The 52,703-nt window shown below is 54.2% G+C and overlaps 7 protein-coding genes and 1 long non-coding RNA gene across 13 annotated transcripts; 3 read left to right on the top strand and 5 right to left on the bottom strand.

Moving 5' to 3' along the window:
• Positions 1 to 9,869: 9,869 nt before the first annotated feature.
• On the top strand, positions 9,870 to 17,836 carry Bicdl2 (BICD family like cargo adaptor 2). The gene is made up of 10 exons (XM_021632486.2): positions 9,870 to 9,938; positions 11,160 to 11,454; positions 14,670 to 14,885; positions 14,995 to 15,111; positions 15,196 to 15,342; positions 16,066 to 16,263; positions 16,377 to 16,526; positions 16,855 to 16,985; positions 17,090 to 17,210; positions 17,297 to 17,836. Exons 2-10 carry the CDS (start codon positions 11,173 to 11,175, stop codon positions 17,441 to 17,443), a joined length of 1,509 nt encoding a protein of 502 aa, XP_021488161.1. The 5' UTR covers positions 9,870 to 9,938; positions 11,160 to 11,172; the 3' UTR covers positions 17,444 to 17,836.
• Thoc6 (THO complex subunit 6) lies at positions 17,779 to 23,043 on the bottom strand. Its single transcript, XM_021632490.2, has 13 exons — positions 22,905 to 23,043; positions 20,020 to 20,135; positions 19,849 to 19,913; positions 19,662 to 19,765; positions 19,531 to 19,568; positions 19,406 to 19,454; positions 19,228 to 19,299; positions 19,039 to 19,141; positions 18,716 to 18,765; positions 18,579 to 18,641; positions 18,377 to 18,487; positions 18,158 to 18,292; positions 17,779 to 18,077 (listed from the first exon to the last, which is right to left on the bottom strand). The coding sequence occupies exons 1-13, from the start codon at positions 22,941 to 22,943 to the stop codon at positions 17,997 to 17,999; spliced, it is 1,026 nt and encodes a 341-aa protein (XP_021488165.1). The 5' UTR covers positions 22,944 to 23,043; the 3' UTR covers positions 17,779 to 17,996.
• A 257-nt stretch (positions 23,044 to 23,300) lies between these two features.
• Positions 23,301 to 24,605, top strand: Hcfc1r1 (host cell factor C1 regulator 1). The gene is made up of 3 exons (XM_021632494.2): positions 23,301 to 23,435; positions 23,900 to 24,025; positions 24,238 to 24,605. The coding sequence occupies exons 1-3, from the start codon at positions 23,350 to 23,352 to the stop codon at positions 24,371 to 24,373; spliced, it is 348 nt and encodes a 115-aa protein (XP_021488169.1). The 5' UTR covers positions 23,301 to 23,349; the 3' UTR covers positions 24,374 to 24,605.
• A 236-nt stretch (positions 24,606 to 24,841) lies between these two features.
• Tnfrsf12a (TNF receptor superfamily member 12A) lies at positions 24,842 to 26,802 on the bottom strand. Its single transcript, XM_021632491.2, has 4 exons — positions 26,643 to 26,802; positions 25,851 to 25,955; positions 25,490 to 25,624; positions 24,842 to 25,405 (listed from the first exon to the last, which is right to left on the bottom strand). The coding sequence occupies exons 1-4, from the start codon at positions 26,734 to 26,736 to the stop codon at positions 25,350 to 25,352; spliced, it is 390 nt and encodes a 129-aa protein (XP_021488166.1). The 5' UTR covers positions 26,737 to 26,802; the 3' UTR covers positions 24,842 to 25,349.
• Positions 26,803 to 27,089: 287 nt separating this feature from the next.
• Cldn6 (claudin 6) lies at positions 27,090 to 30,872 on the top strand. 6 transcript variants are annotated; one of them, XM_060364050.1, is made up of 3 exons: positions 27,090 to 27,123; positions 27,661 to 27,938; positions 29,524 to 30,872. In XM_060364050.1, the coding sequence occupies exon 3, from the start codon at positions 29,540 to 29,542 to the stop codon at positions 30,203 to 30,205; it is 666 nt and encodes a 221-aa protein (XP_060220033.1). In that variant the 5' UTR covers positions 27,090 to 27,123; positions 27,661 to 27,938; positions 29,524 to 29,539; the 3' UTR covers positions 30,206 to 30,872. The 6 variants fall into 6 exon arrangements, with proteins under 6 accessions (XP_060220033.1, XP_060220034.1, XP_021488162.1 ...); XM_060364049.1 differs by lacking the exons at positions 27,090 to 27,123; positions 27,661 to 27,938 and adding an exon at positions 28,387 to 28,489 and having other exon boundaries at positions 29,524 to 29,671; positions 29,765 to 30,872; XM_060364051.1 differs by lacking the exon at positions 27,661 to 27,938 and having other exon boundaries at positions 27,099 to 27,123.
• Positions 30,873 to 31,076: 204 nt separating this feature from the next.
• On the bottom strand, positions 31,077 to 32,860 carry Cldn9 (claudin 9). Its single transcript, XM_021632488.2, has one exon. The coding sequence runs from the start codon at positions 32,114 to 32,116 to the stop codon at positions 31,463 to 31,465; it is 654 nt and encodes a 217-aa protein (XP_021488163.1). The 5' UTR covers positions 32,117 to 32,860; the 3' UTR covers positions 31,077 to 31,462.
• A 4,397-nt stretch (positions 32,861 to 37,257) lies between these two features.
• On the bottom strand, positions 37,258 to 47,769 carry LOC110545988 (WAS/WASL-interacting protein family member 3-like). The gene is made up of 6 exons (XM_060365080.1): positions 47,658 to 47,769; positions 47,304 to 47,345; positions 47,172 to 47,204; positions 45,722 to 45,779; positions 39,293 to 40,187; positions 37,258 to 38,322 (listed from the first exon to the last, which is right to left on the bottom strand). Exons 1-5 carry the CDS (start codon positions 47,767 to 47,769, stop codon positions 39,317 to 39,319), a joined length of 1,116 nt encoding a protein of 371 aa, XP_060221063.1. The 3' UTR covers positions 37,258 to 38,322; positions 39,293 to 39,316.
• An 887-nt stretch (positions 47,770 to 48,656) lies between these two features.
• On the bottom strand, positions 48,657 to 50,545 carry LOC132646339 (uncharacterized). The gene is made up of 4 exons (XR_009584514.1): positions 49,955 to 50,545; positions 49,382 to 49,414; positions 49,257 to 49,292; positions 48,657 to 48,747 (listed from the first exon to the last, which is right to left on the bottom strand). It is a non-coding gene; the product is annotated as an uncharacterized LOC132646339 (long non-coding RNA).
• Positions 50,546 to 52,703: the final 2,158 nt, after the last annotated feature.

Here is a 52,703-nt window from a genome sequence, read left to right as displayed (position 1 = left end):
AGACAGAGCACTTTAATCTGATTGGCTGGGATTTAGGATAGGGGAGCTCTCGGGGGCTTTCCAGCCCGCTGGGAGTAAGGGATGTAGCAGGATTTCGCCATCTTTAACTCTAGCAGAACATGCATTTATCATTTATTGTTTTATTCTAAGCAGCAAGTATTAAACTATTGAGTTGTATCCTGGTCCTCAGGTATGTAGGGCATGAGAACTTGAACTTCATTTCATCAAAGTAGAGACTTGGAGGAAAATAGCTTCTGATGGATATGCTGAAGGTTACAGCAGCTGTTAACAGAGGAGCCACAGTTAGGCTAAAAACTACAGTAGGGCTCAACAGAGGGGCTGGAGGGCTTAAGTAGGTTACAATACGACTAGCAAGTTCCGGGCCCTGTAGGACTTCACAACTGAGGCTCAGTCTTTTTTGTTTTTTTGTAAGATTTTATTTATTTATTTATTTGTTACATATATATCAGAAGAGGGCGCCAGATCTCATCATAGATGGTTGTGAGCCACCATGTGGTTGCTAGGAATTGAACTCAGGACCTCTGAAAGATCAGCCAGTGCTCTTAATCACTGAGACATCTCTCTAGCCCGAAGCTCAGTCTTAAAACAAACAGAAAGAAGGGGAGAGAGAGAGAGAGAGAGAGAGAGATGGAGAGATGGCTCAGAGGTTAAAAGCACATGCTACTCTTCCAAAGGTCCTGAGTTCAATTCCCAGCAACCACATGGTGGCTCATAACCATCTATAGTGAGATCAGACAGAATGTTGTATAAATAATAAATAAATCTTTAAAAAAAGAGAGAGAGAGAGAGAAAAGAAAAAAACAAAAGAAGGAAAAGTGGAAACCCAGTTGGCAGAGGGCTTGTTTTGTACTCAATAAGCTTTGGATTCCATCCCCAGCACTGGATGAATGGATTTAGTGGTGCTCCCACATAATCCCAGAATGCTATAGGTAGAGCAGAAGGATCAGAGGTTCAAAGGTCATTCTCAGCAATATAGTGAGTTAGAGGCTAGCCTGGGCTACAAGAGAGTGTGCTTCAAGAACAAATGACAAACAGTAAGTCCAGATGGAGTTGGGATCCTTATTGTGGGGTAAGAATGGAACCTCTGGGGGCTGGAGAGATGGCTCAGAGGTTAAGAGCACTGTCTGCTCTTCCAGAGGTCCTGAGTTCAATTCCCAGCAGCCACATGGTGGCTCACAACCATCTATAATCTATAATCACAACCATCCTCTTCTGGCCTGCAGATGTACACGCAAATAGAGCACTCATATGTAAAATAAAGAAATAAAAAAAAAAAAAAAAAAAGAACTGCTCAGGAGCTAGTTGCACTTGACATTTGGCAAAGTCTAGTGGTGAGGATGGAGGATGGTTGCAAACTCCTGGCCACTTACGGGGTGGCATCTAATTGCTGATCCTGTACTGATCTAGCCAGCCAGCCCAGACACCAGCTGTGGGTGTGGAGAAACCTTCCACTGAATTCACCACACACACACCCAGCACAATTTGCCTGCAAGTTCATCAAGAACCCCAGATAGAGTTCTGTTAACGTCCCCACTGTGAGGGATTTATTGACCTAGGGGTATGACTCTAAAGAGTTCTTACCTAGCTTGTGAAAAGCCTTGGTCTGTCCCCTCCAAAAACAAACAAACAAACAAACAAAAACAAGGTTGTTAAGCATCTAGGTGGTAAGGTAATTATTATTCAGCAAGAGATCCTGAAACTGTCCACCCATTAGCTCCACCCTTATGTATAAGACAGATGGAACTCCCTCCTCCCATGTGTCCAAAGAGATGTTCATTAAATATTGTCTTTGGTTTTGTTTATTTTCCAGACCGGGTTTCTCTGTTTCCACCCTGGCTGCTCTGGAACTCCCTGGGTAGACCAGGCTGGACTTGAACTCACTGAGACCCCCTGTTCCTGCTATTAAAGTCTTTCCTCCCTGCCACCCACCTTACCACCTGCTGTTGTCTTTGTTTTTGACACAAGGTTTCTTGCCGACCAGGCTGAGCTTAAGCTCAGTGTGACCATGTCTGACTTGAGGCAGTGCTGGAGACAAAGCCCAATACCTAATACAGTCTGCCTTAGCAGCTACTGAGCCATATTTCTAGCCCTTGATATGTTCGCATTACTGAGAGTCTGAAGAACCCAGCACTCGGGAGTCAGAGGGAGGCAGATCCCTGTGAGTTTGAAGCCAACCTGTCTCAGAACAGAAAGAAAAGAAATGGTAGCAGAATGGGTAAATAAACTGACTCTTAAACAGTGTGTGAGTCTGCTAGCTGCTGATGGGTACAAAGTCAATCCAAACGTATCGATCTGGATCTATCTCAGGGACATTTTAGGGACAGCAATGTAGCAGTTCGGTGATAGACCATTTCCCTGTGTGGCCAGGCCTTGGGTTCTGTCTCTACTAAATGAGAGAAAGAAAGAAAAAAAAAAGATAGAAAAAAAATAAACTTTTTTTTTTTCAAGACAGGGTTTCTCTGTGTAGCCTTGGCTGTCCTAGACTCACCTTCTAGACCATGCTGGCCTGGAACTCACAGAGACTCACCTGCCTCTGTCTCTCAAGTGCTGGGATTACAGGCATGGGCCACGGAGCTCAGCCCTAGAAAGAAACATTTTAAGAAATGCGAATGGTACTACAGGCTCCTGCCTTTGTGCCTGGCAGGAAATGTGTGGAACAGACATTTCTGGGATCATGTTAGGTAAGATATTATATTCATGTAATCAGCATTTGGTTTGTCAGGTTTGCTGAGAGCTCCATTAGGAAGAAATCCTTAGCCCAGGCTCACACCTGCAATCCCGGCACAAGGAGGCAGAAGCAGGCAGATTCTGCTAGTCCAAGGGCAGCATGGTCTACAGGGCAAGTTCTAGGATAGCCAGGGCTACACAGAGAAGGCCTGTCTCGAGAAAAAAAAGAAGAAAAGAGAAAGAAGAAAATCCCCAGAAACCCCTGTCCTCTGGAGGGCTGAGCCAAAGAAGACAACGGCCTAGCCAGAATGGTGTTAATGCATTGTCTACACATGTTCACAGCCTGAAGGGAAGTGCCGGCCATCCACTGCACTCTTCCACAGCCTCTTTAACGTGAGGATTTTCAAACCGATTAATCTCACTGGCTCATGCAACAGTAGCGAGTGTCAGAGCCTTCTAGTCCGTCAAAGAAGCCTGCCTGAGGGCTGGGGAGAAACTAACTCATTTAGCAGAGTGAGGTATTTATGGAAAAAGCTGAGCCTAGCGTTCCACATCTGGAACCCGGCACTGGAGGGTGGGCAGAGACAAGTAAGCCCCTGAGGCTGCTTGGCTGCCAGCCTAGCAGAGCCAGTGAACTTCCCGTTCAGCGAGAGACCTTGTCACAGAAAACAAAGATGAAGCCTTGTGGTGTGTTGGCACACATCTTTGGTCCCAGCACTTGGGAGGCAGAAGCACAGGGATATCTCTGAGTTCAAGGCCAGCCTGGTCTACAAATCGAGTTCCAGATCAGCCAGGGCTACAAAGTGAGTGCTCCTCCCTGCCACCAAACAAAAGGAAATAAAACAAAAACCAACCCAAACCAGATACCCACTAAAAACAAAACTGCAAGTGACAGGAAAGATAAGGGGGCTGTGCCTCGGCAGTTAAGAGCACTTGCTGCTCTTGCAGGGGACTAGATTTCAGTTCCCAGCTCATGTTAAGCAGCTCACAACCACTGCAGCTGAGGCTGCGCCTGAGCCCCTGACGCTCCTGCTTCTACCTCCCAGGAGCTAGAACTGCAGGGTGTCCTACCGCACACGCGCTTCCTCAGAGCATTCTGAGTGGGAGAGTGCATCTTCAAGAGAAAGGGCCCTTACGAAACAGAAATGGAAACCAGTTATTTCTCCTAAGGGGGGATGCAGAGGATCCTAATGTACTTTAAGAGGCTTTTTTGTTTGTTTGTTTTCTTCTGAGTAAGGGTCTCATGAGGCCCAGGCAGCACTGTGAACTACTGATCCTCCTGCCTCCCCCTCTCTAAGTGCTGTGCCTCCCCAGCTGGTTCACATGGGATTGGGGACTGAATTTAGAGCCTTGATTAGGCAAGCTATATCCCCAGCTTTTGTTTTGTTTTGTTTTGTTTTGTTTTGAATTATCAGACAAGGGTGAATTACCAGACCCAGGTTGGCTTAGAACTCACAATATAGCTGAGGCTGGTCTTAGATTCCCACTAATCCCCTTGTCTCAGCTTCCAGAAGGGCTGGGATCACAACGAAAGCCACCACAGCTGGTTTCCCTGGGCTTTCTTCTGTTCTGAATGTCAGAAGAGTCAGAAGAGCACTAAACCCGCTGCTGTGAGCCTGCCATCTTAGGGCTTGGGAGCTCAAGGCCGGAGGATCAAGAGTGACAGCCAGGTCGGTGGTTGCGTGCCTGTAATCCTAGCACTCAGGGAGGCAGAGACTGGTATCCACTCCGTGGGTTTGGGCCAGCCTGCTCTACAGAGTGAGTCCAGAACAGCCAAGGTTGCACAGAGAAACCAAGTCTCATAAAAACAAAACAAACAAACAACAACAAACAGTTAGAGGCAAACCTGGGCTAACCTGAGTACCTGTTTAAAAATACTTTTTCCAAGTTTGGGATATTTTACTAAGATAGTTAAAGATGTATAACATGTCAAAAGGCAAAAGCCTTTCCAAGATTTATGAAGAAGCAGGGGCTTAGGTAAGGCCACCTGTCTTCAAAGGCCATCCAGTGAGACACTTAGAAATCTCCTGGATTTTGGTCACCAAAGGAAAGTGAAGGAGGAAGAGGGGGCCCACTGTGCCTGGGCTGGAGTTGGCTATGGACAAGACTCTGGCTATATTAGGTGATGGCTGACCTGGCCCAAGCAAAGGGCATCGCTCTAAATCACCAACACTGCATTTCCCAGGCTCTAGCGGTCCTTACCTGGAGCACAGAGATCTGAAAGAGCAGAGCTGTGAGGATGGGCTCTCGAGACTATAGGCTGTGATATCCAAAAGGCTCCAGAGCTGGCATCCTTATACTCTTCCTGAGTGGGCAGTCCTGCCCACCGAGGCACACTAGGCAATAATGGGAAAGCTAGGAGCTAGTACAACAGAAGATCCTACCCACCCTGAACTACCAGCTTTGGACTTAGACCCATTTTAGGATGAAACTGTCCAAAGTCAAGAAGAACTGAAGACAGATTGGCTCAGCAGCCATGTTGGGCGTCCAGAGCAGAAGTGAGCAGGGTGTGGTCTGCATAGTCCAGCAATAGCTGTTCTCGCTGGAAAGTCCTGGGAGGTCCGGAGGTTGTTCAGTCCAGAAGGCTCTGTGGCTCAGCAGTCCCCATCTAGTGCCGAAGGCCTGGAGGATCCCTGCAGAGCTGCTGGTCTTGAGTTTACATTGGAATCCAAAAGCTGGTTCTAACATTGGTGAAGGACTGCATCAGACACAGGGTAGATGATCCTGCCAGCAAGAGTGAGAACAAGCAGACAAAAAGCAAAGTTTCTTTCTTCTATTTGTTTTTTATTGTTGTTTTGGCTTTTTGTTTGTTTGTTTGTTTTGAGACAGGGGCTCACTATGTAGCTCTGGCTGTCCTGAAACACAATTTGTAGACCTAGGCTGGCCTCAGACCCACAGAGACCCATTTGCCTCTGCCTCCCAACTGCTGGGATTAAAGGTGTGCACCACCATACCCAGCTCAAAACACTTATTTAAAGGCGTGCTGACAATATTAGCTCAGTAGTCAAGAGCTCTTGCCCACTATTTGTGAGACCCTGAATTCAGTATCTGGTACTGAAGAACAAAGTCTGTTGAACTAAAGAAAATGCAGGAAAAGGCTCTTATTGTACATTGAGTGAAAGAAAAACCTGGGGTAGGAAAATAAAGGGGGGGGGGCAAGGGCTCAAAGCTGGAAAGAGCAAGAGGATGAAGAGGGTGATAGATGCCTTGGTTCTAGAAGAAGTTCCCCTTGTCTATGCGGCAGCCCTCACGCCCCAACAACTCACTTTTCTCACTGCCCAGGGTTTTGAAATTGCATCTTGTGCTGTAGCCCAGGATGGCCTAGAACATTCTACATGGGCTACAATGCCGGCTGCCCGAGTTCTCAAATCATAGGCCAGTGTGCCTGGGAATAACCCACTCTCTCCAAGAAAAGAAGGGTGAAACGCAAGCTGTGGAAGCTTGTTTGTTTGGGGGTCGGAGCCAGGGTCTCGCTCTGTTGCTCAGACTGGACTCAAGATTACCATTCTGTGGCCTCGGCCTCTCTGCTGCCGGCTTTGAAGCAGGTTCTTGTTAGCACGCAGAACAAATTAGCTATATATAGGAACAGCGTCTCTTTCATCTAGTTGTCTTTGATATAACATATATGACATCATTTTATCAACTAAATAAAACTCTAATTGCAAAAAAAATAACCCCACATTGTAGCTATTTTCTGGACATTCTGGAAGCTTCTAATTTAAAAAAAAATCAACAGTACATTCAGTGTGAAATATTTCATACAAAGGCTTTAAGTTCTCCCCACAATATACCCATTGTTCCCAGACTTCATACATGTCATAAAAGCCTGGAGGCACTGTGGTTTGGAAACAAGCCCGTTCCACCTAGCTGCCTGTGTGGAAGAGAAGGGAGGGCTCTAGTGTTCTGCTGGCCTTGAGGCGCCCAGCAGAGCTTGGTCCAGGCACTGAGATCTGAGAAGGCTTCCCCAAGAAGGAGACTCCCTCCCTCCACAGCTAGCCACGGTTCATAGGGGCTGGTTAGCTGCAGAGGAGGTGAGACTAGGTGCTGAAGTTGGACATGGGTCTCCCGGAAGCTGGCCTGCTTCTGAGCCCCACTCAAGAGCACGCGAGGGCTGTTGAATGACCGCCTCATGTCCGGCTTCTCCAGGCCTCCCAGGGGACACTTTGTCCCTACTGCCCATCTTGTTCCACATGAGTAGGAAAAGTGGGATAGACTGGAAATCTCCAATCGTAGGATAGCCCACGGCTAGGAGCAGAGCTGGGAACTAGGTTCAAATGTCCCAAGCCTCTGGCGCTCTAGAGACTAAAGCAGGAGAATTGAGGATTCCAGGCTAGTCTGGAAGACACAGGAAGAAACAAACAAACAAACAAAACAAAAAACCCACATCTAACAAACAAACAACAACACAATGCAAAGACTGACTGGACCCAGAGCTGGACAGTCTGGGGTGAAAGTCTGCAAGCACCTAGGAACAACTGACTTTGCCTCTCACATCTGGTTCCTCGCCTCTGACTGGGATGACCTCATAGGTTTGTCTTGAGGGTGGAAAACAATGGCACACACAGGTGACTCACCAAGTGTAGTTCTTTTTTTTTAAATATATATATATATATATATATATATATATTATATATACAATGTTCTGCCTGCATGCACACCTGAACGCCAGAAGAGGGCACTAGATCTCATTATAGATGGTTGTGAGCCACCATGTGGTTGCTGGGAATTGAACTCAGGACCTTCGGAAAAACAGCCAGTGCTCTTGACCTCTGAGGCATCTCTCCAGCCCCTCAAGTGCAGTTCTTCACTCTCATTGAATCTTTACACTGGTGCAAGCCAGGAGCTGCTGTTGCCCCTATTTACAGATTAGGAAACTGAGGGCCTCAGGAGTTAGTCAGCTGAATGACACAGACTCACACATCTGGCCAACAGCCAAATTGGAATTAGAACTGAAGCCACGTGCTGTCAGCACCCATGAAGGAAGATCCTTTGCTCTATTGTTTTATTGGTTTGTCTCCAGTTTATAGGTTTACGCCCCCTCCCATGTCCTGGGTGCTATGAGCCTCCCAGGGGGAGAGCCCTGGTCTCATCATGTCCAGGTGAGCTCAGCACCCATCTAATTGGAAGGCCTCTACCAAGGCCGGCTGAGTGTGGTGTGCTGGGTGTGGTCCAAGTGACTGGCCATGAAGCTTACCGCTTGCTTGATTTCAAAGGGGTCAGGTGGCACCCAGGATGGTCGTGAGCTATGTCTTCAGCTTTTCAAAGTTTGCACTTATGGTTTCTGGATTGAGGTGGGAGGCTGGCCTCGAACTCACAGAGATCCGCCTGCCTCTGCCTCCCAGACTACAAGTGTATGCCACCAGGCCCAGCATTCTTTTGTTTTTTTGAGACAGGGTTTCTCTGTGTAGCCCTGGCTTTCCTGGAACTTGCTCTGTAGACCAGGCTGGACTTGAAGTCAGACACCTGCCTGCCACTGCCTTCCAAGTGCTGAGATTAAAGGCCTGGGCCAGTACCTGCCTGGCCTACCTCTTTTATTTTTTATTTTTTAGATCCAAAGCCTTCAACTTCCCAAGACTCGGGAGTTCTGAACCCTAGCCAGAGACTCGCAGAGCAGATGATAGTGGCCACCTGGAAAGATGATAGGAGGAGTATAGGCCAGTGCTAGAGCTCTTGGGTAGAATGTAGAGGCTCTGGGTTCAATTCCAGCATGTCTCCCCCTTCCTCTTCCACACACAGCTCTCTCCCTCTCTCTCTCTCACACACACACACTCACACACACAGCTGATTATGTGTACATCTTCCTGCTTCCATTCAGCTGACCTCCTAGCAGTAGCTTCAGAGGGAGTATTCACACCCCAGAAATAGGTGAACCTATGTTATATTATGGTTTTCATTCTCCTCAGAAACCCTGTCGTTAAACATTGGCCAGCAGACCACTTTCCGGGAGATCTATTTGTCCTCTCTATCGGCTCTGGAATGCCTGTCCTGCGCCTCAGGAAGCCCTGGTGCCTGAAGGGATTTATGACAAGCCACAAGGCCAAGGCTGGGGTCCCACTGGGCCCTACATCACCTGCCTTGGCTCCCGCCCCTCCACACCATGGCTGCTGGCCTTGAGCACCGAACTCTGCAGAACGAGAGGCCTGAGAGCACACATTTGGCACCACATGGATTCGGGTGTGCTTCGCGGCCAGGCACTTGACGTGCCCGTGTCTCGTGTGCAGCAGAGTTACTGACCCACAAGATGCTGGGCTGGGCATCTAGGTGATTGGTAGAGTACTTACCGGCATAGCATTAACTGAGTGCAGGAAGGTGCAGGCCTGCCGGCCTAGCTCCAGGAGGTGGGGCCGGGAGTGTCCGAAGCCCAAGGCCCTCTGTCCCTTAGTGAGTCTGAGGACATCCTGTGGTATATGTGGCCCTGTCACTACCACTCCCAAAGATGCTGCCATCACTTTACTGTCCGTAACTGCGGTAGCTTGAAGGAGAATGGCCCTGCAGGCTCATGCATTTGAATGCTTTGTCCCCCATTGGTTTAACTGTTTGGGAAGGGTTAGGAGGTATAACTTTATTGAAAGACATCTGCCACTAGGAGTAAGCTTTCAAAGGCCCGGTGCCAGCTTCTCTCTCTCTCTGCTTCATGCCCATATAACAGAGGTAAGCTCTCACCCTCTGCTCCAGCATCAAGCCTGCCTGCCTGTAGCCATGCCCCCTTGCCATGATGCTCACGGAGCCATGAGCCCCCAAATTAAATGCTTTCTTTTATAAGAAAGCCTTGGTCATGATGCTTTGTCATAGTAATAGAAAAGCAACTAAGACAATAACTAACTTGCGCCCCAAATAAAGCCGGTGTTTTCCTGAACTCAGCTTGCCCCTCTATAAAATGGAGTATCAGTATCTGCCTCTTTCGGATGTCACAAAGGTAAACAGCTTTTTCCAATAAATGAGCCTTCTTAGCGGAAGGCTTACCCTGTTATCCTTCCTAATAATTTCCTATCCCAAGGGCAAGCATGAAGCTGACCTCTATGCTCAGCCTGTGAGCCTCGCATAGCAGGTGTTCAATCAATATTCCCAGCAGGAGCAAGATGGACCTTGAAGAAAATGGGCTTGACAATGCCTAGCCATCCCCGCCACCAGGGGGCGCCCAGCCCCTCCCGCGGCACCGCCCCTTCACCTGTGCAGGCCTGCACCTGGCGCCGCCTCCGGAAGAAGGCTTCGGGGATCGGGGGACCTCGCAGGGAGCCGGCTGGCGACAGGTGAGCGCCCAGGGGGTGCGGAGGGCGGGACACCCAGGCTGTGGCCGAGGCTGGGGGAGACCGCCCGGCACGGTGGGGTGAGGGCGATCGGGAACGTCCTCCGGGGACTGGAGAAGCTCCGGGAAGCCGGGACGCCAGCTGTCGGGAGTGGTGGCTAGGCATCGGAGAGCCGGAGCGGGGGTCGGGAACCCACCGCCCAGTGCCAAGCGGGGGTCGGGGAACCCGCTGGGGCTGGCCCCTGGGCAGGTGGACCCGGCCGTCGGTAACACCTGGGGTTTTCCAGCCCGGCTGTCCTTGGCACCTGTCGAGGGGACGGAGACAGGTGCGCGTGGGCTCCGGGGTGGGTGGAGGGCGGGACCCTCCTGGGGGTTGGCGTGGGGCAGCCAGAGCGTCGGGCCTTTCCTCCTGAGTCCTTGAACCCCTCTCCCTGGGCGGTGAAGCACAGGGCTCGCATCCCCAGGGGCGGGCCGGGAAGTAAACAGAAACCCGGAGTGGCAGCGGTGGCGCGCTGGCTGGCACAACCTGTTACCTCGCCCTGCGCTGAGTCTGCGCCAGGGCCGGGCAAGCTGGGGGTCTGGGGACTCGGGCTACCGAGTCAGCGGGGGCAGAGGCAGAAATAGCTGGCTGTTGCCAAAATAAAGGCTTCGGAGATTCCACTTGCAATCCGGGAGAGGGACAGAGTCCGGCCAGGCTGGCAAGGCTAAGAACACGTCCAGAGGGAGTAGAGCCAGGATATGGGAAAGACAGAGGGCTAGAGATGCGAGTTTCTGGAAGGCGAAGGCGCTGTGTCCTTGTGGCTAAAGGGTCGGGACACGGTCATTCCGACTGGTGAGAGCCCCACACGCTCAGGACCAGGAGTTGGTTTCCCCCCTGAGGCTGAGTCTGTATGAACCTGCGTTCTAGGGTTAGTGCCCAGGCGGCAAGCCACTGGGGAGAGGAGCAGGGCCCGCCGGTGGGTGGCCTGTGGGACCAGAGCGCAGGCACAAAGCTTCAAGTGCAGGCGGAAGCTGGGAGGTGGAAGGCCAGGTGGCTGGTTTCTTTCTGCTTCCAGCCTCAGTTTACCCTGAGGTCATTAACGGGCAGAGCGGCCAGCATAGACATTAACCCCTGTTGGCCCAGGGAGGCGTGGGCCGCAGGGCTAGGAGGCCGAGGTGTCTGCCACCAGGGGGCGAGCCCTGGGGCGGTTCCAGGTGAGTGTTCAGCAGCGCCGTGTCTTCCCAGATGCACAGGTCCCATGGACTCCCCTGGAGGGTCAAGCTTCCCTTCCGAGCTGCTCTCGGGGGGCGCTTCTCCTAGCGGCGATGAAGGATTCTTCCCGTTTGTGCTGGAGCGCCGAGACTCCTTCCTGGGAGGGGGTCCAGGCCCAGAGGAGCCAGAGGACCTGGCCCTACAGCTGCAACAGAAAGAGAAGGACCTGTTGCTGGCCGCGGAACTCGGCAAGATGCTTCTGGAGCGCAACGAGGAGCTTCGGAGGCAGCTGGAAACGCTGAACGCTCAGCACTCAGAGCGCGAAGAAGTGAGCCGGCCTAGGGGCAGATGGAGGGTGGGCCGGGCTGGGATGAACAGCAGCGAGAGCCAGTCAGGGAGAGAAGAGAGGAGCAGGAGGAAGGACAAGAGAGCAGATCTGCGAGCCTGTAGTCCCAGCACTCTAGAGGCTGAGGAAGGCTGCATAGTAAGACTTTGCCCCCAGAAAGAGCTAGTCATGGTGGCGCATGCTTTTAATCCCAGCGCTTGGGAGGCAGAGGCAGGCAGGTCTCTGTAGAGTCAAGGCTAGTCTGTCCTGCATAGTGAGATCCTGTCTCAGAAAGAAAGAAAGAAAGAAAGAAAGAAAGAAAGAAAGAAAGAAAGAAAGAAAGAAAGAAAGAAAGAAAGAAAGAAAGAAAGAAAGAAAGAAAGAGAAAGGAAGGAAGGAAGGAAGGAAGGAAGGAAGAAGACACACAAATGCACAGGGACCTCACACAAACATATTAATTTAAAAAACAAAATAAAATAAAAAGAAGAGTGGACTGTGGTTAAGGTATGGTAGAATTCTTGCCAAATAAGTACAAGGCTCTGCTCCACAGAAACCCAGGTGTGGTTGGACCTGTAATCCAGCCCCTGGGAAGTGGAAGCAGGAAGTTCAGAAGGGTTCAAGGCCATCCTTGGCTAATGTTGAGTTTAGATCCATCTTGGGCTCCGTAAGACCCTAAAAAAGAAGGAAAGAGAAAAAGCCAGCAAGAACTCTAGGCTGGAGTGCAGTTCAGCAGGAAGACATTTTTGTAACATATGCAAGGCCTTGGGTTCAGTCTCCAGCACAGTGATAAATAATAAACACTCTGAGTACCCCAGGACACAGGGACAGGCAGATCTGTGAAGCCAAGCTGATCTGCATAAGTTCAAGACCAGCTAGGACTACCTAGCGAGACCCTGTCTCAACGACAAATAAAAAATTTAAGGACAAGTAAGATCTGTATTCAGGCTGGGTGTGGTGGCGCACACCTGTAATCCCAGCACTCTGGAGGCAGAGGCAGGTGGATTTCTGTGAATTTGAGGCCAGCCTGGTCTACAGAGTGAGTCCAGAACAGCCAAGGCTACACAGAGAAACCCTGTCTTGAAAAAAAATCTGCATTCAAATCGCTGTCTGGCTGTGTGGCCCTGGGTTTGATCAAGGTTGACTCTCTCTAAATTCCAGCTAAATGTCCTCCATGTATCTTCTCTCTTCATTCTTGTCCAGTCCTGGGTTGTAGGATCAGGTTGTCCCTCTGCCTGCTCTGTTGTCAGCCCCGCTTTCAGCCTGGGGCTCTATATTTGTAAACACCCTCATGTACCCCCTTGTAGCCCTGGATGCCTGCTCTAAGCTGGCTTTGCTAGCGAGCTACCCTGCACTCTCCAGAGAATGGTGCTCTCCTGTGCCTTGTTGAATTCTCTACACCAGGTTCCAAAGTCCCCTCCTGTATTTCATTCTCTCTGTTGCCTCAGCACCTGTGGTCGCCTCAGGCTCGGTAGCATCCCCACACTGGCCCCAGCTTTCCTGGGCTCTGTGATTCTGGTAGCCAGTGAACATCAAAAGTACAGTTAGGCTGGGCATGGTGGCCTTCAGTCCCAGCACTAAAGAGAGAGAGGCAGGTGGATCTCTGAGGCCAGCCTGCTATATGAAGCAAGTTCCAGGACAGGCAGGCAGGGCTACACAGAGAAACCCTGTCTTGGGGGGTGGGAAAGAAGAAAAAGAAAAAAATCACATCGCTTTATTCCTGGACCAGCAGCTCCCACCACAGTTAGAATAAAACTGAAAGTCCTCACTGTGGCCTAAAATCCCAGGCAACTTCTGGCCTCTGGTGTCGGGGACAGCCTCCCTCCTCTGACAGGGTCTTTTTCAGTTCCTCCAGTGGCTTAGGCAATGCTCTCTCAGGGTCCTTACATTTGCCTGCCTGCCCCACTTTTGAGTCAGATTTGCTCTGCAGCCCAGGGCTGGCCTTAACTCACCACCCTCCAACCTTAGTCTCCCAAATGCTGAGATTACAGACGTGCACAGATGTGCACAGATAGGTGCCATTGCTCCTGGCTTGCACCTGCTGTTCCACTGGCTGCCCTCATCCTGGCCTGCTTCCCTTGCTCTGCAGGAGTCAGCACGAACATTGGCCCTCTTTAGGTGAACCCCAGCTCTGCCTCTCTTCCCCACTTTCCCAAGTTCCTTCACAGCCCTCCCCCTCTCTCCTGGGAATTGCCTAATTCAGGCATGTGCCCGCCCGTTTGCTTGTGACCTTCTGGCAGTGAAGATCTCCCTCAACCCATAAGAGCCAGACAGGAACAGGAGGAGCTCAGGAAATATTGAATAGGGATGATGCCTGTCTGGAGGGCTGAAGGACAAAGAGCTTGGGGTTGGTAAAGGGACCTGCAGATATTAAAAGGACTTGTCCAAACCACATAACAGTAGCAGACCTAAGTACCAGCCAGGGCAAGTCGGCCCTAAACCCGCCCTGGGCTTTGTTGCCCTAGCAATATTGAGCAAGAGTTTGACTACCTAGATTGCCAGTCCTTTGCCTCTCAGGCTTCTGACCCTGCGCTCTCATTTGAGGATGCTGATGTTCGCCCTCTAATGGAATGAAGTAATTCAGCTAGAGAGCCAGCCAAGCACCCAGCAGGAGCACCTGCTAATAATTGTAGCAACTGTGGTCAGAGTCACCTGGCCCATCCCCTTCTGCTTTGAGGGCTCAGAGACAGTGGGCCCCCCACGACTTGTCTGTTTTCCCATGCTGGGTACCTTAGTGTCAAGTGTGTGCCCCCCCCCTCCTGGTCCAACAGGTTTGGAGGAGGGCAGACGGAGGGGTGGGGCCGTGGGTGGGACAGCCCAGGACTAATTAGAGGGAGATGGGGAGAGGGGCTGGGCCGAGCAGACCGACAGAAGTTCAGCAGACTGCGACAAGTGAGGCCATGGGCCGGGGCTTGGATTCCACCAGGCTCAGGCGCCAAAAACGACGCTTACGACTTCGGGGCCAGAAGCCCAGGCGGCAGCAGGAGGTGAGTGGGCAGTAGGGGCTGTGACTCCCACCCCGCCCTGTGTCAGCCCATCTTCTTAATAGCTCCCTCTGGGTTTCATTTCACTCTTCCTGCCTCCTACTGACAGACCTTTTTTGCTTCCTTGTCTGCCTTAGACAGGCTGGACTCTTGCACAGACAGCCTGGGTATCCCTGCACCTCTGTCTGAGTCTGCTCCAACCTTAGGCGGCTCTCCCTGTGTTTGTCCTCCCCGCAGAGGCTGCAGCAGGAGAATCACGAGCTCCGCCGTGGATTGGCAGCCCGGGGCGCTGAGTGGGAGGCCAGAGCAGTGGAGCTGGAGGGAGATGTGGAAGCGCTGCGGGCCCAGCTCGGGGAACAGCGGTCAGAGCAGCAGGACAGCGGGCGAGAGCGGGCGAAGGCCCTGGGTGAACTCAGCGAGCAAAACCTCAGGCTCAGCCAGCAGCTGGCCCAGGTGGGAGCCCCGGGTCCTGGGAAAGGTGGGGGCTGACACACAGGTCCTCAGTGGGCAGCAAGTCGGTGGACAGTCTGGGATGGCATCACTGTCGGCTCCCTCTCCCCAGGCCTCCAGGACAGAGCAGGAACTGCAGCGGGAGCTGGACACCCTTCGAGGTCAGTGTCAAGCTCAGGCCTTGGCAGGGGCAGAGCTCAGAGCCCGGCTGGAGAGTCTACAGGCAGAGGTGAGTATCGGCTGGGGCTCCCTGCAACTAGCCCAGGCAGCCCCGAGACCCAGCCTCTGCCTCATCTCTGACGCGTGTCCCCAGAACCAGATGCTGCAGGAGCGCCGGCAGGACCTGGAGGCCCAAATCCGAGGCCTCCGTGAAGAAGTGGACAAAGGCCAAGGCAGGCTGCAGGCCACACACGAGGAGTTGCTGCTGCTTCATAGAGAGAGAAAAGAGCACAGGCTGGAGGTGATCAGGGGCACGGGGGTTAAAGGGTGAGGGGGCAGACACCTGAGCCTTGGCAATGACCTCAGGACTGTCTAGGAAACGTGGCCAGTTAAACCACCAAGAGGAAGAGCTCTTGGGACCCTGAAGGTGAGAAAGAGTATCGAGCAAGGGAAATGCACTCTTAAAACGCATCAGGGCCTGGCAGCTGGAAGGCCAGGAAGAGGGAGGGTTGAGGCCAGAACTGAGGATGGAAATGCCTGGCCTGGATGGTCTGGGGCTGTGGTCACCATGAATAGAAGTGAAAAGGGAGGACAGTCTGAATTCAGATGGTGTGGCTTCTTAACCCCACCCTGACTCAGTTTCCCCATTTGTGAAGTGGGGTGATATTATACACCTCAAAGGACCGTGGTGAGGGTGTGAGACTCAGGAGGATCAATAAATGCTAGATCAAAGCAATTAGTAAATTAGAAGGAAGGCTGTGCAGGAGGGAACCCACTCCGTGAGATCGTGAGGTGACCTGATGGGGCCAGGCCTGGGGCGGAGGAGGATGCCAGGCACGCCCTGCTTTATAGGTGAGGAAATTGGTGGCTGCAGAGGGGAGCTGTGTGCTCCAGGCGGCTCTGGGACTCAGGAGCAGATCTGGTCGGCCGGGGGACGGGCCCTGGCGTTGCCCTCGGGCGCCCCCTGTGGGCCCACCGCAGAACGCAGGCTTCCCGCTGACAGCACGATGTGTGTGACCTGCAGCTGGATCGAGCTCGCTTCGAGGCTGGGGAGGCGCTGAGCACGCTTCGGAGGCTGCAGCGGCGGGTCTCGGAGCTGGAGGAGGAGTCGCGACTCCAGGACGCCGAAGTGTCGGGTGCCTCCCTACAGACCGAGCTTGCACACAGCCTTGACAGCGACCAGGACCAAGACCAGCGCGTCAACGAGTGCGGAGGCGCCCAGGTGACCTTGTGGCCTGCCAGGCCACATTCAAATAACTACCGAGGGGCGTGTCCGCCCCTCCCTCCTTTCCCCGAAGGCACCGTGGAGCACTGAGCCCTTCCTTTGACCTACAGACCGTCTTGTCGCCGGAGACTCAGGAGTCCCCCAGTCCCCCGCCTTCAATCCAGGAAGAGAGCCTAGAGCCGCCCAAGAAGCGAGCATCCCTGAGCCCGGGGGAGATACTGGAGGAGAAGGAGGCAGAAGTGGCCCGACTGCAGGGCGAGGTGGGCGAGGGCTTGCGTGGTGCTGCGCGCAGAGCCCCCAGACGTCCAGTTCTTTCCCATCCCCACCCAGGCCCCCTCCTCAGTTCACCCGCAGGCTCGCTTCCTGAGCCGGGCACCTCCCGAAAGCCTTCTGGGGCTCTGCTGTCCTCCCTACGCTTCTCCCTCCTGCTGAAGGCTCACCCCCTCCCCTTCGCCAGCTCTGCCCCTCACCAGGCCCCAGCAGTCTCACTGAGGCGCATGCAGCGTTTACGGGGCAGGCACAGGCTGGGGGAGAGCAGGTTGTCCTACGAGGCCCTGGTGCCAGTGTCCCTCCTTCCCCCGCCTGTAGATCGCGCTGCACTGCACAGAGCTCCAGACCCTGCGGGATGAGCTGCAGCGGCAGAAGGAGTTGAGGGCTCAGGACAACCCCGAGGAAGCCTTGGGCTGTGCGCTCTCCGACCGGGACGAGGCGGTGAACAGGTGAGCCTGGCGTTGTCACCCACTGCCTCAGAGGGGGCTGCACTCCGGCGCCCCGCCCCCCCACGCACCCCGTCCTCCACCTCCTCCACCCGTTTCCTTCCTAGAGCGATGAAGCTGTCGCTGGAGCTCAGCCGTGTCTCCCTAGAGCGGGACTCTCTGTCCCGGGAGCTGATGCGCGCCATCCGCCAGAAGGTGGCGCTGACGCAGGAGCTGGAGGCCTGGCAGGTGAGAGGGCGGACCCGGAGCAGGACGGGTGGACGGACGTCGGGCAGGACCCCACCCCCATACCCACCCCGCTGCGCCTTCCGCAGGACGACATGCAGGTGGTGATCGGACAGCAGCTGCGCTCCCAGCGCCAGAAGGAGCTCAGCGAGGCTGCAGCTGCCCCGCACCGCTCGAAGACCCGCTTCTCGCTGCAGAGCGGAGGCTTTCTAAGCAACCTTTTCCGAAGGACCTGAGGGCTGGGCGGCAGGGCCACTTTTTCTCACTCTGGAGCTCACTTTCCTTTCAGCCATTGGGACCACAGGGTCTGAATGACTTCCAGAGGAGGCCATTGTCTTCCGTGCCCCAAGAGGTGGACAGAGGCACTTTGGGAGCAGGGGCCAGCTTTGGGGTAGGAGCCCCAGGTGGGTGGCAGGGGCAGAGCTGTTTATTTTTCTAATCTATCTAGTTCTAAGCACCAGGCCCTGCCCTGGTGGGGCGGGGACGGGTATTTATGTGTAAGAAGTCAGAGGAATATATATATCATTATGCCTACTCGGTCTCTATTTTTGGGTAGAAAGTGCAAACAAGAAAAAAGCCAAAAACTTTATTTTGAAAAAAACAAATAAAAAAAGCTGAGTGTAACAGTTTATGGATCTAAATCCTGGCACTTTGGAGACAGGTGGGAAGTCTGCTCTACGTTTGAGAACAAGCTGAGCCCACAGCGTGAGTTCCAGGCCAACCTGGGCTCAAGTATAAAACCCCATCCCCAAACATCACTCTAGCTCTTGAATGGAGGGGGTCACGATATCAGAAAGACATGGAGAAGGCTCGGTAGCCCAGGTTGGTGAAGACATCCACTCGACAGCTGTTGCCAGATGCAGTCAGGACCTGGAGGCCAAGAAGACATGCGGGGCTGACCCTCCCATCCCGCAGGCCCCGTGAGATCCCACATCCCGTCCAGGACCCACCTTGCACTCTGGGGCTGCTGGCTGCTGGTTGAGGCTCAGGCTGAGGAGCCCTGGGGAGGAGCCAGGCACCTGGGCCTTAAGTTCCCCACTCAGTTGCCAGTGGTTGACATAACAGCCCTGGCCAGCAGACAGGATCTGTGGAGGATAAGGAGGAGGTGCAGGGGTCAGGTCTAGACAGGGGCACTGGATGCGGGGACAGAGCGAGAGAGAGGGTCTCACCAGGTCCTGGTAGAAGGTGACATGCTTCTGTGGTGCCCGAATGGGAAAGACAGTGGTGGGTGTGGAAGATCTGAGGTGCCAGAGGGTGAGGGCCGGGCCCCCTCCACAGACCTGGGCAGGAAGACAGCAGGCCCCAGTCCCTGTTAGCCACAGACTTTCAGTGACCACTCACCCACTCCTTCCCGCCCTCTGCCCAGCTCACCATCCAGTCTGAGTCGGTAGCCAAACACCCAATCCAGCGCCCATTGTGGGGCCTTGAGCACTCCTGGGAGGGAGGGAATGGGTGAGGACATCCAAGGACAGACAAGCAAGGGGACAAGAACGGAGGTCTCTCCTCACCTCATGCTTGTAAACTTCAATGGTCTGCACTTCTTTGGCTATACGGAGATCTGTGGGGAGATGAAAGTCCCAGGGATCTCAAGGCCACACAAAGCCAGAGCCCCACCCCACCACCTTCTCATTTTTAGTTTTAGGTCTTTTTCCCTTTTGTTACTTTTTTGAGACAGGGTCTCTACATAGCTCTAGCTGTCCGGGAACTCACTACAGAGACCAGGCTGGCCTTGAACTCACAGAGATCCACCTGCCTCTGCCTCCCAAGTGCTGGGGCCACAGTCGTGCGCCACCAGCTTACTTTCCCACCTTCTAATTGAACTTTTCCTTACCCCAAAGCCGCACAGCTCCGTCCTCACCACCGGACAGCACCTCAGGGCTGCGTTCCCTCAGTGCCAGGCAATGGATGTAGTCTGTGTGGCCCCGGAGGGCCCGCTGCAGGAAGAGATGAGGCTCAGGAGGAGCTCCAGGAGGCACACTACTCGTGGCCCGGATCTGCCCTGGCTCCGACCCCTACTCACAGTGAAGGTCCCAGTTTCCAGGTCCATAGTATGGAGCTGACAATCTCCCCCAGCGAGGATTAGCGAATTCTCCTATGGAGGGCGGCGGGAGAGAGCTGAGAGTCAGTGTCACCGCGGCGGGGAAAGAGCAAAGGATCAATGTTGGCCTAGAATTGGCCTGAGAACAAACAACTCAGACCTTGGGGACAAGTAGCAGGGCATTGATTTCAGGTACTTCCAGGCTGGTCCTAGGAGGAAGGCAGAGGTCAGAATCATAGATGCAGTGTCTGCGACTCACAGGCCCTCCACGTGCTCCTGGCTCACCTGTATGGGGGCTGCCGGCGCCACAGTTCCTTACAGCCCTTCACAGAGAAACGTAGGAGGAAACACCGAGTCACCCCGAAACCTCACTGGGTGGGGAAGCCCAGCTCTTCCCCAGGCTCCAGACTCCTTACCTTCTTGAGAATTTCTGCCCAAAGCCAGCCCTTCACCTCCCCATCCCCAGCACTGAGAAGATGCCGGTCTGTGGAGACCATGCTGTAGACAGGCCCATCATGGGCTAAAGAGACACAGAAAACGTGAGTGAGCCCCTGTGCCCTTCTCTATCCCGACATCTGAACCAGGCTCAACAGTCATACCCACCACGGAAGGTCACCACGGGTTTCTTGCTTTCTTCTTTGGCCTCTGAACTCAGGGCAGCGGACAAACTGAAAGAGAGGTAGGGAGGAGCGGAGAGTCAGGAGCAGGGAGCACCAATCCCGGAAGGCACGAGTGCCAGGGCTCCTGGGTGCTGGGAATCAGGGTGGAGGATACCTGAAGATGGCGATCTGCCCGTAATTGTTGCCAGCTGCCAGGAACTTCCCGCAGGGTGAGACGCTCTGGGAGAAGATGGTCATGTGCAGCCGCTGCAGGGCTTGAAATACCTCAGCCTGTGGAAGAGGGTGGATGAAGAAAGTCGGGAAGCAGGGCCTCCTCCTACACACTCCTGCTTGCTCCCCTGCTCAGACCTCTTGGCCCTTCTCAGCCACAACCACAGGTATCACCCATACAGGTGTGGCTCCAGGAAGAGAGCGAGACAAGCGGAACTGAGGAATGAGGCCTAAAACTTGAGCGAGACCGAGCCTCTCCTATCAGCTTAGCAGACAGATGGCATTCACTGGAAATTCCATCATGATTAGGTGAATTAATAAATTTTAAGAATATTGCAGCCGGTAGTACAATTCAATCCCAGTGCCTGATAGTTGGGGACAGGAGGAGCAGTGGTAATTCAAGGTTATCCTCAGCTATAGTGAATTCATGGGTAGCCTGGGCTACATGATAGTCTCAAATACACATACACACACATTGGAGGATGTAACTGAATTGGCAGAGTGCTTGGCTAGCATGTGCAAGCCTCAGGCTCAGTCTCGAGCACTGCACTTCACATAGCCTGGGGCTGCAATCCCAGCACTCAGGAGCTGCAGGCAGGAGCAGAGGCAGCACATCACCTCGGGTTCGAGGCCAGCCTGGTCTACAAAGTGAGTCAGGGACAGCCATGGCTACACAGAGAAACCCTGTCTCAAAAACAAAATAATAAAAACAAAAAACAAACAAACCCCCCTAAGTGGCTCAAAATAATAAATCACTCTTTAGAATATGGGAGGTGGTCTGGACAGATGGCATAGCTGGAGGGGGGAGCTGGAAGGGAGATCTGGAGGGGGGAGTTGGAGGGGGAGAGCTAGATGGGAGGACAAGGTCTGGACAGATGGCTAAGCAGGTAAGTGCTCCGCTCTTGTAGAGGCCCCTCACGGCACCCACATGGCAGATCACAAAGCCACCTGTGGCTCCAGTTCCAGGGGATCTGATGCCGACATCTCCTCCTACTTCTCCCCCCTCCCAGAAAGGGTCTCATAAGAAGCCCTCTCTGGCCCAGAACTCACTGTAGATCAGGCTGGCCTCATAGATATCTGCCTCCTTCTGCATTAAGTCATCAGGCTTGTTTTGTTTGTTTGTTTTTCTAAAGATTTCTGTGCTTGTGTATGTGTGCGTGCTCATGCACTCATGCCTGTATGCCAGGAAGACTAGAAGAGGGTTTTGGATCTCCTGGAACTGGATTACCGGCAGCTGTGAGCCCACCCGCATACGGCTATTAGGAGCTAAACTAGGTTCTTCTGAAGTGCTTTTAACCAGTGGGTCATTTCTCCAGCCTCCTGTGATGGCTCTGCTGGCTGAGGGTATCATAACCACACACAGAACACACTTACATACATAAAACAATGAATAAATCTTACAAGAAAATAAGTGGGCCGAGTGTGTGGCACACTTTACTCCATCCCACCATCCGAGAGACAGAGGCAGGCAGAGCTGATGTACACCGTGAGTCCTTGTTTTAAATTAAAAAAAAAAAAAAAAAAAAAAAAATATATATATATATATATATTCAAGGTGGTGCCACTCAATCGGTAGAACATGTTTTTTGTTTGTTTGTTTGAACCTTTATTTTATGTGCATTGGTGTTCTGCCTGCACATGTCTATGTGAGAATGTAAGATCTTGTAATTATAGACAGTTGTGAGCTGCCATGTGGGTGCTGGGATTTGAACTCCTGTCCTCTGGAAGGTCAGTCAGTGCCCCTAACCATTGAGCCATCTCTCCAGCCCCCCTTTTTAAGATTTATTTATTTAATGTGTATTATTTACTTATTTAATGTGTATTATTTATTTATTTAATGTGTATTTATTTAATGTGCTCTGTTTTCATGCACACCAGAAGGGGGTGTCAGATCACATTACAGATGGCTGTGAGCCACCATGTGGTTGCTGGGTATTGAACTCAGGACCTCTCGAAGAGCAGCCAGTGCTCTTAACCTCTGAGCCATCTCTCCAGCCCCCTTGCTTTATTTTAAAAATGTGTCTTTATTGCTTTTAATTAGGTGTATATGTGTGTGAGTGGTTGCGTACTGGCGTCCACAGAGGCCAGTTTCAGATCCCCTGGAGCTGGAGTTAACAGGCAATTACGAGCTTTGGAACCTGAGGGCCGGGAACCCAGCTCAGGCCCTCGCTATCTCTCCAAAGCCTCGGGTTTGAGCACCAGCACTGTATATCTTGGGCGTTGTGACACACCCAAAAGCGCTAACACTCAACAGGAAAGTAAGGGTGAGGAGGAACAGAAGTCTAGGTCATTCTCCATTACAGGACAAAGTTCAAAGGAAACGCAAGGTCTACGAGACGGTCTCTCGAACAGTAAGCAGTTCTTGGGCTGGGGTAGAACCGAATGATAAATTGAGCATGCTCTCAATCCAGCCAAGGCCCTGGGCGTACTTAAGCAGAGGGCAGGGCTCGTGTAGAATTATGTTATTATTTTTGAGTCAAGGTCTGACTATATATAACCCTCGTGATCTGAAATTCTCTATGCAGCAGACTAGTTTCGAACTCTCAGAGAGATATTTCTGCCTCTTCCTCCCCAGTGCTGGGATTTAAGCTCGTTCAACGGTGCTAAATTTTTTTTTAAGTGGCCTTATTACCCTGCACAGTAAAACGTCCTGACATTTACTCCTTCTGTCACTATTAGATCCCAAAGTTCGGGGTCATTTTTTGGGGGGGTCAGAGTCTGAGAGCCATAAACCACCTACGGACACCAGGTACGCTGAAACACGCCTTAGCCGGCCGGTCAGAGCAAGACTACAAACCCCAGAAGGCACTGTGTGCACACTCGACTCACCTGACCCAGAGGCACCGCGAGCGGTGCGGCGTAGTCCATCTTCGGAACTACAAGTCCCAGAGGGCTCTACGCGTGCCACAACCTCTCGACTCCCAACGTGCCTGAGAGCCGCTCGTCTCGCTGCGCCCCAGGACCCGGCACTGTCTGCCGCTCAACAGCTAAGGCGGCAGGTCCGTGCTGTCTCGAACCACAGAAACCTAGGAGAGCTCCGCGAAGCACACTTATGCTTGGCAGGGCCCGGAGCTGTTCAGCTACGCCGGATCCCCTCCCCCACCCCGCCGACCCGTCCCGCCTTCTAACCTCGCGCTGCTCGCCTTCCGCGCCTGCGTAGAACGTCTCCAGTGCGCACGCCCGTGGCCCCACCCCTCGCGTTGTGCCACGCCCTCAAAGGCTCCGCCTCTGCCGCCTGGTTCCCACCCCTCTATCTGCAGGACCCCGAACCGTAATGATACTGCAACAACCCCTGGAGCGAGGCCCCCCAAGTCGGGACCCACGGGCCACCGCTGGGGCGACTCGTGGCCTGGATGCCAGGTGCGTAAGCGGTGGGCCGAACTAACGGAGGGCAAGAGCTTTGGCTAGGGGACCCAGGGCCAGTCAGCACGGGCGATCCTGGGAAGTGAGGCAAGGCGGTGCAGGAAACCGTGGTGCTTGAGCTCGTGTGGAAGCTGGGAGGCCAAGGTCAGGATTTCAGAGGCAGCTGGTGGATGGCCTGGGAGAGGAAGGCGGCTTAGGCCACACAGACGGGACTGACTGTGAAATCCTGGCTTACACCTGCAGGCTCAGGTGGAGAGATCTTTGAGAGGGTGGGCTGCGACCTGGTGGTATTTCCCAACTGCCCTCTCCGTGGAGCTGTGCGCATGAGCACGGCGACCCCTGGAGAAGGAGCTACTAAGTTTGGGGCCGGATGGGACTTCCAAGATACCGCTCTTGGCCCTCATCAGTTTGCTTCCACTGTCAACATCCCTGCCTCCATTTCTCTCCGGTCTTTCCCCCAGGGAAGGCCTGCACAAGCACTTCCTGTCTGAGAACATGGCCACCCACTTCTCCAGACTCAGCCTGCACAATGACCACCCCTACTGCAGTCCCCCTGTGGCTTTTCCCCAGGCCCTGCCTCCGCTCAGGTAGGCACCTCCCCTTGCTGGGCCTTCTGGAGGAACACATTTGGTCCTCAGAGCCCCTCCTCATGCTCTGCCTCATCAGGCTATTTTTAGCTTCTCGCCAACTTCTGTGCTGTTTTCCATCTTTGGCTCCACAGGATCTGGACCTGGTAGGAAGTGGCTCTGCCAGGCCAGCCTTCTGCCCCGTACTTTCACTGTCCTTTTTCTTCTTTCAGGACCTCTTGCCCAGAGCTGCTTCTCTGGCGCTATCCTGGAAGCCTGATCCCTGAGGCCCTCAGGCTGCTGAGGCTGGGCGATACCCCAAGTCCCTACTACCCAGCATCCCCCTCTGGGGACATCATGGAGCTCTGAGTGCTGATGGCCAGTGGTCCTTCCTTCTCCTCCTCACCTTGTTCCTGACAACAAAGACCAGCAACCCCAAGAGAAGGATGAGGTCCTTCTCCAAACCAGGTGCCTGGGCACCAACCAGGACCTTCCCCTGACAGGATACTGAGCTCAGTGGAACCCTCAATGGGAGGGTTAGCAGCCTGGGGAAAGGAAAGTATCACCCCATTAGTCAATAAAGATTTGTGAGCAGTTGAAAGTTTCTCAGCAGCCTTTGGGGAGGGTGGAGTGCCGGACGCCGGGGTTTTCTCCTCAAAATCTTCCCTGGAAAACGGTGAGGGCAAGCCAGGTCCTGGCAGGCTGGGCTCCAGGCATTGAGAATGTGTGAGTCAGAGCCTCACCCCCGCCCCCGCAGTGGCCGACTGACTCCCTCCCTCCTCCCCCTCCCCCCAGTTCTGGGGAGTCGAGCTAGGGATCAGGCCACACTCCAACCCATTTAAAGTTAAAGATTCTTTTATTAATAAGTCTCCCTCCCCTCCAAACTTTATCCCCCAATAAATATCACCCCCTTGGGGGATGGGTTGTGTGTGTTTGTGTATTAGGGCCAGCCCTCCCAGAGGGCCAGCCCCCTTAGTGTTAAAAACAGATCCCTAAATCTGACCCACTCCCAGGGCTGAAACTCAGGGTAGTTGAATTTCAGTCCCTCCGAGTGGGTAGGACCTAGTGTGTCTGCCCAGCTTCCTGGACTCCAGGGGGCAAGGCTCCCTTGTGCAAATGCTGCAGTTCCTCTGTGACCCAGCTCGAGGCTCTGCCCCAACCAAAGACAGGACAATCAGATAACTTGGAAGGCTCTGCTGAACCCTAAGCCCAGTCCGTGGAGGTGAATCACCACCTCACCCCACCCCCTGTGGTTGGAAGAGTCTGGCTCGGGTTGCGTCTGGAAGGCCAGGCTGGCTCCAGAATGAATGAATGGATGATGAGTGGGCACCAGCGCGGGTGCTCCTCACTGGATCAGTGCCACACCTGGGCAGCCCTCTCCACCAGTCTCCTCTATGGGGGCTGGAAGATAAGAAGTGGAGTTGTCAAGATTAGGGGGCAATTAGGGAAGTGGGAGGGAGGAGCGAGGGTGGGGAGCTCACTTACTAGTAAACTTTTCTCTCCTGCGGCATCGTCTCCAGACCAGGAAACCAGAAAGCAGCGCCAAAACCAGGGCCAGACTGAGAGCACCTCCCAGAATGGGCCAGAGCAGCCTGAAGGGGGCAGGCGGTACCGCAGCGCCTAGTGGCCAACGCTCAAGTCAGATCGTCCTTGGGACGCCAGTCGGCCCTCCAGGGGGTCTCAAGCTGCACCCCACACAGTATCCCCCACCCTGAGGGAAGCCCCCCACTCGGCCAGTCTTCCCTGATTTCCTATATCCTAAGTCCACGACCCCTCTTCTCAGCCCCAACAGCCCTCTCTACCCCGGTCTGGGATCCGCTCGCCACCGGCCCCGCCCCCAACTCACAGCCCAGGCAGAAGTCGCTGTGCGGCCTCGCGGGACACGAACCGCAGTCCATGCACTTGTCCAGATCCACGCTCCAGGAGCTGCCGCTAGAGCATGGGGCGGTGCCTGGGGAGGGGGCTGCAGGTCAGTGCTGGCGGCCGGGCGCGGCTATTCTGGGGGCTGAGGTCAGGGTCAGACGACTCAAGTAACGTGAGTCACCATCGCCCCCCCATCCCCGCATTCCTCACAGGTGACCGCACCGCCTGACCCAGACACGGCAGTGCGGGAGGGGGTCGGGCGGCGCGGGACCGGGGGGGGGGAACGACAGGTTCCCCCCCTCTCCAGAGTGTGACTCACTCCTGGGCACCGGGCCCGACCCCAGTCCCTCCCCCCGCATAACTGGGCATTGAAGTCACCGGATGGAAGGGGCACCCCCACATGGTATAGAGGGCAAAGTCCCCGGTGCCCCTTCGGGGTTCTCAGATACCAGGACTGGGCAGACCCCACGACAGACCCGGCTAAGGGCATGCCCCTCTCCCTAAACAAACTTCCTGCCCCGAGTTTACTTTCTTTCTCTACTCTGGCTCTCACTTTTGGGACAGAAGACCCCACACCTCAGTTGGACAGGTAGCGAACCTGAGGCTCAGACTGTGGAGAAAGAAAGAGGTCTCCCCAGCTTAGCCCACACTGCCTGAAGACCTCGCAGATCCCCAAGTCCACCCGCTTCCCCGCTTCGCTCGGTTCTCTAGAGATCCAAATTCCGTTCCTGGCCACCCCCAGTCCGAGGGTCCCCGACCTCTGAGCCAGGCGTACCTGGCGCTTGCTCCCCGGCCGCGGCGCGCATCAGCACCAGCCCGAATCCCAGCACGAGGACCGGCGGCAGAGGCCGCGGCCAGCCCAGAGCCATGACTGCCGGTCCCGAGGAAACAGCGGTCTGTCCCACCACCCGCCGGCCAAGTCTCGGGCCGGGCCCGCCCCCGCCCCCGTCTTCCGGGGCGGAGCCTGCCTCTGCCCGCCCCGGCTGCCTCTCCGCCCCGCGCGGCCGAGAGCAAGCGGCTAAGTTAAGCCATTCATTCAACTCTGTCCCTCCAAAGGGACGCCGCTGAGCCTACTCCGCCTCGCCCTCTGGGAGCTTCAGTCCCAACGGTGTGGAGCGGGGAAAATCAACTCTAAGACATAACTGCACCTGTTTTTTCTTCTTCTTTTTAAAGTACAAATAAATTATCTTTGTTTGGTCTATTTTGCAGTTCTGGGGTGGAGACCAGAGGGTCGGACACACCAAGCAAGCACTGAGGTATATCCACACGGCCTTTCTGTCTGCTTGCTTGCTTTCGTTTTGGTGTTTTGAGACAGGATCTCAGTCCATCCCAGACTAGCCTCGAACTCGAAACACTTCTACCTCAGCTTCCCAAGTGCACTCTGCTTTCTTTTTTAAAAGATTTATTTTGTGTGTGCGTGCGTGTATGTGCGTGTGTGTGTGTGAGCGTCCCTGGAATGCAGAAGAGGGCAACGGAGATGAAGTTACAGATGGTTGTGAGCTGGCTGCAAACACACTCGGTCACCTGGAAGAGCAGAAAGGCTCCTCACCCGGCAGCCATCTTTCCAGACCCACATGCTGCTTTCGTAAGGGCCTGGGGGCATAACAAAAAACCAGATGGCTCAGCGGGTAGGTGCCTGCTGCCAAGCCTGAGTTTGATCCCCAGGGCCCACAGAGTGAAAGAAGAGAACCAGCTCTCCCAAGTAATCCTCTGACCGCAGGTATGCGGTGTGACAGGTGCCCATCTCCCCCCCCCCCAAAAAAAAAATAGCCACAAAAGCAATGTGTCCTCAGGTAACGCGCAGGGCTGTTCCATTCGCAACGTAAGACACTGGGTCTGGGGAAAGCTGAGGCACAGCCCGAGTCACTGAACTCAGCAGGGAGCAGGTGCGGCCGCCGGAGTGGCCAGCAGCTGAGGGCAACACCTTCTGCCTGCCGTCGGGCGGGGGTCTCCGCTCCTCCCAGAGGGAGGTGGTGCGTTGACGTCATTGCGACTTTAAGACCCCCTTGTCTCCGCCTTCGTCCCTACTCTCGACCTGGGAATCTGTGTTCTCTGTGGCAGGTGCACCTGGGTAAGTATGTGCCTTGCGGGTGTGGAGAGAGGCAGGGGATGTGGTAGGGTGCGAGCGAGCGAGCGAGCGAGCGCGGGTAGAGGGCTGGAGCTTTGGTCCTGGTGGCGGCCACCTGGGTCGGCATATCCTTAGGCGGGAGAGGATTGCATCGAGCCCCGCGAGGCGATCGGGTCCCCGCGGCCCCAGGAAAGTTAAACGCCCCTCCCCCACCCCGGGACAAAGGCACCGAAACCCGGGACGCCCCTCCTCCACCTGCTTGGACTCTGTGGGGCGGGACTACCTTCCCCCTTACCTGGAGGCGCGGACCCAGCTGCGGGCGCCGCCATTAAGCCCCTCCTGGTCGCTCATTCCTGGGCTTGGATAGCCAATCCGTCCAGGGTGGCCGAGCGGGACAGTACGCCCTCGGACAAAGCCTAGTGAGCAGTCGGGTAAGGGGAGAGGGACAGAAATGAGAAGGAGGGAATGTCTTTCCAGAAATTGACCCACATCTCCAGCGTGAGACTGCCAAGTGAGAGAGGAGTCGAAAGGGGCCTATGCCATTCATATTCAAGGTGCACCTTTAAAACCGAGGGTAATTGGGAGCCACACAGCATGGCTCCAAGAAGAACTGATTCCCGTAGTGCCAACGACGTGAAGGGCACGGGTGCAGCCTGTCACAGGAGGCACTGGGGTCTTGAACTTTTAGCTCCTTAAGCTGTGTCGAGGGAGGAACGGTAGCCTGGCCTTCGGTCTAAAATTCAAAAGAATGCTCCCAGCCTTGAGGCCATGCACCTTGCGGAGGTGGAGGGTGGTAGCCTGGGGGGCGGGGAGTGCTTTTGGGTGAAAGGGTTTCTTTTTCCTTGTCTCTCTTGCCCTCCAGGCTGAGCCTGGCCTAGAAGGGCTTCCAGGAACTCCCTGGAATTGGGAGGAGATGACCGTGGAGCATAGCAGAGGGTGCGGTATGCCTGGGATTTCTAGGACTTGAGCCATCTGAAACAGGGCCAGAGGCTTCCATTTGAACCCTGGGCGGTGGGAGGAGGCCTGCGATCTCACCTGAGTGCTAGAGCCTGGCTGTCAGAAGCTACACCCCTGACATGCCACTCCCTTTGTTTTGATAAAATGTCCCTAAGGAAGTGGCTCTGTCTCTGTCTGTAGAGCGCTTGCCTGGCGTGCACAAAGACCCTGGTTCAGGCACCAGCACTGCTTGGTGGGTAAAAGCCAGTTACCCCAGCTTTCAGGGAGGTGGAGTGTAGGAGGACCAGAAGTTCAAGGTCAGCCTCAGCTACACGGGAAAGTAAGGCCAGCCAACCTGGGCCATTCAGGACCCCGTCTCAGCTAAAATGTCGCTGTCGCTGTGTGGACTGGCCTATGCTTCAGCAATGTCTGTTTCCTGTTATCCACAGGCAAAACCAGGATTTTATTCTTTACCTGTAACAGACCAGGGAAGAATTAGATGCTTATTTTGCACTTGATTGGCCCAGGGAGGGTATCTGACCCACATTGCGGGGACATATTACTGTCCGGTTGGCAGGGTACTTGGTGCTGCTATCACAGCTGGCAAGTTAGGACTCTAACCCTCCTGCTTCTTCCTCCTTACACTCCACAGCGCCCTCAACCTCATCATGGCCTCCGCTGGTCTGCAAATCTTGGGGATCGCCCTGACCCTGCTCGGCTGGGTCAACGCCCTGGTGTCCTGCGCCCTGCCCATGTGGAAGGTGACCGCCTTCATCGGCAACAGCATCGTGGTGGCCCAGGTGGTGTGGGAGGGGCTGTGGATGTCCTGCGTGGTCCAGAGCACCGGCCAGATGCAGTGCAAGGTGTATGACTCTCTGCTGGCGCTGCCCCAGGACCTGCAGGCCGCCAGAGCCCTCTGCGTTGTCGCCCTCCTCATTGTCCTGCTCGGCATGATGGTGTACCTTGCTGGGGCCAAGTGCACCACCTGTGTGGATGATAAGAATTCCAAGTCTCGCCTGGTGCTCATGTCTGGGATCATCTTCGTCCTCTCCGGCATCCTGATCCTCATTCCTGTCTGCTGGACGGCCCACTCCATCATCCAGGACTTCTACAACCCCTTGGTGGCTGATGCTCAAAAGCGGGAGCTGGGGCCCTCCCTCTACCTGGGCTGGGCAGCCTCGGGCCTTCTGCTGCTGGGTGGGGGGCTGCTGTGCTGTGCCTGCTCTTCGAGAGGGACCCGGGGACCCGGCCATTACATGGCCCGCTATTCCACGTCTGCCCCACATTCAGTTTCTCGGGGACCCTCCGAGTACCCCACCAAGAATTATGTCTGATGCTCCCTGGGAAGTGAGGCTCTGTTCATTAGCCAGGGAACCCTAGGACCCTGAGCTGAGCCATCAAGAAATGATGCCAGTAGCTTTGTTTGTTGCGGTACTTTGTACTGAACCCGGGGCCCCACGCGTTTGGTAGGCCAAGCGCTCTACCCGTGAGTGCTGTGGTAACCTGCCCCTAGGCTTGGTTCCATCTGTTTTTGAGAGCTCTCCTGGAGCTCTGACTGGCCTCCAGCTTTAGCTTTCCAGGCTCCGCCTAGCTCTGCTGCTGGCATTGTGGTAGCACGTCGCTTGGGTTTCTGTGTCTTTTTTCACTCTGGGAATCTTCTCTGGACCCTGTTTTAAGGCTGCTTGTGAATCTGGCCTTTGTGATCCTCAGGATGGCCTGTCCCAAGAGTTCCTGCTGCTGCTGGAGGTAACTCTTAGGACAGATACCCCGCCCCCATCCTTGTCAGACTTTCCCAGTCCTGGAAAGGCAGGTGATAAGTTACCAAAGAATTTTCTCCCCTGAGTCTTCCAACCTTTGACCCCTGAATCCCATCACCAAAGTTAACCCAGACTCTCCCAAATAAGGTCCCAGCTGTGCTGCAGACTCCACCCCACACCTCTAACCCTTGCACATTTACCTGCCCACAATGTTTTACTAAATAAAACATTTTTTTACAAATAATGTGTCTCTAATGTTGCTTGGTGTTTGGTTCAAGCCTCGCTAGAGTTATGTGGCAGTCGCACGCCATTCCAAGTCTTTGGCTCAGACCCCGTGGTCTAAGCAAGCTGGTCACTGGCTGGACCCTGGAAAACACACACACACACACAAACGCGAGTGCACACTCTGCACACCCTTCACAGATCAGAGGAAGCTCAGTTACAACGTTCTTTTATTCCCAGCCTGGGGAGAGGGCTGAACAGCTTGGACTCAGGTGGCGGTTGGGCTAGACTTGACCAGGTGAAGGCTGTTAGGTCACAGTCCACATCTTATTTTGAAGGGGAGGAGGCTGGGGCTCGGCTGAGGAGGAGAGCAAACCACAGCAGTATCCCGGGAGGCAGGCCTGGGCCAGGGTACCCAGTGTCTGGAGCTTTCTCAAGGTTGCAACCACTGAGGAGGGTTGGCTCAAGCCAAACCAGCTGAGATCCCCGAGGGCCAAGTCCTGGCCAAACAGAGCTTCCCAGGCGCACGAGGTTGGTAAGATGCAGGGGTACAACTCAGTGCCGGAATATAAGGCGGGCGCAAGGTGGGAGTTTCCAGAGGAAGCGTCAGTCTCACACATAGTCCCTCTTATCCAGTCCCGAAGCACCTGAACGGGAAGGGATGGAGTAGCCCAGCCTGGGTCCACGGGGCCGTTCGAATTGGGCGGGGGGACATGTACAGCAGAGGAGCCCCCCGCCTAGCATGAGCAGTGCGGCTGCTGCCCAGCCCAGGTAGAGGGAGGCCCCCAGCTCTCTCTTGAGGGCTTCAGCCACCAGCGGGTTATAGAAATCTTGGATGATGGCGTGGGCTGTCCAGCAGACGGGGATGAGCACCAGAATGCCCGAGAGGAGGAGGAGGATCCCTGCGGTGAGCACAATGCGGGCCTTGGCACCTTCGTCCTCCACACAGGTGGTGCACTGGGCACCTGTGATGGCCACCAGCAGGCCCAGCAGAGCCAGCAGGAGGGCGACGACGCAGAGGGCTCTGGCGGCCTGCAGGTCCTGGGGCAGTGCCAGCAGAGAGTCATACACCTTGCACTGCATCTGGCCGGTGCTCTGGACCACGCAGGACATCCACAGCCCCTCCCACACCACCTGGGCCACGACGATGCTGTTGCCGATGAAGGCGGTCACCTTCCACAGCGGCAGGGCGCAGGACACCAGGGTCCCTAGCCATCCCAGTACAGCCAGGGTCATGCCAAGGAGTTCAAGGCCAGTGGAAGCCATCTGCCCCTCGGGTCTTCTCAGCTCTCGGCCTGAATAAACTCAACAGGGTTGAGAACACCACGTTGGAGTTCGGGTGGGTCTCGGTGCCCGGGATGGGGGATCTGCTGACCTCAGGCCAGGGCAGACCTCACGTCTGCGGGCCTCTCACGCATCTGATACTCACTGAGTACAAAGACGTCCTTAGGCCCTGCTCAGCTGGATTGCCCGAGTCTCCTGGGAAGCTTTGGGCCCGTCACAACGCCTCCAGATCTGCCATGGACTCCTCTCTGCTGGCTGCTCCCGCACTTTCTTGGTTGACGTCCTCTCAGCTGGTAGACAGCTTGCCGCAAAACAGGGACCGGTGAGGTGCCACCTGGGGCGTCTGAGGGCGCTGCCTGCAGGCGGGTTTTTAAGGCCTAGGCAGGGGAGGAGCCCAGCCAAGGACCTGGAGGCTGCCATTGGGTAGAAGAACCAGAGCAATGGTGAAAGGGGGTGGGATGGGGCCCTCGGGGTTAGGGTCCTGTGCCAAGACCAAGTGGAAACTCCTGAACAAAGGAATTCCAGGAAGACAGACGAACAGAAAAGGGAAGAGAGCAATTAATCGGCACGGAACAGAGAGGTGGGCAGATGAGCTCTCAGCCGGAGCCCGCTCACTCTTCACCACCACTTTCTTATGATGGGGCAAATATGCTCTCACTAGCCATCATCACAACACCTCCCCATCCCCCATCCCTTCGGAACTCTCTGGAATCTGATCTGTCTCCAGTCTCAGCTCAATAACCCTGGCAGTTCCTTGGGGAGAGAGGCCCCGCCTACAGTTTCCCAGACAACAGGTGCCTGGCGCCCAGCTCAGGTGGCATTACCAAGGCAACGGCCTAGAAAACTACCACCCCCCCAACACACACACACACATGCACACGATTCTACCTGAGCTCAGGTGTTCCCTGTCCACCCCCACTGCCGAAACCAGGGGGCTGGGCCGATCGGCTGAAGGTCTCCAGTGGCCTGGTGATAAAGAAAGAGCCTGTTGTAGAGATGGGGAGGGGCAGAAAGAGGCCTGTGGCGGGACCCTGAGCATAGGTGTTCTTCCTAACAGTCACATGTATAGCCGGCCAGGCTGAGACTGCACAGAGATGGGCAAGGGAGCAAGGCCCCAGAGGACAGCTTCTAGCTTCTATGGGCACCCATACACACATACAGTTACACATAAAATTAAATCTTTTTTTTCCCCAAGACAGAGTTTCTGTGTAGCCCTGGATGTCCTGGAACTCACTCTGTAGACCAGGCTGGCCTCAAACTCCACCTGCCTCTGCCTCCCAAGTGCTGGGAGTGAAGGCTTGTGCCACCACAGACCGACATGAAATTAAAGAAATCTTTTTATAAAAAAGAAAAAGAAAAGAAAAGCTGGGCATGGTGGCATACACCTTTAATTCCAGCACTCAGGTGGCAGAGACACCAGGGCTACATACAAAAACCCTATCTCAAAAAGAAAGAAAGAAACAAACAAACAAATGGAAAACACACATCTTTTAAGAAAAGAAAAAGGAGCTGGTGTTAGGAGAGCACACGATATGTCCTACTGTGAAAATGTCATCTTGGTACCTGTAATTTTGGACAATCAATACTATACACTAATATAAGGGAGATGCTAGAAGCCAGGCAGGTGAGGCAGGGGGCTCTGTGAGTTAAGGCCAGCCTGGTCTATAAAGCCAGACCAGGACAGCCAGGGCTACACAGAGAAACCCTCTCTCGAAAACAACAACAACAACAAAAAAAAAAAGTTCTAGAAGTGTGAGTCAGGGGTGGAGAACTTGCTCTGCACACAGCAGGCCCTGAGCACCATCCCGACACTGAAGAAGAAAGGCAAAGAGAGCAGAGTGTGGAAGACGCCCTGCTTTTCTTTCTCATGAGAAGGGACTTCTGAAGATGGAGGGTAGGACAAGCTCTCATTTTAGAGAAAACACCGGTGGGGCAGGGCTGGGAGGCACACACACTCACTTAGGGTTTCACTTGTTACCTTACTATGTTCTTACATCTTTACAATTTTTTTCTTAATTTATTATGTAGGCACGAGCCACAGTGTGTGTGTGTGTGTGTGTGTGTGTGTGTGTGTGTGTGTTTATCTGTGTGTCTGTGTGTCCATCTGCAGATGACCTGCTGGAGTCAGTTCTCTTTCTGTCATCTGGGACATGGAGATAGAATGCAAGAAGTGACTCTTCACAGCAAGCGCATTTTGACAGCTGGGCTGTCTCGATGCTGTGTATTGTGAAGTTGGGTATTGAAACCCAGGAATATGGTGTGCTCGTCGCTTCTAGGTATAGGTTTTAACAATTTTTGAAAAGAAATTTGGTATCATCAAATTACAAAGGGCCCCGTGACCCCAAAAGTTTGAGAGCCTCACTTTGTAGACCAGGCTGGCCTCAAACTCGCAGAAATCCACCTGCCTCTGCCTCCCTGGTAAAGGCCGGCACCGCCACGCCCAGCCTCCTTTCTTTAAGTTAATACATCATTTATAATTTTTTTTTCTTAGTTTTAGGAGAGGAGCATGTGTACTCGAGCATGAGTCTGGTGCCTGCAGAGGTCAGAGGGGTCAGATCCTCCTGGACTGGAGTTATGGGTGGTTGTGAGCCAGTCACATTCCTGCTCTCTGGAAGAGCCATGGACACCCGGAACTGCTGAGCCATCTTCCCAGCCTCTAAGCCAACACCCTCTTACTATATTTTACTTACTTGTGTGTGGTGTGTGTGTGTGGCATGCAGGTGTCACTCCGAGTGTGAGGTGTGTGAGGGCGTCCGTCAGAGGACAAATTGCAGTACTTGGGGGTGCTCTCCTTCCACGGCACCAGAAATCAAACCCAGAATGCCAGGCTTGTTAGCAAGGGCATTTTTTACACACTGAGGGCCAGTGGAGATCTCTCTTCTGCAGTGTCTGAGTCAGGACTAGGAGGCTCTTCAGAGCAGCCTCCAGATTCCAGCCCTTGGGGTGGTGGTCAGATTTGTCCAGCATATCTGCCTCCTGGGGCATGGATTTCAAAGGGAGTGGCTGTAAAAAGTAGGGTCAACAGTGTCCCGCCCTCCTGGAGGCTTCTTCTGAAGCCTTGCAGGGGCCTCCCGGAATCTGGTCGCGCAGGTTTGGTTAGGTGTCTGAGGCTGAGGCGAGCCTGGGTCTAGGGGCCACCAACCCCAGCCTCATCGACGGCCCCAATCCTAGAGAGTCCTCCCCAAGCACAGAGAAAGCCCTCTGGCTTTGAGTGTTGGAGGCCAACTTACTCTAGTTGGCCTTGGATATTTTGAGTTTGAAGACTGAGTTTGGCATCCAAGATGAGGAGAGTTGGTTAACCTACGAAAGGCTTTGCCAGGCAAGCCACCAGTTCTTCAGAGAGCTCCAGACCCCTGGGCAGGGCAGAGTGTGTCCCCAGTGAGAGGGAGCAGTCTCAGGAATCAGGGCTCCCCAATGCTTCCGGAGTCCCGACAATGTGGGGTGCTTCCTCTCCTCCATCTAGAAGCAGGGCGGGATATCCACACTGCCAGAGACTCGCCAGTCAAAGGGAAGTTTGTGTTGCAGACATGGACACACCTGTCATCAGTGACCAATTTCGGTCAGACTGGCTGTCAAGGGTCTCAGGCAGCCAGTCTGCCGATCAATGTTCTGATGTTCCTTTCTTTCCTTCCTTTTTGGTTTTTCGAGACAAGCATTCTCTGTGTAGCTTTGGCTGTCCTGGAACTCTCTCTCTCTGTAGACCAGGCTGGCCTCAAAATCCACCTGACTCTGCCTCCAGAGTGCTGGGATTAAAGGTGTGTGCCACCACCTCCCGGCCCCACCGTTCCTTTCTACCTTAAGACCAAAATTCCGTTCATTTCTCAGGAAGAGCAAACGTGGGGAAGGACCCCCACATTCCAGAAGCCTGAAGCAGTGGGCATGGTTCCCTGGAAGACGCTAGGCCAGGCTGCAAAGCCTGCTTGCTGTACTTGGTGGGCCGTTGACTTTTCCTTGGGACTTCCTGGGTGGCCCTACATTTCCATTAGTTTATCTTCCTCCCAGTCTATCTCACCTCAGTTGGGGGTCCTGGGCAATAAAAATAAATAAAGTTTGGATTTACTGACTGGAATGCTGAACCATTGATATGGGGAGGCCAGGCCGCTCGGTGCAGCGGCGGTCTCAGCAGGACTCTTCACAGGTCCGGAGAGTCCCCACCCCCTCCGCCTCCCTAGGCTAGGAAGGATATGAGAAATTCTCCCCGACGCTCTAATTGCTGGAGGAAACGGAGCTGTGCCCTACCCCCAGCCCAATCTAGAGTAACTAAACAACATTCTTTGTCTCGTCTTGGCTGAGTACTTCCGGGGCCGGTGGGCTCTGGAGGGCAGTACAAACTAGGCTTCGGCTTACATGAATGGGACCCAAGTGGGTTTCCTCAAAGGGGAAATTGGCTTAATGACAGGGGAAGTTAAAACCTTCAAGCTACATCCCCCACAGCCTCTGGAAGAACCTGAGAGGCCATTTGGCTTCACACACGTAGAGGAGCCCGTTCCGGAGCTCCGAAACCCTCACTGACTTGGAGGGAAAGAGTGAAGACCCAGTAGTTCTCAGCCGCTCACTAGCCACCTGCTACAGAGAGGAGACAAGCCCAGGGCACTAAAAGGCCCTGTGTGTGTACAGACAGGCTACAGGAGAGGCTTGACGCAAAGGCCCTGATTTCCAAGTCTCCTGCTCTCCCATAGGCCAGTCAGGCAGGTAGGCCTCTGAGCGCCCATCCATCAGCAGGGGGCTGGGCTGTAAGGCAGCTCCCCCTTCAGAGTCTCCCTTACACCCCCCTGGGGAGGTCCCTACAACCTGTGCATGTGTGTATAGGTGCTTGATTTGTTGGGAAGCCATTTTCTGTCTTGGGTTCATTCCCAGTGCCCAGGTCCCTAGTGTGGAAAGCCTTCGAAAGCAGTAGCTCAGACTCCCACCACAGGGCCTCTCTGCCTCAGTCACAATTGCTTAATTGACAGTGCATCTCTGGATTATAAAGGGAAAGGGTACCCGGCCCTGCTCCATGGTGAACACTTTCCTGGGCAAAAGCCCCTCCCCGCAAGCCCTGCCCCGTGAGGTCTCGCACAAAGGTATTCTGTCAAGAGCAGAGAGGCAGTTTCACTCATACGCTGGGACAGGTCACAACCAGGGACTGGGTAACAATTAACTTTATTATCAGTTTTGATCAGTGTTCAACCCACAGCAGTAGCTACAGCTTAGGCTCGGACATCTGGCCACCCATGGGAGTTGTCTTTAAAAACACATTCACTGTCCATCCTGATACTTTGAGTGGGAAAGCAGTAAGGGCTGGGGCCAGGAAGGAGACCGTAGGAAGACAAGGAAGCAGAAAGATAGGCACCAGGAAACACAGGCATATCACTTTCTTTCTGTACCACTGTGACAGCCCAGACCACTCAAGGCCCCAGGTCAGAGAAGGACATGGCCTGGAACACTTAAGTTCTGGGAAGACAGGTGCGGCAGAGCCGGGCAGACACGCCTAAGCCAGGCTTGTAGCACGAACCCTGCAGTCCAGCTACTTGGATAGCAGGAGCTTTCAGACTCCAAGTTCAGGCTAAGCCTGCGAGAATCGTAAGGTGATGGAATGTTTCATTTTGCTTATTGGGTTTTTTGTTTGTTTTTTTAAAGGTCTCACTGTATAGTTCTGGCTAACCTGGAACTCACTATGTAGACCAGGCTGCCCTCACTTGCCTCTGCCTCCCAAGTGATGAAATTAAAGGCATGTGCTGCCACATCTAGCTGAGAAAAGTGTCTTTGCTAACACGAGCCAGTGAAGGATCTCAATATGAGGTCAATTTGAACTCAATAAAGGCAATGAGCGAAGTACTTAAAAGCTGAGGCGAAGGCAGTCTTTCCTAGGCCTGAGGAGGAACAGCAAGGCCCTACCAAAGCAAGGCAAAAGACAGACAGAGCAGGTTTCTGGTCGCTGCTGACACAGCAGGTCATTCTGTTGTTGTTGTTGTTTTGTTTTTAGACCTCTGGCCACCAGCCTTGTGAAGAGAACACATTTCTATTGTCCCGGGCCGTTCAGTTTGCATTCATCTGTTACTGCAGTCACAGGAACCTCACAAACTAATTGATCTTGCCGATGGGACCTGGGCTCTCACGGGTCCCCCCAGGTCAAGGCTGGCTTTCTGATACCACTCCTGCGTGTTGGAGAGCTCTGCCATCCACTTGGTTACCTGAGCCCAGGCTACCTGCGAAACAAAGAGAACTTTATATTAAGTAGTGCTGGCTGCTGTGGGAGGGAGCGGCCGGCAAGGCAGGAGAGAGGAGTTTCTGCTCAGGACTGACTGAAGCGCTCTCTCCCGCCGGGATGACTTCATAGTCCTTGCATGTGATCCTCCCGCCCAGTATCAATTGTCTATCAACACCACTTGGGGGCCGGGGGACCTCTGGATCTATTTCAGTTGGAAGTTTGATTCATAAGACTTGGAAGCTACGTGACTTATCCACACCCTGGATAAGGGACAATGTGCCATTTGGGACACTGGCTGCAGCATCTGGAATTGTTTTCAAAGCCCAGCTTGATAGTCCCCGACCTTTAAACCCAGCACCCAGAAGGCTGACAGGATAATGGAATTGCTGAGTTCAAGGACCGCCAGCCAGTACTTAGCAAAGGAAGCAGAAACAGGCAGGTCTCAGTGAGTTCGAGGCCAGCCTGGTATACAAAGCGAGTCCAGGACAGCCAGACCTGTTACACAGAGAAGCCCTGTCTTGAAACAAACAAACAAACAAACAAGGTCTGTCTTAAAAACCAACCATAGACTCAAACTTTTGTCTTCATCCTCTCGCCCTGGGTTTCTTTGACAATGGCAGGTGCTGTGTAGCCCTGAAGTCCTAAGCAACAGCGAGTTTTCTCAGCGCTTAGAAGAGTTTCCTTCTCATAGGAGCTAGGGAGAAGCTGCCGGTCAGGAGGAGCGGGGAGACGGGATCTCACCAAGTGGCAAAAGCTGCCTGGTGATGCCCCTGTTAAGTACCCCTCATGCTGGGGTGTTCCTACTGGTGGGGTCCCGGGGGTGCTGCTGCCAGCCTCCGCTGATGTTGCTCTTAGGCTGACCGTCAGGGTGACTTCCTTCTCCCCCAGCCCTGGCTGCGGTCCTGCCGCTTTCTCTCCTCCCCAGGCGAGCCCTGGTCCGGGGCGCCGGCGTCCAGGCACGGACTCACCCGTAGCCCCGCGGGGCTAAGCGGTCAGCAGGGCGGCGACAGGAAGAAGTAGGGCGGCGGGGGCGGCGGCGGCGGCGGCGGGGGAAAGGCGGGGAGAGGCCAGGTCTCGCGGGGCAGCGGCGGCGCCAGCAGGGTGAAGGGCGAGGGCCGCGCCGGCAGCGGCGGCAGCGGCTGCGGGGGCGGCTCGGCGAGCCGCGGGGGCCGGCCGCGGGCGCCCACGGGGCCGGGGACGGCGGCGAGCGCGGCCTCGGGCAGCGGGGGCAGCGGCAGGTGCGCGGGCGGCGGCGCGGGCGCGGGCAGGCGCGGCAGGGCCTGCAGGGCGAGCGCGGCGGCGGGCGGCGCGGGGGCGCAGGCCTCGGGCGGCAGCTCGGGCAGGGCCAGGTGGGGCCCGGGACCCCAGGGCGCCAGCGGCTCCGGGCGCAGCGGGAGGGCGGGCAGCGGCGGCAGCTCGGCCAGGGCGAGCGCCGAGGGCGGCGGCGGCGGCGCGGAGCTCGAGCCGGGGGGCAGCCCGGGCAGCGGCGGGTGCGGCAGGGACGGCGGCGGGGCGGGCGGCAGGGACGAGCGGGCCCGGCTCAGCCGGGGGTGCGGGCGGCCGCGGTCGCGCCGCGGGTGCGAGCGGGAGCGGGACCACCGCGCCGCCAGCTTGGCCGCCGCCGCCCGCCGCGGCCCGGGAGCCGGGGCTGGGAGCCCGCTAAGTCCGCCCGGCCAATTGGAGCGGCCTGCACCCGTTCCAGCCAAACACGAGCGGGTGCGCTCGCCTCCTCGGCGCCCCGACCAATCACCGCGTCCCGGGCGTCTCCGGCTTCCCCCGCCGGCCTCGGTGGAGCGCACGCGCCCTGGGCGCCCCCTCCTGGTGCTCTGAGCCGCTGCAAGCGCCGGTGCATCCACCGCCCCTCTAGACCGAGCCACAGCCTCGCAATTGTTGCTCTCTAGCTATTTTTCGCTCTCACGACTCTGGAAGGACGCACATTTTCATCCCTTTTTCTTTTGTGAGACGAGCTGTCCCAGGCTGGTATCAATAGCAGCTCAGGATGGCGCCCCACTCGTGATCCTCCTACTTCCCTCTCTTGAGTCTGGTCTTAAGACCACCACGACCCACTCATTCCACTTACAGAAGGAATATCATAATTCAAACAAAACAAAACAAAGCATTGGGACGGCGCATGACTCAGTAGGTAAAGCTGCCTGCCGCCAAGCCTGACGACTAAATTTCAATCCGGAGACCCACATAATGGAAGGAGACAACCAATCCCTATTGGTTGTCCTCTGACCCTTCCCCCACCCCAACTTATGGCACAAACACACCCACGCGCACATATACACCGGCACACAAATAAGACGTAAAGAAAGGCGCAATGTTTTGGGCAGAGCATACAGCTCACTCGGTTGGGGAAGTGCTTTCCTTCCTAGCTGCGCCAGGCCCTGAGTGTGGTCCTCAGCCCACATAAAGCAGGTGCACTGTCTGTGATAACAGAACTGGGGGGGGGGGAGGACCAGAGGACGCTCGAGGTTATCCTCACCCACATAGCCAGGTTCAAGGCTAGTCTGAGCTAGATGAGACCCCGGGAAGGGCGTGGGCGAGGCTGGTGGCAATGTGCAGCATATATGTTAGAGTTCCCGATAACTGGCAAAGGGGTGGGACTCTGAGAAAGAAAGAAAGAAGCACATGGAGAGCCAAGCCTGTAATCCTAGCATGTGGGAGGTGGAGGCGGGGGGATCCGGAGACCAAGGCCAGCCTCAGCTGCACAGCAAGTTTGAGGCTGCTTCAGACTACGGACTCTGCCTCAAAAATGAAATGAAACAACAAAAGAAAGAGGAAAAAAGGAGAAGGGCTAATCTCTCCAAAGCTGGAATTAGAGGACACTGGAGAGATGGCGCAGTGGTTAAGAGCACTGGCTACTCTTGCAGAGGACCCAGCTTCGATTCCCGGCACCCACATGAGAGCTCACAACTGTCTGTAACTCCTGTTCCAGGGAACTGGACAACCTCACACAGACATGTATGCAGACAAAATACCAATGTTCACAAAAAATTACATAATTAATTTAAAATGATTGTACTCAAATTACATATCTTAAAAATTGGAATATAGGAACTTTTATTAGAATAATTAGTAGCACGGGGTGGTGGTGGTGGCACATGCTCTTAATCCCAGCACTTGGGAAGCAGAGGCAGGTGGATCTCTGAGCTCGAGGCCAGCCTGGTCTACAGATTGAGTTCCAGGACAGCCACGGTTACTCAGAGAAACCCTATGCCAAAAAACTGATGATGATGATGAAGATGATGAAGAGGAGGAGAAGAAACATCAGAATGGTTCTACAGGTATTGGTACAGATGGGCCTGGGGTGTGTCTGTCTGAAGCCCTGGACTCCATCTCTAGCGTGGGCATATGGGACTCCCACCGACTGACCTCACCGAGAGCTGCCACTGAAGTGGGTGGTGTTGGCTCTCAATCCTCTTCTCCAGTAAGGAGGAAGCCTGTGGCATGGAACGTATAATGAGATGAGAAGGTGTCCTTCTCCATTTGGCGGGGGGCCTGGATCTCGGCAGGGGCCTGGATCTCGGCAGGGGCCTGGATCTCGGCAGGGGCCTGGATCTCGGCTGGAGTCCTGGAGCTTGGCCTCCAGACAGAACACAAGGGTCCTGGTTCTCTCAGGCAGCGCTTTAGGCTGAGGTCCAAGTGTGCTAAGCTAGGGTATGTGAAAAAGCTTTTCCACAGAGTGTTACAGTTTAGTTCTTTTAGCATGAGATTGTCCTGACAATGGAACCTTGGGTGTTCCCTTAGCAATACCAAAGTGTTACAGCTCTTGGTCAAGCTGCTATGCTAAGCATGGCAGAGGTATGGCCAAGGCCCATGCCTGGTCGGCTTGCAGCCAAGACACAGGCCTGGCAAGGCCTGGCGAGGCCCAGGCCCAGTTGGACGGAGGACAGGCCTGGCGAGAAGTGACCAAATGGAGGATAAATGATGAGTCTCAGATGGTCTTGAAGAGAGAAATCGTGAATCTTTATTTGTGTGAAATCCTGGGCAGAGGGAGGGATTTTAAGGGTGAAATGTGTTTGGTTCACTGGGGTCAGGAGGTTAGGAGACTTAGTGGCACTGTTACAAGAAGGAAAACACAGCACTTAATTATCCTACATGGGGGGTCAGGGTCTCCCAGTACAGCTGAAGGTCACTGCTGGACTAAGCGTTAACAGGGGGGACCATTTCTAGGAATCCCTAGATGCTTGCTAGAGCAGTTTCCTTATCGGGGAAGGGTCTGGCCTCTGATCTGCCCTGAGGGCTCTGTGACCTCCTTACAGGACCTGGGGTCACCCAGATCAGGGAAGACTTTTAGGACCCTGATGAGAAAAGGGAGGCTATCATCATAGACTGAGCGCAAACAAGTGGCTGTCCGAAGCTGACGGACTTCAGCCTTGTCCAGCAGGGCCCCACGAGGAGGAGGAGCAGGGAGATAAGTGTCTAGGGCCAGGGCTTACTTTCATAACCTCCATTGTGATCCCTTCCTTGGAGGACCGTGTGTCCACATTTGCAGCTCCAAGAGGGAGAGAGGAAGGAAGACATGCAGTATCATGAGCTAACACGGGATGAGGACAAGTGGCCGGCTGAAAAAATATTGTTTTTTAAAAAAGGAAGCACTCTATAACCGAGTAGTATAAGGATGCCAAGAAGCCACAAGTGCTTATGAAGTACTGTTTGTTTCGGGGTCCGCGCCCTTCACCGTTTAGCAATCAATAGACTCAAGCAGTGGATAGTTGTAACCCAGGGGATTTTTTTTAGTTACTTGGTTTTTGGTTGTGGGGCCTGAACCCACAGACTTGTGCTCTGTGACTGAGCTACAGTATCCAGGTCCCTGGTGTTTGTAATTGTTTCAGATAGCTAATTTAGTTCGGCAAGTTTGTCAGCCATTTTAAGTATCTAACTTGTACTTTTGTTGAGCATTTGTCAAAGAATGTGAAAGTAAATTCTACATCTAAATTATTAATTCAGTGATATCCGACCATAACTGAAAATATTAAGGAAAAAAAAAATTTTTGAGCCTGGTGCAGCAGCTCATGCCTGTAATCCCGCCCCTTGGGAAATGTAAGCAGGAAGATCAGGAGTTTAAAACAAGCCTCAGCTCTATAGCAATTTAGAGCCAGCCTCTAACTTGTGTAACTGGGTTACATAAGATCCTGTCTCAAAACAACTGAGATGGGGATGGTGAAATGGCTTGGCAGGGTTTCTATTTTTATTTTATTTATTTTTTATTTATTTGTTATTTTATTTTATTTTGCGACAGGGTTTCTGCAGACCAGGCTGGCCTCGAACTCAGAGAGATCCAACTGCCACTGCCTCCCAAGGAGTGCTGGGATTAAAGCTGTGCACCACTACCACCCAGCCTGACGAGCAAGCTGATTTTAAGGCCTGGAACCCACAGTAGAAGGAGAGGACTCTCAGAAGTTGTCCTCTGCCCTCTGCTGCTCTTGAGTAGTGGTATGCATGCACCCACACAAAATAATATTAACTGAAACTGGAAAACATTTTCATTTTAATTATTATTTCACGTGCATGGGTGTCTTGCTAGCATGTATGTCTGTATTCTATGTGCATGCAGTGGTCTTGGAGGCCACAAGAGGGGGTTGTAACCCCTGAGGTTATGGACGGTTATTAGTCACCACGTGAGCTCTGGGAATTGAACTCTGGTCTTCTAGAAAAGCAGCAAGTGCTCCTAACCACTGAGCCATCTCTCCAGACTTCTTTTATGTTTTGAGATAGGGTCACACTGTGCTTGGCCTTGAACTCTGAATTCTCATGCTCAGCTTCTCAGCCTTCCTGCTGCACCTTTCAAGCTTAGGAAGCAGCCATCGCTGCCAGCTTCTTCAACAACTTTAGTGAATGGATTACAGATTAAAACAGGTTCTTCTGCATGGTAAAAACTCCCTAAATCCTAGGCCCCCAGGACTTCAGAATGTGACTCTATTTAGAGGTGGGTCTTCCTTTTTTAGTGCTGGGGGTCAAACCCAGGGTCTAGAGCATGCTGGGCAGGTACCACCGAGGTACTTACCCAGTCAAAAGACCCCTAACTTGGACATGTTTTTCGCACTAGGCTGTGACCAAGTGACACCCCTCCCTGGGGACAGGTTGAGTCTGTTTTGTTGTCACGTCTTCTGTTTGGAGTACAGCCCTTGGCACAGCGCCGCCCTGTCATTTGACGAGCGAGGGGATGAATGAGCAGGCCCCACCTGCCAGCCTCATGGAAGGCCCCGCTCCTCCACGGCACACAGAGGCAAACAGGCAATCATATAGTTTTTATTAATGCTTCAGCCCAGAGGAGACCCCCGGGCAGGGCAGTGTCCTTGGCAAGTCTCCAGATCTTCCTGCTGTGCTCCTCCGACCAGGGTCTAATGCAGAGACCCTCAGGGTGGGCAGGAGAGAGGCTCCACCCTCAGCATTTTCCAGGAGGACAGTGTCCTGTGAAGAGATGGAACAGGGTGTAGGGCACGTGTGATGTCTCTGAGGTCCCCACTCAGCTCTCTGTAGGCCTTGGAGCCTGCTGTCCCCGCCAAGGTCTGGGGACAGACACCTGGAGGGATGACAGTGGGACTCCGGGTGGAGCACGTGGGCCACCGTGACTACTGTTACCTCTGAAACTGCTTCCCAGCTGGTCGTGGGTATACGTCTTCACGTCAGGACCCCCTACACAACATAGACCACAGGCGGGGACACGTGGGGCATCAGCGCACTCCTGCCTACCCCGCTCCCTCACCCCAGGCACATGGAGATGCTTACTCACCCAAATGCTCCAGGCCCAGCTGGGGCCCCAACTGCCCATAGGGCCCTGGGGGGGAGGGGTTAGGAAAATTAAATGACATAGCCCCGGGCCTCCTCCTTTTCTTCCAGATTTCAGCACAGCATCAGGCTCAGGCCCTGAGTCTTATGTTTTCCTTTTCAGCCCCTCCTGTATCCTCATGCCATTCCCTCAGCCATGGGTATGACTCCCTCTTTCCACACACACAGTGGGTTAGGTCTAGACTGGGGCCCTGATACTGTCCACTGACCCTCATTCACATAGCCCATTTACCTGCCTGCTTCCCAAGGCCTGCATATTCATATCCTGGCTTCATTCCAGCCTCCCAGGACAGGAAAGCTGGCCATGGGGAGCCCTGCAGGGCCCTAGCGTGACCTACAGGAAGAAAACTGGGGTGGATGCACTCTCCCTCAGAACCAGGAGGCCCCAGGTTCCTTTGGATTTTGGGACCATATGTATATGAGTATATATATATATATATATTACCATTATATACCATTATATATAATATATATTACCATTTTTCTCAAGGGTTGGAACTGTTGCTTTAGGGTAGAGAAGAATCTTCTCCCTGAGTCCTGCAAAGGACCAGTTTATTATTCCTACCCAGCTCCTGGCTATGGCCCATCCTCTTCCTCACTGTATCTGGTCTCCTGGGTCCAACTCACCATTTGTAAAGCCATTGGCTACAGGGAACCCTGGAGGATGAAAGAGAAGGTTTAGTGGGGGTGGTGCTAAGTCTAGCTTCCTATCACCTCTCCCAGTGCCCAGTCCCACCCCCTCCCCAGGCACCTGACTGTAGGGTCTCTGGCAAAATTCCAGCTTCCACAGCTCCATTCCCATAATGGAAATCTGCACGAGAGAGACTGAAGCAGGGAGGGCCAAGGCAGGGCAGCCAGCTAGCTAGATCTGGGCAAGGCAATATGGAAACACCAGTTCAGATTGCAGAGGCAGAGGCCCCCCCTGGTGGTGCAGGCCTGTAATTTCAGCTACTTGGGAGCTTGCGGCAAGAGAATGAACTCAAGGTGTGCCTGGGCTTTTCCCAGACCCTGTCTCAAAACAGAGAAGAAAAGGCTGATGGGATGGTTCAGCAGGTAAAATCGGCAGCCCGGGTGTGCAAGCCTGATGAACTGCGTTGTCCTCTGACCCCCATATGTATGTCATGGCACATTCACCATTCCTCCATAATGATAAAATTTTGAGAACAGAAGGTAAAAAAGGCCTGGCATTGTGGTACATGCCAGTGGGCAGTGGGCAGATCTCTGTGAGTTCAGATCAGCCTGATCTACAGAGTAAATTCCAGGACAGCCAGGGCTGTGTAGAGAGACGCTGTCTCAAAAGACCCAAAACAAAGCAACATCATCAAGATGATGGTGGTGATGATGACGACAATATAAAAAAACAAAGTAAAAAGAAGGCTGGGGTCCATCCACCCTGACCACTCTTCCATCTCCTCATCCAGTTAACCCCAGTTCAACTCTCCTGTTGCCACCTCCAGGAAGTCATCCCTGATTTTCCTTCTGGGCAACTTCTAAAGCATTCTAAACATTCACAGTGTTCCCAGGCGACATCTTCCGGGTGAGGGACAGCCCAGCTTCTGCAGGCCGTACTGCTCAGGGCCATAAGGTAGCTCACACAGGCAAAAGGCTCTTGCTGTCAGCTCACCCACCTCCTCCCCCTCCCAGCTGGTCCATCTGACCCCTCTCCCAACCTGGCTGGAGTACTCTACCCAGATTCTTTCTGATTGTCGCTGGACCTTTACCTCAGGCAGGGCCACCACTGGCTCTGGCCACCATTGTGGAGGAGTGAGCATTGGGGGAATGAGGAACAGAAGAGTAGTGGCTCATGCCTGCAATCCCACAGTGCTCTGAAGACAGAGCTCTATGAATTCCAGGCCAGCCTTGTCTACATACTGAGTTATACGCCTACATAGTAAAATTCTGTCTTAAAAAAAAAAATAGGAGGAGGAGAAAAGAAATAAAGAAAAATAGAAAGAAAAGAAGAGACAAAGATAGGAGAGGTGGGAATTGAGAGGGTCTGGCCATAAGATAGACTTGCTTGAGGCCAGATGGGCATTTTGGAGTGCTCACCAACTTTCTGCAGCTTGAGGCTACCACGGAAGCCTGAGGGAGAGAAGACTGTGGGTCAGACATGGCTCTGGAGGTGGAATGAAGAGAAAGAGATGGAGGAAAGGAGGGGAGGAGAGGGAACAGCTTTCTCACCCAGTTCTGCTTCATCTCCATAGCCATTGGAGGGCTGGTAACCTGTGAAAGGGCAGTGGTCAGTGGCAAGGATAGAGACTTGGTAGATATCCTTCGGGGTCACATGTTGACCTAGGGAACCCTGAGGAAGAAGCAGGAACTGGCCCTGTTTCCATGGAATAGAACCTACAGAAAAACTTAGAAAGCAACAAGAAACTTTGAGGGTAGACTGTGGGAGGATCTTCCTGGCCTTAGGATATCTGAGGCAGCTTGAGAGCAAGGATGATGGAGGGCCCTGATACCCAGAGACAGGAAGAGAAAAGCTGAGGGTTTGTCCCTCTGAGATACAGGACTTGATGACAGATAGACTCTCACCTGCTTTCTGAGGCTTCAGTCCCCACTGGATGGCCGAGGTTGGTGCTAGAATGAGAGACCCAGAAGTGAGCCCAGCATGGGGACCATCTGAGCTTCCATTCAGATATGGCATCAAAACATACAGCCAGGCCCAGCCCCTCCCAGAGCCTCCTGCTTTCTGGTGCCTCCCTGCCACCAGGCCCCACACTAACCTGGGAATTTATCGTTCTGCACTGGGGGTGGGAGCTGAGATTTCGGGCCCCAGCCACCTACTCTCTCTGAAGGGACTGGAGTGGGAGGCCTGGGGTGCTGTGGCGGAGCAATCCCGCCATTGCAGGGACCTGGGTTAGGGAGGGAGACAGAGAGTGAGGAGCTGGCTCCCGGTGGTTTCTCACCCTGTGCCTCTTAGGACATCTGGGCCAGGACAGTGGTTTGCAGCAGCTTCCAGGACAACCACAGAGTTCCCAGGAGACATTGGCCCAGCTTCTGCGGGCCATACTGCTCAGGGCCATAAGGGAGCGCACATCTGACCCCTTTTCCAACCTGCCCTGGAGTACTCACCTGGCTGGGCTGCCATTCCATTTCCATTGTTATACCCTGGAGAAGAAAGATAGTAAGTGAGGGGCAGCATGGTACCGGTCTGCAGGAGAGGCAGGGGAGACGGAAGGCCGAGGTGAAGGGCCTCTCACTTGCCTGCCTGTGGAGGTTTCATACCCACTCCAAGGCCTGGTGAAGACAGAGAGAACTGATCACTAACACACGGTTCCCTAAGAGTGAACTTCTGCCCTCTGTCTCCAGCACTCACCTGGCGGGACCACCAGCCTGTTCCACGGCATGTGCCCTGAGAAGCCTGGGGGGGCAGGGCTGACGTCAGGGTTGGGAACACCAAGGGAGGAGGAAGAGGGACAGAAAGGACCTCACCTGGCTTCAGAAGTTTCCCAGCCCCTCCCAGGCCTGACGTGGGATGAGCAGGGTATGGCGGACCCCACCTGGCCCCTGCTCCTTCCCAGGATCATCTGTGCCTAAGGTGCTTTGTTCCTCTTTCTGTGCCCCTTACCTGGTCGTGGTCCCTGGCCCTGGAAGGCTCTAGGCCCCAGTCCACTCCTGTAGCCTATGAAGACAGAGTGGGGTTACCTTCCTCAAAGACCTTTTCTCTTGTCTCTCTCTCTCTCTCTCTCTGGCCTATAGCATCTTCCCTCCCCTTTCTGGTCCATAGTTGATGGGAACTGCAGTAGGCAGAGAGAGAAAGAAGGAAAGAGAGGAAGAAGAAGAAGAAGAAGAAGAAGAAGGAGGAGGAGGAGGAGGAGGAGAAGAGTCATTTTCTGGTTTGCGGAAGCCAGGGGGTCCCTCAATAAGGTCTAGAGTGAGTATCCACCTGCTTCCTTTTCTCTACTTTCCCAGCATCCCCTCCCAGGCATGTGCCCCTCTATCCCCATAGTATCTGTTGTTGCCATTGTGAACTGAGAGCAGGGGGAGAAGTGAGCAGAGAGTGGAAGGTACGGGGGAAGGAACTTTGGCCTCCACTTTAGACTCAGGTCAGAAACTAGAGACTCCTTTGGACCTGCCCCTGCAGACCTGATTGGGGACAGTGACAGGGCAGCCAGACACAAGTTCCCTTACCCATCTGGATTCCAAGCCCATGGCCATTCCGAAATCCTGGGGATACAGATGGAGGGGACATTAGAGATGGGAGGAGGACGCAGGGCTGGGGGGCAGGCAGAAAGGCAGGCTAGGGTTGGGCTCACCTGGCTTCTGGGCCTTCATGTCTGTTCCATGGCCTGGAAGAGATACAGGATACAGGTGAGAGCTGTGGGTCCCCTGCCTCTCGGCCTCATAAGCCTGACCCTCCTCCTACCTTGTCCACAGCCAGTTAGTGTGGCAGGGCTGCTTGTGGTAGCATAGGGGTAATGCTATCAGCGGGCCACAGGAAAGGCCGGGATGAGGGGACTCAGCCTCCCTTGCCTCCCTTACAAGCTCCATGATCCCCACTGTTTCCACAGATTCACACACTTCCTTCCATTTCAGAATCAAGGCTGGCCTCTCCTTGGGGTCAAGCACAGGAAACCCCCACCACCACCACCATGAGTGTAAGGACTAAGGGTGGTGAGGACAGAGATGGAAAGGACACTGGCTATCTTCACCTGGCTTCCGAAGCCTCCTGCCTGCTCCTACATCTGGCAAGAGACAGAGAGGGGCTGGCTGGAGTTGTGTCAGGGAACCCCTCAACCCTCTGTTCTCCCAACACCTGACCCTGGCCCTTCTCTCCATCTGCTGGGTTTCCCATCTCCACTGCAAGACCCGTGCCCAGAGGACCACACCTGGCAGAACATCCACTCCATTTCCGTATCCTGGGGAGAAAAGGGAGTGGAGTGAGTTGGGAGGTCTCGAGAGGAGGCAAACTCTGAAACAGGCAGAGGAATGAGGGAGCTATCCCTCCCTCGGACTCCTAGATCTCCAACTGGGGGGCTTCATACCTCTCCCAGGTCTGTGAAGAAAGACCCAGAATCTAAGCTTCAGTCCTTCACCCTTCTGTCCACCACTCAGTGGTCTCAGTCCCAGCCCTCTAAGAGGCCTGTCTGCTTTAAGGTCTTTACCTGGCTGGGATCCGGTTCCAGGAAAGGCCCCAGCTCCCAGCCCATTGCCATGAAGAGAGACCGGGGTTAGGGGAGGCGAGGGGGTGTTTATGGATTCAGGAGTGCATGGTCAGGGCATTATACACCAGGCAGTATGTTGGTTTTGGTCAACTTGACCCAAGCCTAGAGTTTCCGGGAAGAGGGAGTCTGAATTGAGAAAATGCCTCCATCAGATTGGCCTGTGGGGCATTTTTTAGATTGATGTAGAAGAGTCCAATCACTATGGACCATGCCTGTGTGCTAAAAGAAAGAAGGCTGAGCAAGCCAGGAGACGCAAACCAATAAGTAGCACTCCTCCGTGGCCTTTGCATCAGTGCCTTCTCTTTGTTTTTAAGATTTGTCTGTTTATGTATACAGTGTTCTGCCTGCATGTACACCTGCACGCCAGAAGAGGGCACCAGATCTCATTCTGGATGGTTGTGAGCCACCATGTGGTTGCTGGAAATTGAACTCAGAACCTTTGGAAGAACAGACAGTGCTCTTAACCTCTGAGCCTTCTCTCCAGTCCCCGAATGCCTCTTTTTTGCCCTGTCTTCCCTTTATGATAGGCTGTGATCAGGACATTTAGCCTAATAAACCCTTCCCTCCCCAAGTTTGGTCATAGTGTTTTACCACAGTAAAAGAAATCCAAACTGAGGCAGGGCCAGACCCAAAGTAGTCAAGATTCACCTGGCTTCTGGGGCTTCCCGCTCCCTCCAAAACCTGTAGGAGACACGCACAGGTGGTGAAACTTGCTTGCTCACCACCCCCACATGCTCGGAACACATCCCAGATGAAAGTCCCCCAGTCTTTCCTGGTCCCTGCCCTACCTGCTCCAAATCCATTCTGGGCTGCCAGACCTATGTGGAAAGGGAAGTAGGCTTGCTCTCACAGCCCTCCCAAACCTGCCCCCTGAGGCTTGGGGGGAGAGCACAGGAGGACACTGCAGATGTGTGTCCCTCAGGGCTCTGTCCCCCAAGGCTGGGCTCCCAGTCCATTCCCATTCCTGGACCCTGGGGACAACTGGAGGCAGAGATGACTCAAGAGGGTGCTCTAGCTGCAGTGGTGGCACACGCCTCTAATCCCAGCAGGTGGGAGGCAGAGGCAGGCGGATCTCTGAGTTCTAGGCCAGCCTGGTCTACACAGTGAGTTCCAGGAGAGCCAAGCCTACATAGAGAAACCTTATCTTGAAAAACAAAACAAAACAAAACAAAACAAAAAAAGAGGCCTAAACTTTAGGAGAGACAGAATCTAATCATTAGCAGGAATGAGTTTCACTCCAAAGCATGAGAGAGAAATGGGGAGCAGGTGAAGACCAGGAATGGCTCAGAACCCGAGTACCCTGGCTCTGACTTCCTAGTTCCCCGGTGCCCTTACCTGACTGGGCCCCAGCTCCTATTCCGTTCCCATTGCCAAAGCCTGGGAGACAGCAGAAAAGAATAAGGGGAGGCAGGCTAAGAGGGGTGACGTGCTGCGCAGGGACACTGGGACAGGGCAGACCTCACCTGGCTTTGGAGGCTTCATGCCCCCTCCGGTGCCTGGGAGAGAAATAGAGACGAGGTGAGGAACCAAGAGCTCCCCAGAACCCCAGCTCCTTCCGTCTCCTCCTTTACCTGGTCCATGGCCATTCTGAGCGGGAGAACCTGTGGAGCAAGGAGGGAAGAGAAAGGGGCAAGAGGCCCACAGTAAGTCCCCACTTATGGCAAAAAAAAACAGGGTTCCAGCAGAGTGTAGAGGCGCACGCCTATAATCCCAGCATTCAGAGGGCAGAGGCAGGTAAATCTCTGAGTTCCAGGCCAGCCTGGGCTACTGATCCAGTGTTTCCTGAGGAACATCCAATCCCTCCCCATCATTGCTGGCCCTGTCCGCCAAAGCCTGAGAGGGGAAGGCAGGCTTTGTGCGTGTAGACCCCACCCCAGAGCCTCCCACTATCACCTGGCTGGGCTCTCAGGCCAAATCCATTCCCGTTCCTGAATCCTGCCGGCACAAGAGGATGTGGCTGAAGGAAGGGGAGCTCAGGGCTCCGGGAGAGACAGGCAGACAAACAGGTCATGGCCTGGCTCACCTGGTTTCTGGGGCTTCACACCTGCATAGTCTGAAGGAAAGACAGAGATCAAGGTGAGGGAGCTACAGTCTTTGAGGGCTTCCCAAGGAGCCCGGCCCTGCTCCTGCCTGGTCCGTGGCCATTCTGAGGTGCAGGGCCTAGTAGGGGAAAGGAAAGAGACTCAAAATGCCAGGCCTCAAGTTCGGAAGCTCCATCTCCATCCACTCATAGACGGCTGTGCCTGGGTCTTAGGGCCAGCCATACTGTGTGCTCTCTCCTCCAATCTTTCTTACTTTCCTTGCCCCATCCTGAAGCATCGAGTCCTAGCATCTTCTCACTATGTCCCTAGTGGCCTCTGAGCATTCAGAACCCCAGTGCATAGGGCAGTCCCTCAGTGTACGCATTTCTCCA

Source organism: Meriones unguiculatus, chromosome 11 (assembly GCF_030254825.1).
Source record: "Meriones unguiculatus strain TT.TT164.6M chromosome 11, Bangor_MerUng_6.1, whole genome shotgun sequence".
Lineage (NCBI taxonomy): Eukaryota > Metazoa > Chordata > Mammalia > Rodentia > Muridae > Meriones > Meriones unguiculatus.
Note: the sequence above shows the minus strand (reverse complement) of the source record. Positions and strands in the feature narration are given on the sequence as shown.

Bases quoted from the DNA above. Each gene is read 5' to 3' on its own strand.
- Thoc6 (XM_021632490.2), bottom strand. From the start codon at position 22,943: ATGGACTACGCCGCACCGCTCGCGGTGCCTCTGGGTCAG. The intron at 20,136-22,904 runs GTGAGTCGAGTG...CCTCTTCCACAG, and splicing joins TCGCGGTGCCTCTGGGTCAG to GCTGAGGTATTTCAAGCCCT. The intron at 19,766-19,848 runs GTGGGTATGACT...GTGTCTCTTTAG, and splicing joins ACCCGTGGTGACCTTCCGTG to CCCATGATGGGCCTGTCTAC.
- Tnfrsf12a (XM_021632491.2), bottom strand. From the start codon at position 26,736: ATGGCTCTGGGCTGGCCGCGGCCTCTGCCGCCGGTCCTCGTGCTGGGA. The intron at 25,956-26,642 runs GTACGCCTGGCT...CCCCCTCCCCAG, and splicing joins GGCCGGGGAGCAAGCGCCAG to GCACCGCCCCATGCTCTAGC. The intron at 25,625-25,850 runs GTGAGTTGGGGG...GTTGGCCACTAG, and splicing joins CAGCGACTTCTGCCTGGGCT to GCGCTGCGGTACCGCCTGCC.
- Cldn6 (XM_060364047.1), top strand. From the start codon at position 28,401: ATGTCTTTCCAGAAATTGACCCACATCTCCAGCGTGAGACTGCCAAGT. The intron at 28,490-29,523 runs GTGCACCTTTAA...TACACTCCACAG, and splicing joins CTATGCCATTCATATTCAAG to CGCCCTCAACCTCATCATGG.
- Hcfc1r1 (XM_021632494.2), top strand. From the start codon at position 23,350: ATGATACTGCAACAACCCCTGGAGCGAGGCCCCCCAAGTCGGGACCCA. The intron at 23,436-23,899 runs GTGCGTAAGCGG...TCTTTCCCCCAG, and splicing joins ACTCGTGGCCTGGATGCCAG to GGAAGGCCTGCACAAGCACT. The intron at 24,026-24,237 runs GTAGGCACCTCC...TTCTTCTTTCAG, and splicing joins CAGGCCCTGCCTCCGCTCAG to GACCTCTTGCCCAGAGCTGC.
- Cldn9 (XM_021632488.2), bottom strand. From the start codon at position 32,116: ATGGCTTCCACTGGCCTTGAACTCCTTGGCATGACCCTGGCTGTACTG.
- LOC110545988 (XM_060365080.1), bottom strand. From the start codon at position 47,769: ATGCCATATCTGAATGGAAGCTCAGATGGTCCCCATGCTGGGCTCACT. The intron at 47,205-47,303 runs GTGAGAAAGCTG...TCTCTCCCTCAG, and splicing joins TGGAGATGAAGCAGAACTGG to GCTTCCGTGGTAGCCTCAAG. The intron at 45,780-47,171 runs GTGAGCACTCCA...TTCATCCTCCAG, and splicing joins CCTCAAGCTGCAGAAAGTTG to GGTTCCCTGTAGCCAATGGC.
- Bicdl2 (XM_021632486.2), top strand. From the start codon at position 11,173: ATGGACTCCCCTGGAGGGTCAAGCTTCCCTTCCGAGCTGCTCTCGGGG. The intron at 16,527-16,854 runs GTGGGCGAGGGC...CCCCGCCTGTAG, and splicing joins TGGCCCGACTGCAGGGCGAG to ATCGCGCTGCACTGCACAGA. The intron at 16,986-17,089 runs GTGAGCCTGGCG...TTTCCTTCCTAG, and splicing joins CGGGACGAGGCGGTGAACAG to AGCGATGAAGCTGTCGCTGG.